The sequence below is a fragment of the Perca flavescens genome, chromosome 13 (assembly GCF_004354835.1).
Source record: "Perca flavescens isolate YP-PL-M2 chromosome 13, PFLA_1.0, whole genome shotgun sequence".
Lineage (NCBI taxonomy): Eukaryota > Metazoa > Chordata > Actinopteri > Perciformes > Percidae > Perca > Perca flavescens.
The window spans coordinates 1106054-1178142 of NC_041343.1; the positions used below are offsets into that span (position 1 = coordinate 1106054).

The following is a 72089-nucleotide window of genomic DNA, read 5'->3' on the forward strand; positions in this document are numbered from 1 at the left end:
TATAAAAGTCAGAGGTGAAGCCGTCCGGTCCAGGCGTTTTATTGCTTTTTAGGGATTTAATAGCATCTAAGATCTCTGCAGAAGAAATATTTCCTCCTAATGAAGAAGTGTGTTCAGATTGGATCGAGGGAAATGCAAGGTTGTTAAAGAAGCTGCTTATTTGTGGAAAGTTTTCATCACATTCAGAGGTATAGAGGTCACTGTAATATTGTTTAAAGGCATTATTAATCTCCAGGTGATCGGTCACAATTTCGCCATTTGTATTATAAACCTTAGGTATAAGGCAAGAGGAGGCAGTTTGACGGGCTTGTTGGGCTAAAAGTTTGCCGGCCTTGTCACCTGATTCATAAGTATTATATCGAGCCCTTGTGAGTAGATATGTAGCCTTGTCTGTGGTGAGAGAGTCATATTCCGCTTGTAAGCATAGTCTTTTATAAAGAGATGGAGATGGGAATGACGAGTAACGTTCATCAATACTAGCCAAAGCCTGAGAGATGTTGCCTAATTTTGCCATTCTTATTTTTTTCATTCTGGAGGAATATCCAATTATTTGTCCTCTGAGAAAAGCCTTGAGTGTCTCCCATAAGATTGAATGGGAAATCTCTGGGGTGACATTGGTTTTAAAAAAAATACTGAATCTGGGATGAGATGAAGTTAATAAATTCCTCGTCAGATAGGAGTGGATTAAGTCTCCAATGACGTGATGGTTTGAAACAATTAGGTAATGACATTTGGAAGGAGAGTGCACCATGGTCTGAGACAGAAATAGTGTGATATTGGCATGACTCTATATTTCCCAATAATCTTTTATCTAAAAGAAAATAATCGATACGGGTGTAAGTATGATGGACCCTGGAGAAAAAGGAGAAGCCTTTTTTGGTAGGATATTTAAATCTCCAGATGTCTGAAAGACCAGTCTGTGTACAGAATTCATTGACAATTTTGGCAGATTTACAAAGAGACTGAGGTGTATTTGAGGATCTATCCAATGTAGTGTTGAGTACGCAATTAAAGTCACCTCCTATTATCAGATTGTATGTATTATGGTCAGGTATAGAAGAAAATAGTCTCTTAAAGAAAATGTGATCATCAAAATTTGGGGCATAGATATTGACAAGAATGATAGGGAGGTAGAATTACTGCCCAGTTACAATAATAAACCTCCCATTACTATCAGCGATCACCTCCTCTGCCTGTAATGCAACATTTTTGTGTATAAGGATTGCTGTCCCCCTGGCTTTAGCATTAAACCTTGAGTGGTACAGCTGTCCCACCCAGCTTCGTTTAAGATAATTAACAGAATCGTTTCTCAGATGAGTTTCCTGTATAAAAGCAATATCTGCCTGTAATTGTTGAAGATAATGACACTATTTTCTGTCTTTTCACTGTGTTATTCAGGCCCTTAGCATTAAGAGAGACGCATTGGATAGAGCTAGTCTGACCGGGGTTAACTTGAGCTGTCATTACCTATCACTTGAAATGAGTAGTCTGACATGTGGACATATAGGCAGCCATGAGAGGCCAATGTAAAGTGAGATGATGACAAGGGGTAGGGTGGGGAGAGGGAAAAAAATAATATAAAAATAAAAAATAAATATATAAAAAATATGCAGGTGACTGGTAAATTCTCCTTTCAATCAAACAGCACAAAGAACACGTGCTCACGTTACCTAAACTCTACACTCTGTTAATATGGCACAGCATTTCTTAATAAAAACAGTTTGTGCACAACACCGTAAACAAATGTGGCGTTTTGGGCAGGCTAGCCTAAGGAGCACAACTGAACATAATATTGGCCCATCAGCCCATTAGAGTTCAAAATATCCATACAGAACAAGTTTAAAAAGAAAAAGGGAGTATAGTCCAACTAAAAGACACAGGCCTCCATAGCCATCAATGGGATAGTGCCGTCTGGACTCTTTTGAAGCATTAATTAGTGTGGAAAGTAAAAGGAGAAGAGAAAAAATAAATAAAAATAAAACCACACTGATGACTGACACGTCAATTGAGCCAGCAGTTCGGCGAAGTGGGCTAATATGGCAATCAGAGCTTGCTTACCAACATAAGTCCATAGACTGTAGTAGTTAGCTTAGGCTACTCACCCTATTATAGGCCATTCAAACAAAATTATGCGGTTTCTGTCTGTATGGAAATATCCAGGTCCGGTTCGGCTGCACTTTCCAAAAATGAGGAGGCCTCGTCGGGTGAGAGGAAAGTCCGCCTCTGAGACTTAACTGGAACAAATGCAGCTCTCTTCCTAGAGGCTTCGGCACTGAAATCCGGGAAAAAGTGAATCTCCGATCCGCGAAAGGACAGAGAGCTTGCCTCTCTTGCCAAATTTAGAATGCGTTCCCTGGTCTGATAATGATGAATCCGTACGAGGAATGGACGTGGTCTCCGGTCGGATGGATTCTTCTTAGCCATGGCTGTCCGATGAGCCCTGTCGGCAATTGTGGTGGTAGGAAAAGCCTCGGTTCCAAAGGTCTCCCTCAGCAGTGTGTCAATGAATGCGGTTGGCTGTGATCCCTCGACTTTTTCAGGCCGACCTATTATGCGGATGTTGTTACGCCTAGATCGGTTTTCCAGATCTTCCACTTTAAGTTTCAGTGCTTCATTATCGGTGGAAAGGGCTGTAAGTTTAGAATCAAGTCCTTCAAGCCTTGTCTGCGGGTCATTGAGGGAGGTTTCCAGGTGTCGAATGGTTGCATGGTGTTGATCAATAATCTCTCGGTCAGCAGACAGTTGAGCAGAGAGTTTGGCTACTATGCGTTCTTCCATGGAAGTCAGCAGCCTCTCCATATCACACAGCGTAAGCGGTGCGCAGCTAATGCTAGCATCAGAATCCTCTGGTTTAGCTAGCTTAGCTGCGTCATCTTGAATTACTTTCGTAATTTGTTGGTCCGCCAGTTGATTTGGCTTTTTAGTGGCCTTCTTCATGTTATAGGTTAAGTACAGCGTTTGCACAACTAGTTGTGTAATATCAGACGGATATGACTAGGATTTTACCAGGATTTGAACAGAGTGATCCCAGTTTGCAACCTACTCCGCCATGCGTTAAACCGGAAGTCCTCAAACACCGCCTCTTTTATGTGAACACGCGCGTCTCTAGATTGGACAAACCTGGGTTGATTGAACTAGTTGATAACCACCTTCGTGACACCGGTTATCCGGGACCACAGTTGTTAGGGTTAGTGAAGCCGGATTACTGAAAGAAATCCAGGTCATGTTGATCTTGCTTCATAGTACAGACCTCTGGGAAACACAAGGGCTAAATACACTGGGTAATGAGGTAACGACGGGCAGGTGACACAGCAGGTGAAACACATTAGGAGAGACAGGGTAATCAACAAAGGTGGGAAAACACAGGAAGTAAAACTAGACAAGACAAGACAGAAAACCAGACTATCAAAATAAAACAGGAAACAGAAACAGACAATACACAGAACACAGTCAAAACAGGGTAAACAGAAACCTACACAATGAACCGGGAAATAAGTAAACAGAAATATACATAACAGAAATATACAAAACAGGATACATACAGAAATCTACAAACAAGACAACAGAAATAGAACAAAATACAAGGCAAAACACCAAAACCATAACAGTTTATTGGTTAAGAGTCAGTGTCAGTGGGGGTCCAGGGCCTTGTAAATGACACTGACTGCAGAGAGGAATTATTTTTATTAATTTTATGGTGTGAGGTATTGGTCCTGATGGACTGCAGCCTCCTGCCAGAGGGGAGGGGTTCCAACAGTGTGTGTCTGGGGTGAGAGGGATTGACAATCTTTCCTGCCCGCCTCAGCGTCCTGGAGGCGTACAGGTCCTAGAGAGACGTCAGATTGCAGACAATCATCTTCTCAGCAGAGCGAATGATATGCTGCAGTCTGCTCTTGTCCTTAGCAGTGGCTGCAGTCACTTATTTATTTTAAAAATTACAGCAGAGTCTAACAGTGTAAGCTTGCCAATTAAATACATTATTGCTTGAATGTACATCTATATGCTGTGGCAGTGACCATAGTGGAACAGCTGGCATTAAAACAGAATCATATTTTTTGTTATATCTAGGGATTATATTGCAAAAGACTTCCTTTTTGACTTTGCTGAACATTCATTGTGTAGCGTGAATCAATGATCTGCTACAATCAATTTCAAATTTTGTTATATCAATCAACTTTATGGATTAATACAATTTGCACTCGTAAAATAATAAGGGGGGCATCACTTTGTTTTAGTAGCCGAAGATGCTCAGATTGAAAGGGTCAAACCATCAAATTTAATGTAGAACGTAATTTAATCACACATGATACGGTTATTTCAATGAATATGGTAATTTTATCAGTCTCAAATGAAAAGCCGTAAAATTCGCAGCTCCCAAAAACCAAAAACCTACTAATGAACATTCATTCATTCATTAATGCCTGTCAAAGTATGGTGTAAAATGGCAAAACAGATGGTGTAATTAGGGTCTTGAAACATATTTCAATAACACACACACACACACACACACACACACACACACACACACACACAATACTGTGCTCCTGGCAGATTAGAACAAGCCAACTTTGGAGCTTCTGGTATGTGGTGAGCTGGTCTTTATCTCTGGGAAACAGATGCATACAATGGCATCCCAAGGGGCTTTATAGATAGGTATGTGGGTGTTTGTGGAAGGTCCCTTTATTTTCAGCTTTTTATTTACGAATGATCCTAATACCTGTCCTTTGTATCCTCTATATGCTGCTGCCTTTGTTGCAAATCATAGTTTTGTCTTCTTGATTATGGAAATAAAAGTTTGATTTTATGAAAAACAAGGTAGTTTGGTTTTCTCGTGTCAAGTGTCACCACTGATCTATTGTTTTCATAATAACCTCTTATTTTCTAATCTGTTTAAAAGAATCAGAAATCAGAATCAGAAAAAGATTTATTGCCAGGTAAGTAGCACTTGCTTTGATTGATGGTGCATACTGTACATAAAAACATATTTAAACATTAATATGAAATAATCAAACAATAAATACAGAAACAAATAACACATACTGTACATATAACTTTAAGACTTATTCAATGTGAAATCCTTTAGTACTGGTGCTTAAATTAAAATGTGGAAGGCCAAAGCCAAACTGGCATTAATTTAAAGGTCACTTTGTAAATGGATAAATTCCACATAAGGGCATTATTAAAACCTCCCTGTTTGGTTTCTGGAATTTTAAGTGTTCTCAAGTCTACACTGAAACACAAACTGAAGTGCAACATTTACATAGTTATGGTTTCAGAAAAGAACCAACAGGAATCAGTTTTTTCTGCTCATTTTGGAGACATCCCCACTTGCATTAGTGAAGCTCCAGTTTAAGCCTTGAGCATGGAACAGGCTTATTCTTCCCCGCTTCTTCGTGGATTAGTTATTGCATATAGATTTAATTTAATTTCATATAGTCACAGAGAAGGCACACAATTCCAAATGGCACAATCCTCTAGTCTAAATCTAAAACACTTCACCGCCATCACATCTGTAAAGAACCAGGCGGCGACCACATTATCTATTGCTTCCTCTGCCCTGGCCCTGCTCTAAACACACTGAAGGGAGTGTTTTCTTATTCTTCTGATGGCTCTTTTAGCAGAGGGTGCTGGTCAATACTGTATTCAACGTGAGCTTACTGTAGTGCTGCCTTTGACATCATCTCATTGGGGAGATGATTGGACTCCCAGAGCTTTTATTTGGATCAAACCGAAAGGCAGTTTTCTGTTGCCATGGGTACTTTCAGTTTGGAACTACTTCAAGGTGCCTGAGTACTGTTTCATTCTGTCTATATATCCTCTCACTTTGGCAAATAATAGAAAACATTTTTCTCCATCACTATGTTCAAGATGCTGCACATACTACTGGATTGCTGAATTTACAACAAACACATCTTCACACCTTTGAGTCTCCAATGTATATATGTCAAAAGTGAAGAATTTGGACATATAATAATATTCCTGTGTGCCACTTGTTTTTATTGTTGCATGTGATTTGCTGTGTTGTGTTCTTTTATTCATTATTTGCATGTGTGTTTTTAAGGATTTTAGCGTTTGCATGTTTTAATATGGTTTGCTGTGCCCTTTTATTAAGAATGAACTGGTTTAGGCCTACTATGGCAAGACCACGACCCCTCCCTCTGACTGTGATGCAGCACGGCCTGACTGATGAGCTGAGTGAAGACAGGTGCGGAGAACTAATTATGGATTGATGGAATACAGGTGTGGCAGACAGACCAGAGCAGTGAAAAGGAGACACGGAGAACAGACCATAGCCTTATGAAGAATTAGATGCATGCCTTATGCATTCAACGACCTCGTCTCATGGGTTCTCAGTATTTGGGTGGTAACCACGGGTTGTCAGCAGACTTTGAATTGTACGTGCGCAACAGGGAAATTAAACATTAGTGCACGCTTACACTCCACACCGGGGTATCTTAGTGCTTCTGTACTGATACCATCTTTGACTCACACCATGCGTTGGCCTGATGATTCTGGCGCAGGGTCTCTAGTGGATTATGTTTGGCTTTGTGGAGATCATTGTTATCAGATTTTGACTCCACGATGGGCAGGAAGATGTAGTATGATATATTTGACACCTGCCGTTACAGTTATGACTTCCCTTGTGCATACAACTCACCACTGTCCCATGTACGTGCCCACATCTGATGTTTCTACTAGAGAAAAGTGAGAGGTTACCAGCCCAGGAACTAAATTTGCAGCAGGATTCTTTCCTTGGTATGGGACAGTGAAAAATGCACATAATATTGATCAGGTTCAGGAAAGTCTTGAGAATTTGACTGCTTTGATGATTTCAGGGTTTGGAGAATTTCCTCCTGTTATGCGAGTTATGAGAAACATGCTAATGCAACATCAGATGGGATTGGACCTATTGCTAGCAGCACAGTGGGGATTATGTCACATCATAGGAACACACTGCTGCACATTCATCCCAGACATTTCAGGAAACATCACTGACACCATTCACCACTTGAACCTACTTTTGACTAATCTCAAAGCACAGGACATCCCAGAACACTATGCAGGATGGGACTGGTGGGCCTGGGTTTTTCAAGGGGGATGGAAGGTTTAGTTAGCTAGATTTGTTGCACCACTAATAATGATGATGAATCTTTGATGTTTGGTTTCCTGATCTGTGTATGCTGCATAATCCCACTTGTCAAGAAAATGGTCTCCTCCATCTTCATGGTAAACATGATACAGTATCAGGCACTTCAGAATACTGAGTCCTCTGACTTGTTTCGTATGTCCAGGTATGATGATGAGGTCCTGGACACCGTTTCTGATACTGTGTGAGACTGATTAAAATTTTGTTTTAATGATTTTTACTTAGACGTGAAAGCTTGCTACTATTAAAAAGGGTTAATAAGGTTTGAATCTTTAAAGGTAAAATTTATTTTTTGTGATTATTTTGTAATCAAAAGGGTGGACTGTGGTGGCAAATTTTATTTTAACCATTATTAATTAATGATTTTAACCATTTGCTTAAAGATTGTTTAAAACCTCCATAGAATGCTGTTCCTTCCTCTTAGACTCTTAAAGGCAAGAGAGGGACAGCTGAAGCCATGAACTCTTAGCCTAGAAACTTTATTTTGGAGAGACACTAGCCTCTCATTTGTTTTTAGCAGACAAAGTCGAGAAGGCCACAAAACCATGTCTCCTTCTGCCTCCTGAGATAAACTGTTGTTTAGGTTAATATCGAGAACAGAGAGCAGAGGGGAAGGTGAGGATGGTTTGACTTTTCATGATGTCCTCTTTTCAACTATGGCCAGGCTAAAAGATAAAGTGAGAGGGGTGGCTTAAGAGAGGTTTTGACTATATGATGATGTAATGTTTAGATTTTAGTTTAGAAATGCTCATTCAGTTGTACTGCGTTGCGTGTACCTGTGAATCTGTATTCTAATATTACACTAATACACTTCACGGCCAGAGGAGTTTGAGCTCATTGACCCTGAAGCAGATGTAGACATACGCCCACAGGTCCAAGCCTTCATAACCAAGGCCTTTGAAAGCAAGCTGGGATTACAACGATTTGAGCGCTTCTCCAGCTGGAAGTCACTCATTCGAGCCGTTACCAAACCCATACAAAAGACCAGGTCCTGCGCAAAGGGCACAACCAGCAATACGGATGAGCGGACACAAGCAAAACTAATTGCCATCAGAAATGCTCAACACAATGTGTTTGCTGAGGAGATGAAATGCCTTTCCAAAGGTGAAGTCGTTCCAAAGTCAAGCCCTCTGAGGAAACTGAATCCAATTGTGGACAAGGACGGCTTGCTGAGAGTTAGAGGACGCATTCCTTTGGCTGACATACCCTGGGAAGAGAAACACCCAATCATTGTCCCCAGAAAGCACCACGTAGCAATCTTATTGGTGAGGCATTACCATGCAAGGGTCGCTCATCAGGGAAGACATCTGACAGAGGGTGCTGTTTGCTCTGCCGGACTGTGGCTGATTGGAGGCAAGAGACTGTTGTCAAGCATTATACATAGATGTGTGACCTGTAATAAGCTGAGAGGAAGAATTTAAAAACAAATGTCAACCTACCGGCTGAACGACTCAACCCAGGGCCCTCGTTCACAAATGTAGGTGTTGATGTGTTCGACCCATTGACCATAAGCTCAAGACAAACTCGCGGCGGCAATGCAGAGAATAAACGCTGGGCAGTCATCTTCACTTGCATGGTAACAAGAGCTATGCGTATCAAAGTGCTCGAGTCTCTCTCTTCCTCAAGCTTCATTAATGCACTAAGGAGATTCACAGTTGTCCGTGTTCCTGTCCGCCTGTTTCGTTCTGACCAGGGAACAAACTTCATAGGGGCATGCAAGGAACTTCAGATCAAATCTGATGACCATGAACTGAATACTTACCTTCACGATCAAAGCAGCACCCGGACCTTTAATCCTCCCCACTCCTCCCATATGGGTGGAGGGTGGAAGCGAATGATAGGTATGGCCCGTAGAATACTGGACGCACTGCTGTTAAAGACAAACACTGCTCACCTGTCTCATGAAGTTCTGGTCACACTCATGTCTGAAGTCATGGCCATTATGAACGCTAGACCCATTGTTTCAGTGTCATCCGATCCAGAAATGCCCATGGTCCTTACACCTGCCATGCTGCTAACTCAGAAAGTCGACCCAGTGCTGCCACCCGCAGGAGAATATGACCTTAAAGACCTATACAGCAAGCAGTGGAAGCAAGTACAGGCGTTGGCAGATGCATTCTGGAAACGCTGGCGTCAAGAATACATGGTGTCACTTCAACCAAGGAGAAAGTGGCAAGTGGACAAACCAAACCTGAGTGACGGAGATGTTGTGCTGCTCAAGGATGCACAAGTCAAGTGGAATGAATGGCCTGTCGGAGTGGTGGTGAAAGCCATTCCCAGCAAAGACTCTAAAGTTCGCAAAGTGGACGTGAGGTTGGGCAGACAGGGTAGTCAGCGGGTGTATTGTAGACCAGTCTCAGAAGTTGTTCTACTTGTAAAAGGGGAATAGTGTTATAATATATTATAACAAGCGGGGAGTGTGATGTTCTGTTGTTTATCTAGAGAAAGGGAGACCTCTAGTGGGGACTCCTAACATAATGCAATGTTTATGTTGTACTAGCAGTCTTGCTACAGTTCAATGATACATGGTGAAGTAAACGGTCACATATTTTCTCTCTGGATTTAAGTTGGCCAGAAAAACGTTTGCCTGTAAGTACGAGCTCATACAGTTATCTTGACATTACAGTTATCTTGACATTGAGTACTACGAATAGTAGTAATGAAGTCCTTTGTTAATGAAGTTAAGTTGTTTTATATGGAAGTAAATCGGTGCCATCGGCTTTTGAATTTGAATTTTTAGCACTGAATTGTTTTTACATCGAATTTTAACACTAAATTTTATTTTGCATCTAAATCAGACTTTGAATTTTAAAAGCCATCGAATTTCTAGCACTGAATTTTTTTGCCTGACATTTTTTTTCAATGTTTAAAAAAAATCAATGTCAAAAAATGTGATGTCTCAAAAAATTCAGAGTGAAATAATTCAATGTCTCAAAAAATTCAGTGTAAAAATATTCAGAGTCAACATCCGGGTAACTAAGGAGAAGCAATCAATCCCTGTATCAAATCATCCAACATCCAGCCAACGCTCCATTGGTCATGTGACGCCGAAACAGGAAGACGGTGAAGTTCAGGTGAGCACCCGGTCCTTATATATATGTCAATGCTCCGGTCAGAGCTCAGCATGGCTCAGAACACAAATTATGGCGCGGTGAGTGTACTCTTTATTTACCTTTTGTGTTCGTAAAAGTCAGTAATAGTTACCAGACACGTTGCACATTAACATAATTTGTTGAACAATGTCTACAGGAACTTTTAATGATGTGGCCTTCCTTAAAAGTGTGTCCGCTATTAGCCAGCGTTATGTTAGCTATTAGCTAACTTTATATTAGCATGGTTACTCACAGTTCTGTGGCAGCGAGTATGATCTGACTGATATGAAATGTCTGACTACAGTACATTTAACAGCTAGTCAGTTACGAGCTGCTTCACTTTATTCAACTTTTTTTTTTTTAAATAGTATAAATGGACAGCCGATAATGTAACTGTCACCAAACTCCTACAATGCTTATTAAAGTCTAGCTAGCTAGTAACATTTAGCTGTTTAAAACATGATTTTTGTGCTGCTGGTTTGTAATATACTTTGTCCTGTATTTGTGATGACAGGATAGTAAGGCTGATGAAATTGTGCAGTCAGCCAGCCAGGCGCTTATTGCATTTAATCAGTTCGTCTGAAAGACAACGGTGGAGTAACAAATCAAGTTCTAGGGCTGGGTACTGAACGTAGATACTTTTATGGCACCGAAAAAAATCCACTCCAATCCTATGACTATCGAAAAATATTTATCTTTCGGTGCCAAATTTCGGTTCCAAAAGCGTCTGAGCGTGTAAGCGCAAGCTTATCTGTCACTCTGCATATTGACACGGAGCGGAGCTCCGACCAACACAAACGCACATACACACACGCGCACACGCACACACGGAGAGGCGTGGACGGAGTAAACTGTCTGCAGTTTTGTTTAAGTCACAGAGAGTCCCGGTTGGTTTCAAGTTTGACAGCGTTTGACCAGCTCCGACTGGGGGATCCCGAGGCATTCCCAGGCCAGGTTGGAGATATAATCCCTCCACCTAGTCCTGGGTCTTCCCCGAGGCCTCCTTCCAGCTGGACGTGCCTGGAACACCTCCCTAGGGAGGCGCCCAGGGGGCATCCTTACCAGATGCCCGAACGACCTCAACTGGCTCCTTTCGACGCAAAGGACCAGCGGCTCTACTCCGAGCTCCTCACGGATGACTGAGCTTCTCACCCTATCTCTAAGGGAGACGCCAGCCACCCTCCTGAGGAAACCCATTTCGGCCGCTTGTACCCTGGATCTCGTTCTTTCGGTCATGACCCAGCCTTCATGACCATAGGTGAGGGTAGGAATGAAAACTGACCGGTAGATCGAGAGCTTTGCCTTCTGGCTCAGCTCTCTTTTCGTCACAACGGTGCGATAAATTTAATGTATACCGCACCCGCTGCGCCAATTCTCCGACCAATCTCCCGCTCCATTGTCCCCTCACTCGCGAACAAAACCCCAAGGTACTTGAACTCCTTCACTTGGGGTAAGGACTCATTCCCTACTTGGAGTAGGCACTCCATCGGTTTCCTGCTGAGAACCATGGCCTCAGATTTAGAGGTGCTGATCCTCATCCCAACTGCTTCACACTCGGCTGCAAACCAATCTAGTGAGTGCTGAAGGTCACAGGCCGATGATGCCATCAGGACCACATCATCTGCAAAGAGAGAAATGAGATCCCCAGCCCACCGAACTGCAACCCCTCTCCACCCCGACTATGCCTTGATATCCTGTCCATAAATGTTACAAACAGGATTGGTGACAAAGCGCAGCCCTGGTGGAGGCCAACCCTCACCTGAAACAAGTCTGACTTACTGCCGAGAACCTGGACACAGCTCTCGCTTTGGTTGTACAGAGATTGGATGGCCCTGAGAAGAGACCCCCTCACCCCATACTCCCGCAGCACCTCAGTGTCTCCCGGGGGACCCGGTCATACGCCTTTTCCAGATCCACAAAACACATGTAGACCGGTTGGGCATACTCCCAGGCTCCCTCCAGGATCTTTGCGAGAGTAAAGATCTGGTCCGTTGTTCCACGACCAGGACGGAATCCGCATTGTTTTTCCTCAACCCGAGGTTCGACTATCGGCCGAACCCTCCTTTCCAGCACCTTGGAGTAGACTTTACCAGGGAGGCTGAGAAGTGTGATACCCCTGTAATTGGCACACACCCTCTGGTCCCCCTTTTTAAAAAGGGGAACCACCACCCCGGTCTGCCACTCCTTTGGCACCGTCCCAGACTTCCATGCAATGTTGAAGAGGCGTGTCAACCAGGACAGCCCCTCCACACCCAGAGCCTTGAGCATTTCTGGACGGATCTCATCAATCCCTGGGGCTTTGCCACTGTGGAGTTGTTTGACTACATCAGTCACCTCCGCCTGGGAAATTGACAATGATCCCCCATCATCCTCCAGCTCTGCCTCTAACATAGAGGGCGTATTAGTCGGATTCAGGAGTTCCTCAAAGTGCTCCTTCCACCGCCCTATTACCTCCTCAGTTGAGGTCAACAGTGTCCCATCCTTACTGTACACAGCTTGGATGGTTCCCCGCTTCCCCCTCCTGAGGTGGCGAACAGTTTTCCAGAAGCACCTTGGTGCCGACCGAAAGTCCTTCTCCATGTCTTCTCCAAACTTCTCCCACATCCGCTGCTTTGCCTCTTTCATGGCAGAGGCTGCAGCCCTTCGGGCCCTTCGGTACCCTGCAACCGCCTCCGGAGTCCTCTGGGATAACATATCCCGGAAAGACTCCTTCTTCAGTCGGACGGCTTCCCTGACCACCGTTGTCCACCACGGTGTTCGTGGGTTACCGCCCCTTGAGGCACCTAAGACCCTAAGACCACAGCTCCTCGCCGCAGCTTCAGCAAGGGAAACTTTGAACATTGTCCCCTCGGGTTCAATGCCCCCAGCCTCCACAGGGATGCACGAAAAGCTCTGCCGGAGGTGTGAGTTGAAAGTCTGTCGGACAGGGGCCTCTTCCAGACGTTCCCAATTTACCCGCATTACCCGTTTGGGCTTACCAGGTCTGTCCAGAGTCTTCCCCCACCCCCTGACCCAACTCACCACCAGATGATGATCAGTTGACCGCTCCGCCCCTCTCTTCACCCGAGTGTCCAAAACACACGGCCTCAGAACAGATGAAACGATTATAAAATCGATCATTGACCTTTGGCCTAGGGTGCTCTGGTACCAAGTACACTTATGAGCATCCCTATGTTCGAACATGGTGTTTGTTATAGACAATCCATGACTAGCACAGAAGTCCAACAACAAACAACCACTCTGGTTTAGATTAGGGAGGCCGTTCCTCCCAATCACGCCTCTCCATGTGTCTCCATCATTGCCCACGTGCGCGTTGAAGTCCCCCAGCAGAACAATGGAGTCCCCCACTGGAGCCCCATGCAGGACTCCAGTCAAGGTCTCCAAGAAGGCCGAATACTCCGAACTCCTGTTTGGTGCATATGCACAAACAACAGTCAGAGTTTTCCCCCCCACGACCCGCAGGCGTAGGGAGGCGACCCTCTCGTCCACCGGGGTAAACTCCAAAGTAGCGGCGCTCAGCCGGGGGCTTGTGAGTATCCCCACACCCGCCTGGCGCCTCACACCCTGGGCAACTCCGGAGAAGAAAAGAGTCCAACCCCTATCCAGGAGTATGGTTCCAGAACCGAGACTATGAGTAGAGGTAAGCCCCACCAGATCTAACCGGTAGCGCTCCACCTCCCGCACCAGTTCCGGCTCCTTCCCCCACAGAGAGGTGACGTTCCACGTCCCCAGAGCCAGCGTCTGCTGCCCGGGTCTGGTCCGTCGAGGCCCCTGACCTTCACTGCCACCCGTGTGACAACGCACCCGACCCCAGCGGTTCCTCCCACAGGTGGTGGGCCCATGGGTAGCTTTTTCGGGCTGTGCCCGGCCGGACTTAAGGGAGAGGTTTGCTATTTTAAATGCAAGCCCTATGTATACACATTTTGACATGCTGCTGATATGTACAGGCAAAATTCCCCTCAGACTTTCAAATCTAAGTTAGTATACTCTGGAAGAAAGCATCTGATGTCCCCTCAGCCTCTCACTTTCTTGTGGAAAGTGATATGTTCATGGTGGCAGGGAGAATGGTAGGCCACTTCTTTCTTCATAGAGGACCATGCCTGTTGGGACTCAGCCCTGCTGTTGTTCATGTCCTGCTTGGTGTTTTTTTTTCTTTCACTAACATTTTATGTACAATGGGGCACCCTTTTATTGTGTATCCATTATCCTTATTGAGTGACGTTAATATATGGTTAACTTAGGCTTATCAAATCAAGAGGGAGTGAACGAGATTCTTAGTTTTGTAATACTGTAAATGTAGTAGTATATACAAATCATTTTAGAGCTGCAAAAATGCCAGTAATCTGTAAATAAAATAGAGGGTGGCACTTATTTGCACATACAGAGAACAAATTAAAGGAAAAACCAACATAAAGTGTTAGTAAGGTGTTGGGCCACCATGTGCTGCCAGAACAGCTTCAGTGCTTCTTGGCATTGATTCTACAAGTCTCTGACCTCTACTGGAGGGATGAACACCATTCTTCCATTCTTCTTGATCAATTGGGTCAGATATGGTGACAATGAAGACTATGAACCCCGCCTCACTGTAGGGGGTTAGGTATTTCAGTATTTTCCTTTTTAATTTGTCCCCCATCTGTAGTATCTGGCATTACATGTGTTTTTTTCTATCTCATAATCAGTTTTCCTCTGTCTTGAAGCTTGAAGGGGGATCTATACTGTTAGATAAGGATAAACATCCTGTCCAGGACTTGGCCCATGCCTGGGACCTCCCTTGCCTAACTGAGAAAAAACAGGAGATGGCTTTTTGAGAAGCTATTGATCCATGCTGTAAGTGAAAGTCAAAATTATTTTTTTATCCTGTGAGTGATGTTCTGGTTATAAATGCACATTGCCAAGTTATGTTATCTATCCCTAACCCTAATTACTCTGATCTTGTGATGTTATTTTCCTAGTAAATATTATGGTTCATACCTGGTCAGCATGTAGACCTGTCTGTTTTCAATCTTGTTCTTGTTATTTATGTTTTCCTACATACATAGCCCACAATCGACATCACGGCTACCAACCAGTTATATTTGATCAAAAATGATATGCGATTTTAAGACAGAAAAGTTTTTCATGCCATTTTTTTCAATGCAGGTACTTCTTCAGCGACTCACATGGCTTCGTGAGGATAGTGACAATGATGACGATTGTTCAGTTGACACCAAATGCCGCATATCAGGCTATCTTCGACAGGACAGTTCATTGCTGATGGTAGGTGTACAAAGACACATGGAAGTGCTATTTAAATATTATTTGGTTATCTGTTAAAGTAGTATGAAAGCTGTATAGCTATTTAAATATTCAGCGTGAACTTCACACATTCACTTTTGAGCTGGAAACAGCAACATGACATGAATTTTTTTTTTTTAAATCCATCCGATTTAAAAAAAAACAAACAAGAAAAAGTAGTCATGTTGCTGTTTTCAACTCAAGAGACAAATCCAACCAGTCTCATTCTAAAAATTATTTTTCTGTAAACTAATCTCAAGGGTTTGACTAATCTTTTATTGAGTGTAAGTAGTGCCATAGTTGGCCATTAACCCTGATGACTAATAAAGTCAAAAAAATGTTTTAATTCCTTTATAATCTACTCCATAGCAACACCAACTGAACTGACTGACTTGGTCAAATTCTGGACCTGATGGGAGATTCTACCACCGAGTCTCTGTAGAAGTGGTCGAGGGCAGATACCCCCACAGCCGCCACTTGCTTTGAGACCTTGCATTACAAGGATTACACGTCTTTTAAATTTGACATCCTGGCCTGTATTTGCAGTTGCCATACAGGATTTGGTCTTGTGTGAGTGACATTTGGCTTGTATTTACCCTTGTAAGACAATACTTGATTGTCCCTGCTTGTGAGTTATGTTGTAAACTATCTCACGCTCAAAGAAAACATTCAGGAAGTTGTTAATGTATACTGAATATATTTTCGCACTGTTACTGAAGGTACTTTGCAGTAACCTTTGGCAATAAATGGTCAGTTCATTGAGGTAAACTTCTCTGACTCTGAACTACTGTGAAGCCCTCATATAACCACTGAAAAGGTGCATGATCCTTTCACACGGTGTAAGGGGATGAACAGCAAAAGAGAATTAAAGGGCAATAAAAATGAGAAAAGGTTATTAACCCTTGTGTTTTCTTTCCGTCGGCCATGCACTTGTCTGTTTGTCCCGTCTGTTTGGCCAGTTTATAAAGCATGAAGTATAAATTATCACCCAATTCTGTGTTACATCTTCTTAGCCAACTTCTTTCCAACCTATTATCACTAGTTTTGCACTTATTTTAATATATGGTCAAAATACCGCATTTACTTAAATATTGAGAAGTGTGACCTGCAAGGTCTTTGATACATTCCCATTGCAAATATTCCATTAACATTGATTAACAGGGCAAAACACCTTTATGTTGATTATAGCGCCCACTGGCCGATCTTTGCCAAATTTGGGTTAGGCCTATATCACGTGATTCAGTTGGATCCAGGGAACGCGTCGATGTATTGTTTTTGAATGTCGGATGTACGGTGTGGGAGTTATGGGGCCAAACGCGTTTTTTCTGCTATAGCGCCACCTAGTGGTGGAAATGGGTCCATTTTTGCGACTGAGGTCCTTGCGGGGTTTTGGACCAGTCCTGAAAATGGCATCTCCCCACTATGTACGGTTGAGGCTGCAGTCAGAGTTTTAGGCGGAGAAGAAGAATAACTAGAACTGCAAGCAGTTATGACAGGGCCCAAGCCTCCAATGCCATTCGCCTCCGACGCCACTCGCCTCCGACACCACTCGCCTCCGATGCCAGTCGTCCGCGATGCCCCCGGGAGCCGCGCCAGTCGCCCCCGATGACAGGACAAAGCCACTTCTCACAAATACAGATAGGATTGGAGATCAGAAGTTTAACTGACACGTGACCGCGATCAACTTCGTGGGAAATTAAGAATCAATGCCACCGACATAACCAATCACACTTTGACAGACTCTCCACTTAGCACCAACTGCAATTTTTAATTGCTCGGTATCAGGGTGTATGAATGGTGTTGATTTTGGATTGAAAAAGTGGGAGAAAAGAGGAATATTTCTCCAAGGTTGTAGAAACTTTGTCAGGTGGGTTAAGAAGTTTGTTTATTGTATATAACACCAGGGGAGCACGCGAAAGGGAAAACCAAAACATAACGGTAGGAGGAAAACATCAGTAAATATTAAGAAGTGTGAGCTGCAAGGTCTTTGATACATTCCCATTGCAAATATTCCATTAACATTGATTAACAGAGCAAAACACCTTTATGTTGACTATAGAGCCCCCTAACGGCCAATCTTTGCCAAATTTGGTACAGCGCCTCAGACCGCCATGCCGAACGAGCACCACAAATTTTGTATTGATTGCTTTTACTGTGGCAGAGATATTGCAATTGCAAATTTCCCATTTAAATGCATTAAGTTAGTGGGCGAAACAAATAAACGTTGCTTATAGCGCCCCCTAAAGTCCGATCGTCGTCAAATTTGGTAGAGAGCATCGTACACTGCAAAAAGCCAGCTTAAAAAAACAAGAAAAAAAGTATAAAAATTAGGTGAATATTACTTAAAATAAGCAAAATTATCTGCCAACAGAACTAGAACATTTGACTTGCCAAGATTTTCTAAAACAAGAAAAAATATCTAACCTCAACAAACTCACAGATACCTTAAAACTAGTGTGTTCTCACTGATAACAAGTGCATTTGCCTTAATACAATTAAAATATATAAGAATTATTTTCTCAATATGTTGGAAAATTTTCTTAAATTGAGTAAATGCTAGTGCCATAATCTTGTCATAAAGCTACACATTAGGTATTATTTTATTGATACAATAAAAGCAGTTAAGGTGTTTTTTCTCAATATGGAGCATAATTTGCTTGAATTTAGCATCTACTTCTTTACAAAATTATTGAAATAAGGCAAAATCCCTGAAATTTACATTTCATATTAATGCTTAAAATCAGTAATCCTGACAGTAATAGAAAATGTGAAAGGCTTGCCTAAAAAATAAAGATATGAGTCAAATATCTCATCACCTCTTTATTATTTTTTTAGGTGCACGTCAGCAGAGCATACATGAAGTCAAGTCAAGGCTGAAAAGCTGAATGGGCAAAATTAAACTATAAGCATCTGACAGAACAACTTTCTGACAGAACAACTGTCTGACTTTCCAAGAGGATGAAAAAACAACAGCTCCTCCAAAACACACGTGTATCGGGGCCGGGCATATTATTAATGTCAAAGCCTATTCAGTAATGAACTTCTTCCACTCAGCCATAGCTTTTTTATATGACAAAGTCATATCTCGGTCATGGATGAATGTCCTGTGTGTGTGTGTGTGTGTGTGTATGTGCACTTCAGCAGAGTATACATGAAGACCACTGGTCAAGGCTGAAAAGCTGAATGGGCAAAATTAAACTATAAGCATATGACAGAACAACGTGTCTGACTTTCCAAGAGGCTGAAAAAACAACAGCTCCTCCAAAACACACATATTGGGGCCGGGCATATTATTAATGTCCAAGCCTATTCAGTAATGAACTTCTTCCACTCAGCCATAGCTTTTTTATATGACGAAGTCATATCTCGGTCATGGATGGAGTCCAGGAGGACTTCTGTCTGCAGCACAGAGAGGAGTGTGGCAATACACTTGGGATATGTAAGATGAAAGGTGTAGTAACATGCAAGGATGTACATCACACTGACAGAGAGGTCCTCCTTTGGGAAGATCAACACAGGCATGGTTCCAATGGCCAGTATGCAGTTGGTTTCACAGACAATCACAACAGGGCTGGAGAGTGGTCTCGCCTGAAGAAAGGTGTTGGGGTCTTCTGCTGACTGAAACAAAAATAAAAAAACAATAATGATCACTTAAACAATTCACTGTTAAGAGAATATGATCAAGTAATATGAAAAATACCGTACATTAATACATTTCTTACCTTAAGGATGTGAAGCATAGCTGCACTTGCATGTCCTAACTTCTTGTGTGGAGCCACAGGTGATGGGAACAGGTCTGGCAAAGCCTTAATCACGGCAACAGATTGCTTTACTGAAAAAGAAAAATAGTGTCATTATCTTTACTGAAGTTGGTTATTTAAAAAAAAAAAAAAAAAAAAACTTTATACTAACATGGGATTCTCAATAAACTGCAATTACCTTTATCCGACAACGGAGGCCTCATTACTTTTTTAAAAACTCCATAAAACTGTGCCTTCACATAAAAGGTTTCCCAACGGTTCTTTAGTTCAGGTATGTAGTGAGAGTTTTCTTGATCGAGGATCCTCCGGAGTTCATCCATTATCTGGTACAGAGAGAAAGACAAAAATAGATAATTAAATACATAAATAGAGAAAAGAAATATTACAATCTACATTCCAGTTAAAATCGAACTAATATACTGTATCTTTCAATGTGTATCAATTTCTTAAACTACTTTGGAAGTAGAATTTGTGGACTAAATTAATTTGACAAACAGGACAAAACTATCACTTTCCACACAAAGTTGTGTAAAAACATCTACCAGGTCCCAAAACTTTAAACAGTATGTGCAAAATAGAACTTAGCCAATAACCCAATATATGCAATTGAATTCGCTTACATGATCCAGTTCTCTGAAGCAGGGATATGCTTGAAGAATCTTGGCAGGCCTGTCCTGCTCCTTAAGAACATCAGAGTCAATGTATGCCCATCTTGCTTGGTATTCAAGGTCCAACAGCTGGGCAACATCCTTCTTATTGGGTCTGGGCTTGGATTTGTACAGCTCCTGAAGAATTTTGTAATGCCTTGCCTGGTTCTGTGGGCTATCAGTAGTTTCAGATCCTAGAAAACACCATTTAACATTTGTAATGATGAATGAAATTACAATCACTGTTCCTATTATTACAGTTTGATGGAACCATACAAAATCCATTGACATATAGGATAAAAAACTGTGAAGTCTGATAGGCCTGGTACCAGGCCAAGTGTATTACTTTGATCTGTTTTTAGTTTTGTTTTTATGGTTTCTGAAGGACAAGGCTTTAATGCAACCAGAACATCAGTCCATATTCAAGTTTCACTAATTCACTTTTGATAACAACAACAAAACAACTTCATTTGGAGACTGTATATAATTTAGTAACATTGTAACTGTTACTGACACTGACAATAGATAACCTGAGGTTTAACCAAAAAGACCAAGATTATATGTATTAGTTTTTTTTGAAGCTCTCACTAGATCTCTTTTAGGTTAGCCACAGCTCCCAGAGAAGAGGTATGACATTACTGTTAGATGAACAAATTTAAAAGGTATGGTATTCTCCCTTGTTAACAGTAAACGTTGCATTAATACCAAAACACAATTTCATTATGTGTTCTTACCATCCACCTGTTCAGCCGCCGGGGAACCTCATCTTGATTGTGGTGAACTTTCCAAGATCAAAGTTGAAGCAGTGGACCCAGAGTCATCAGTAAGTGTCTCCTGGCTGCTGCTGCTGCTGCTGCTGCTCTCAAAGCTAAGGGCCCGACGCCTCTTTCTCAAAGGAGTCGCTCCCTGCTTCTTTTTGGGGGTTGTCACATTCTGGACCCTTTTCAAAAGCTGCTTTTTCACAGATTCCTGACAAAACATAAAACACATTAATAAAAATGTATGTGGAAATTAAGCCATACAAGCACTGATCTGAATTAACTGAGCAGTGACATACCCACTCAGCTCCACCGGCTGCAGATTTGTCCCGCAGCATTGGGTAGTACTCCATGAGACGCTTTGCCATTACAGTCAGTTCACGGCTGCATGGATACTGGAACTCATCCCTTGCAGCTCTCTTGATGGCAATCATGCTTGTTACCGTATTCCTTATCAGGCGACAACGAAGATCTTTGGAGAGTGTATAGTCTCCTTCTTGTCCAGCCCGCTGTTTCTCAAAAAATATGCTTTTTGACTGCTCCAGCTCTGTGTCTGTGTATACAACATACTGTGGGCTTACAAGTTGTACGGTTCTGCTGGTACCATGTTGGTTTCTTGGGTTTGAAGAGAGGAGAGGGGTAGAGGAGGAGGATGGGGAGGACAATGGGGTTGAGATTGAGGGAACTGTGTTGGCATTACAGGTTCCAGAGGCGGTGCCTGGTCTAAGCTGACCTGACTCTTCACCCTAATAAAGGGCAAACATGTATTTCATTATAATTATAAGTGAAGAGCATTGAACCACAACAGGGCCAGGAAATGCTTCGTTGATATCAGGTTGATATCACAGTATGGTTATCTCACATCCCAAAATGTTTAAATCGAACATTACCTCATTTTCATCATGTGTAATTCTCCAAATGTCTCTCCTTCTGAAGAAGTGCTCAGGCCCCGGAAAGAGATCACGCAAGTCCTCCTTGGAGAGACTGGGAAGCATGTCTGCACTTATACTAGCAGCTGGAAAACACATTCAACCACACTGTAAATATATAATCTAATAACATAAAAAAAACTAATTATTAAGTCACATTCTGTATTTAAATGGATCAGAAGCTGCTGCAGGATGGCGGCAGCAGAGAATCACCTCACAAGCAGGAGCAACGTTAGCATTTAGCTAGGCCTTAATGTTACATTAATGACAATTAATATAAGGTAATGTTAGGCCTTCCCTTTCCACTAAATTCATGAATCATTTTTAAAACACCAACCATTCTGACATTGGCCAAAAAAAAATTGGCTATGAGAAGGCCTAACGTTAGATTAGCTATATCATTATGTTGACTGACAACGTTAGCTAAGCCACACTAAGTCACAAATAATAATGAAACGGCGCCAACTAGCCAGCGTTAGGCCAAGCTAAAACAATGCTAAAATTAAGGTTAACTGAGCGAACTGACTAACTTTAAAGTTATAATTTGCACCTTAACACAGTTTCTGGCAAAAAAAGTACTATTAATATATTTTCAAGACATGGCTTTTCGTGTGGTTATTAGCTGCTTATAGCCAAAATTAACACGATTTTAAAATTAGCATGGTATGACTTAGCTAACTAGCTAGCCAACTTCACAATTAACATTAGCTTAGTTTGCTAAAACATGCCTGAACAAATTAACAAAATAACGTTGTATAAAATAAAAACAATTAGCTTTTAATACTGCAATTGTTGTAGGATCCATACCCGGATAAGCCCTTATATTTTCATCCATAGTTTATCTAGTTTGTGTCCAGATGACTTGCGGAGGCTAGAAAGTATTTTTGCACGGCAGAGAAAAGCTAACGTAAGGTGATGGCTGTAACTGACCGCCCAGCCGCAAAATTACGAATCCCCCTATGGCCACGCCAAGACCCGCCCTACGAAGCAGCTTGATTGGATGGGGTTAGGCATTTCACCCGATTTCACCTCGAGTCCCGGCCTTGACAGACAGTTTTAGCGCGTCCCCGTTTGGAATGTACCATGTCATAAAATGGGGGTGACTTAAATACTAGAAACATTGTACAAACGGAGAATGTGATGACTTGAATGTCATTATTTAAAATGAATTAATGTTCATAAAACATGTATAAAGATGTATCACACCACAAGTTATTAACATTAAGGATTATGATCAATATAAATAAATAAAACTTAATTCACATCTCTCCCCTATGCTGCTAGATAATGGAATGCAATTACATCAGAAATATATATCCTGTGATTTACTTTACCCCTCGCATTTTTCATGGACTGCAAAGGAAACGTCTCGTTCATTTTGTAAAGTATTTTGTAAAACTTTGGCGTTGCGTTATCTGCCTCGTTTTCCTCACTTTTTCACTGAAACAGTTATTGAGCCATATTAATCGAATGCACAGCCGTAGCCCTGATTTCAGGTTGCTCTGTGGTATTGACGGATGCACTGAGGAATATCGAGTGTATAACTCATTCTATCATCATGTGAAAAGAAGACACTCTCAACACCTTATTGAAAGCAACAGACCAGGCAATGGCAACCATGTAGGTGAACAGCCACAGGAGGAGAGTCAAGGAACACACCAGCAACAAGTAAGTAGTCAAAGGCTCTAGCATTCATTTACTTTGTTACAATATGGCGTCTGTGTCTCTGTGAATGCGCTGTGGGCCGCACTTATAACCGTTCAGCCCTGGTGGTGACATGTGGAGCGGTAGAGGAGTTCGATTCCCGCTCAATCTCTTGCCTTACAATACGTTTTTTTAATTTGTATTTCTGATTTATTTGATTACACACTTCAAGATGAGGATAAAAATCAGTAATTTACAATTTTGAAAACCTCAAACAAATAACGAAATTTTGACACTTTATTATGTGTGTTTAATCTATAACAATAGCTGCACATCTTGGTTTATGTGAAAATGATCAGTTAATGTGACAATGAATGAGCATACTTCATCTAACACCATCCAACATAAATCTATTGGTGTAATGTAAAATCTTTTGTTTCTTATATGTGACACACAGGACAACATTCAACCCAATCAACTTCCAGAGGACTCTAGTATCACCAATCAACAGCTCTGTACACCTGATACAGATGAAGGGCAAATGGACATTAACCAAGATGGAGCTGCCACAGTACAACCAGTAAGTTACTGTTAGTGACGGTCTACTGAAATGTACTATTAGGAAAGTACAATGAATATTTGGCAGACAATTCAGACAATACAGTATATGTATCAGTCTGTACTTTTATCAGCATATATTAGCTCATAATTGCCAACTACAGTAATGTTTGATTTGACACCTTATGTATGAATATAAAGACAAAAATGCTCTATGAAATTTAAAACATAAGTGTTTTAATACTAACACTAAATAAGCATTCAGTCAGAGCTGATTTCTTTGTGTTCTAATAGTTATGCCAGGATGTGTTCAACACTTTTAAATGTTAAAGTAGGCCTATCCATCTTTGCTCATTACATCCTTATTGAGTACTTAGTTTTATTCATAACATTCAGGGAAACGCCTTCACAACCATTTCTTCGGTTACTAACATTGTAGTTAAAAATCAAAAGAGATCACATTACATCAACAACACTTAATTCATTTTCTACTTTTTTAGGATCTGACAACACAGGCCACTGCCTTTGTCATAAATGCCCGGGCCAAACATCGTCTCTCACAGGTAAGCTGCTTGTTTACTAATAGCACAGTATATATTTACTTATTTACACATTAATACAGAGCTTTTTTGTAATGGTCCAGTTATAGTTGATGGTCAATCTCCATGCCTCTTCATCCACTTCACTTTGGTTGATTCATAATGCTAATGTGTAGGTCATAAGCAAAACTGTATATTATAAGTATCACACTTTTTTCATTTTCAGAAAGACATGTCATGAATGACATTGTTGCTGGAGTGCAGCAGTATCAGTCATCATTGTTGGACAACCTCAGGGGGCAGATGAAGCAAATACTAAAGAATCATTCAGGAAGCACATCAGGACACCTTCAAAAAGAAGTAATGGGCATATTTGATAATTTTATTGACCCTTTTGCAAGTGTTGCAACAACATTTCGACAGAACAGTGTTATTAACAAGTAGTTCAGTGTTGTGGATGCAGAAGAAATTCCAATTGCTCGAAGCATATGCAGGACGAAACGTGGAGGATCTAAAGACTTTTTCATCAAAGACAAAGTATTTCATTATGTACCATTAGTCAAAAGTCTAGAACAGTTCTTATCACATCCAAGGATATGGTCTATGATTGACAAGGGACCACAGAGGTGCAGAGAAGGGTTTTTTGTGGACATTGTTGATGGCACCCTTCTAAAATCAGATCCCTTATTTTCAGAGATACCAAATGCTTTACAGATTGTTGTATACACAGATGAAAAAAGAGATCTGTAATCCACTAGGATCATTTGCATCAAAAAACAAATTATTAATGGTGTATTACACCCTAGCAAACATAAATCCGAAATACAGGTCTAAACTTGCTGCTATTAGGCTACTTGCGCTAGCTAGTTCAGTAGACCTTCGTCAATGTGGTGTAGATGTAATATTGAATAGAAACAAAGAAGATATGGATGCATTGTACCATGGTGTTAAAATGCAAACTATTAATGGACAGAAAACTGTTTATGGTGCCATGGTCTCCGTTTGTGGCGACACTCTGGCGCAGCATGAACTTGCAGGGTTCAAAGAGGGTGTGGGCTTTGCCTACAGTAAATGCAGACACTGTGAGTGTACTTTTGAGGACATGCAGTCCCACTTCAACGAGGATTCATTTACCAAAAGGACCTTGAAAAAGCATATCAGACAAACTAATGAAATAGAAAAGGCAAACACAGACTTGCTTCGCAACAGCCTAAGAACAACATATGGGATCAATCGCAGGAGCAAATTAGTTGACATGCCTGCCTTTGATATTATTCAACAGACTCCGCAAGATATTATGCATGTTATTCTGGAAGGAATAGCTCCTTTGGAAATCAAGCATGTTTTGAATCATCTTGTTCAGTCAGGGCAGATAGATCTGGACTCTGTGAATTCTGCTATTCTTGGTTTCCCTTATTCCCCTCTGGATGTTAGAGATCGGCCATCCCCAATTTCAGTTAGTACATTAATGTCAAATGATGGTAAATTAAAACAGTCGTCTGGTCAAATCCTTGTCCTGCTAAGGATATTGCCATTTGTTTTGGAAAGCTTGAAAGCCAATGCATATGTGCATTTGATCATTGAGCTAATAGAGATTGTGCAAATAGTGTTTGCACCTGTTCTTACCATTGCAACAGTTTCTAGATTGAAGTCAGTAATTGAAAATCATTTGAAAAAATGGAAGAAACAATATCACACCTAAGCAGCATTATATGGTACATTTGCCATCACAGATTAAGTCAATGGGTCCAATGATTAGACATATGTGCATGCGGTTTGAGTCTAAACATTGTTTCTTTAAACAATGGGCTTTGAAGCTCAATTTTAATTGAAAAATGCCGACCCTTCAATGCACCCAATCTTTTCAAATGAAAGAGAGATGGGACCTGTATCTGAGGTTAAAGATCTACAATATTTACATGGAAAATTAAGAGACTTCCTAGGTTATGATGAAGTAAACAATGCTGTATCAGTCAAATGGCTTGTGATAAATGGCAATAAATACATAACTCAAAAGTCAATGATCCTTGCCAAAGTAGTAAATGATAATATGCCAGAATTTGGACTGGTCAAAAACATATTTCTTGTTGATTCTAGGCTTTTTTGTTTAGAATACCAACCATTTCAAACTATACACTTTGATAGAAATATGATGGCATATGAAGTTGAGGTCCCGCATCTTGCACAGGCTACTGAGTTAGTGGATGCTGAAAAGCTAGTTGACTTTACCTCTTATTACACAATGCGCAGCAAGAGCCAAACCTTTGTACAGGTCAAATACCATCTTGGGGATGTAATAGAATTGTACAACACTGACAAATGAGTCATTCTGTGTTCCCCAAATATGATATGACTTTTGCTTTTAAAGAAGCTTTGTAATTTGACTATGGAATATCAAATTAAGGACGGTCTATAGCAGATGAAATCCTGCTGCAGTGTACAAAATGATCTGAATGTTTGTATAAAGATAGGCTGTTTCTGTTTGTTTTACATTTTAAAAAGTTAAATGTTTAAATGTTACATATTAGATGTTTAATCATTAGATCAGATGTTCCAAGTGCCAATTTCCAGTATTGTACCTACTGTATTTTTATATGCGTACATAATTTATATTGTCTGTTTGACAGTAAAACAAAAGATTCCACTTGGATGTTCTGTTTTTAATATGTGAAGAGTTCAAATTATAATAATGTCATCATTTCTTATTTCTATCTTAAAATAAGAAATTATGACTTTCCAAAAAGCAGTTTGAACTTTTCAGTGAGGATCAAATTGCTTTATAACTATGGACATTCTAGTTTCAAGCATGCAGTTGCACAGAACAAGTCATAAAATCTCACTAACAAGTTAAAATATCTTATTAAGATAATTTAGGACCTCAACACTTAAAACAAGTAAAATACTCAAACATAAAATCTGCCTGGTAAGTAAACATTTCTTATCAGAAAAAAATAAGCATATATTAACTTGATTTAAGATATTTCATCTTACTTAGATTTCAGTTTTTGCAGTGTAGTGGAATGGTGAACAAGGATCTCAAGTCATTTGGTGATAACTTTAAATTTAACGGAGATATGATATGATACGTGTGTGGTAGCTAGCTAGGACAATTTGTTTGGTTGTCAAATTGGCATAGTTTAACGTAGCAAAATGATTTCCATAACTTTTTGTCAGGTCCATCTGGAGATGCTAAGTACCAGGTTTCGTGCAGATTGGTCGCACGGCCTAGGACTAGTTCGAAAAAGTTGGTTTTGCACATTGCGCGATACTGTGAAAAAATGTTTGCGCGGAAATTGGCGGGGCCTATATCAGAAGAATTGTAAGAATTTCTAATGTATGATGTGTATTGTGGGAGTTAATGACAAAAAAACATTACAGCGCCACCTAGTGGTCCACATGTGTAATTTTTGGTAGGTGTGACCCACGGCCCATTGTCCATCTACCCTGTAAATTTGAAGTTGTTCACAATAGTGTAAGTGGTGAATCTAGAGTTTGGTCACATTGGGTCCCATAGGCCACGCCCACTTTGACCCCTCGGTACTCCATTGTAGGGGTGGCCTCAGGATTGGCCACAGATGGTACCCATAAAATGTCGTATAAATCGGATGAGCCGTTCATGAGATATAAACTTTTTGTAGTTGTAGCGCCCCCTAGTGACCAATTTTCGTAAAACGCATGAAGTACCTCCAGAGGGGCATGGCAAAGAATAATCTAAAGTTTGGGATTGATAGCATTTATTTTGGCTGAGATATGGCAAAGTTGGTGTTTTCATAGTTAGCTACGCAAATTTGTTTGTGCGTTATATGCGCAATTTTTATCGTATCAAAATTCTTTCCATAAATTTTAATCAGGTCAGTCTGGAGTTGCTACGGTCCAAGTTTCGTGCAGATCGGTCGCATGGTCTAGGAGGAGTTTGAAAAAGTAGGATTTTGATAAATCGCGATTTTTAAGGCATAAAAGTCCAGGCGGAAATGGGCGTGGCCTATATCACGTGATTCAGTTGGATCCAGGGAACGCGTAGATGTATGGTTTTTGAATGTCGGGTGTACGGTGTGGGAGTTATAGGGCCAAACGCGTTTTTTCTGCTATAGCGCCACCTAGTGGTGGAAATGGGTCAATTTTTGCGACTGAGGTCCTTGCGGGGTTTTGGACCAGTCCTGAAAATGGCAACTCCCCACTATGTACGGTTTAGGCTGCAGTCGGAGTTTTAGGCGGAGAAGAAGAAGAATAATTCTTAGATTAGAAAAACAATAGGGTTCCACAGCCCTGCTGTGCGAACGGCGTAGCTATAGCTACTGCCGTTTGAATGTCGGGTGTACGGTGTGGGAGTTATAGGGCCAAACGAGTTTTTTCTGCTATAGCGCCACCTAGTGGTGGAAATGGGTCCATTTTTGCGACTGAGGTCCTTGCGGGGTTTTGGACCAGTCCTGAAAATGGCAACTCCCCACTATGTACGGTTTAGGCTGCAGTCGGAGTTTTAGGCGGAGAAGAAGAAGAATAATTCTTAGATTAGAAAAACAATAGGGTTCCACAGCCCTGCTGTGCGAACGGCGTAGCTATAGCTACTGCCATTTCTTCCAGACTCGGGCTTGGACCCCTAAAAATCCTTAGAAAAACAATAGGGTTCCACAGCCCTGCTGTGTGAACGGCGTAGCTATTGCTACCGCCGGTTCTTCCAGACTCGGGCTTGGACCCTTAATAAGCCTTAGAAAAACAATAGGGTTCCACAGCCCTGCTGTGCGAACGGCGTAGGTATTGCTACCGCCGGTTCTTGCAGACTCGGGCTTGGACCCCTAATAATTCCTTCAGTTTCAATAGGGCCTTCGCCGCTGTCGGCGCTCGGGCCCTAAATATACAACAGTTATGCCACAAGTGTAGCAACGATCTTTTCCCATAGGATTAAATGGGACACATAGCCTAGCTAGCAGCTCCTCCTAAGGAGACCCCTAAAATTCACAAAAATGCATTAAATTGAAATCGGACTTAATTGTTAGCTTTGTTAAGACCTTAGGGAGCTGTTATATAAGTGGCGTGACGAAATTCAAACTGTAAATATACTCTAGTTATGCCGAAAGTGTAGCTAACTAGCCGCGATCTGTACACAAAGGATTGAAGGGACACTAGCAGCTAAAGAAACCCCCTGTGTTCACAAAAATGCATTAAATTGAAATTGGACACAATTGTTAGCTTTGGTAAAACCTTAGGGAGCTGTTATATAAGTGGCGTGACGAAATTCAAACTGTAAATATACTCTAGTTACTGTTGCAACTGGCAGCCGGCTAGCTCTTTGGAGCCCCGAGCCCCGGTAGTAAGTAACCGGGAAACGGTGACTTTCACTGGGTATGGAGGTTGCCGCTTTCTCGCCAGACTGTGTGGAGCTCCTAAAGTCTGACACGTCTTACCAAATATGCAATTAGCCATCAATTTTCGTAAAACGGCCCATATTTGAGCTTTGATTTCTCGCATAAAAAAAGTCTCAGAAGTGAATTTAATAACAAAATAGTAGACAAACAATGTATAACTTTGCAGTGTCTGAAATATGAGACCTGCTTTCTTGTCTCCAATGTGTTTCTATGTGGTATGCTCAAACCAATCAGCGCACAGCTCATCTAAATATTCAAGAGCATACCATATTTGGAAGAAAAGCTCTTGTTCCAAATAGAGCCATATTCACAGGGTAGTTAAGGGCCCATAAAATAGCATTCGGGCAATTGTTAGCCCAACCAATGTTACATACCCTATTAGGAGACCTTAAGGAACAGTGTGAAATACCTTATATAATCATTCTATCACCCCTTTAAGAACACGCTTTTCTTTTCCTGCATCCTCTTATTTGGTTTACTTTCAGCTAAGATCAGCCTTAAAAACTTATGGAGTTCCCTGGAATTCTCCTCTCCCCTCACATCCCATGTTACAATGGATTGCACCATTACTGGGCAGATCTTCTGTCTCCTTAATATATAATATGCTGATTCAGCACAGTGCCAAGGCTTTACCAATTGAATCCATATGGAACAGGGAGTTGTGGGGTTTGAATATAAACCTGGATTGGGGGAGAATATGGTGCAATCTATGTATGACTTCTAAGAACCTAGCTAATACATACATAACGTACATAGAGCCTACATCACACCATATAAGAGATTCCAGATGAAATTACAAGCTATTAACAACTGTCATATATGTAATACTGCTTCACCTGGAACATTTGTACACATGTTTTGGGATTGTCCAGTTATCTCTAAGTTCTGGCTTCACGTAAACTCAGTTTTGGCGGACATACTTGACATTTCTTATGTTCCTATTCCTGGTTTTTGTCTTCTTAATGATAATTCTGATATCAATCTAAAGCAAATTCAGTTAAAAATGGTATTCGCAGGGTTTACCTCTGCAAAGAAAACAATTTTGAAAAATTTGTTAATTCCAGATATGTGTATGAAATCATTCTGGATTCATAACCTAGTCAACATTGTCAACCTTGAACATACAACTGCGCGACTCAATAAGGCGCGACCAGCGACTGTACAAGCTTGGAACTCTTTCTCATCTAGGATAATCTCTTGGACACAGTGACAATAGCTAGCAGTCATTGTTGTGAACTCTACCTGCCGGACATGTTTTTGTTGCTTTATGTACTGTATAACAATGTGATGTTTTCTCTTATCTCTATCTTTTTTAGTGTTATCTTCTCAATTCAACATATGTTTTTGGATATGTCTGTAAAGGGGGTTTCTCCATTTGAAAAGCAATAACAATGTTGATCACAAAAAAAAAGGAGCAAGAAGCGAGAGAACAGCAGAAGCAGCTACTGCAGCGTGAGGCGATAGTACAAGATGGCAACCCGTTGTATCTATCCCAGCTGCGGTATAAAAAGTTCAATCCGGAGACCATGATCTGCCGTTTCGATATAATGACCTGGAGCTTCTACTACAGTGGCTTGTCATTCTAAAAATGGACATCATGACGCCACTCAAGATGCTAAAAAAGAAGAGCTACCGTGTCTGTAGCAGACATTTCTATGATGACGACTTCAATTATCCGAGTAAAGCGAAGGACCCCAAAAAGCCGACTGAAAAGGAGTGGGGCCACCGGCCGCGGACATAGTAGAGGTAAGCTTACAGGTAGGTTGGGGGAAGGTGCATCATGAAACACTGTTTGTTTTTATGCCGCTTCAATAAAATTTAAAACGTTAGTTTGTTGTCCTGGGAAGTAGACCAACCCTGATCTAATGTGGAAGCTCAGATGGTTGGGGATAGGGGTGAATGTGTGTGCTGGACATCAAGATCTATTATGTTGGCATAGCACAATAACTGTGTCCTGTCATACCACGTCAATTATTTAATACATTGCTGTGTTGAATGTCCAGGTAATTATTGATGAATCAGACATGATTGGACTCCCTCTGTCTACCCCCACAAAGAGCCGGGACACCAGTGTGATACAGTCCACATCTACGAGCCTGTCCTCAGGCCTAACATTATCCCTGCTGAGTCTGGAAGCAGCTGTGGTTAGACCACGTACCCAGTGTTCTCTGTCTGGCACATACATGGCCCGCCCTCCAACATGGAATCTTTCCGAGGTAATACAAGCTATATAAGTAATACACTGCACAAGCTTTGCATTAAAGGTGTTGTCACTGTAATTGATCACTGAATTTATGCTGAATTTGTTTTTCATCGCAAGGAATTGGGTGCTACATCAGCATCTTGCCCTCCCCCTCATGCTGCTCCTGTAATCATTTTACAAGTGAGTGCATTGTTTACTTTTCTCCTTCCTAAATATACACTGTGTTGACATTGTTTAAAGTCTGAAGTGGAACCTTACTTTATCCCTGTCATTCCATAGAAAGAAGAGGATTCTCTTCATGAAATGAGTACAAGTTTTGGAGAATGGCGATTAGATAACCCTAAGGATGACCCTAAGGATGACAGCTACAAGCCACCAAGTGACACCTCCCCATCCAGCCCATCAATCTCAGGCTCGGCCTCTACATGCAGCCATGGCTCAATGAATGGATAGTGAGAGAGAAAGTGGATAGTGGATGAATCGAGCATAATGCAAATGTTTCAAACTTGCTGGAATGTCCATGGAAGAGAGGTAATTGACCAAAAATGGTAGCCAATTAAAAATACACTGGACCTGCCTGCAAGGACACAAGGGATTATGGCAATCCTGCCCAGACCAGAGGAAGATGGGCTGAAACAATATACTATCTATATAATATCTCTGCCATCATATTATTCAACGGAGCCACCTATACCGATATAAGAGACTGGGCATTTCTTCTAAACCTCAAAATCCCTGGCAAAACTCAGTTCTACGCTGTACAATCTAAGTATCTCATCCCAGTCATCAACCATGCATATCAAAATCAGCAGGACCGCGTCATTGAACTCCTGAAACAACTCACTGACACAGAAGAAAAAGTTACCTTGGCTGGAGATGCGCGGTGCGACAGCCCTGGTAAAAATTTTATTCCATAGGTTACGGAGGCTTCCAGCTCAGTAGCCATGGAGGTCATGGGATTCCAAAAAGGCCTTGACTAGCTCCTGACCATGGGTGTGGATGTCGGTGTCACTACTGATAGAGCTCCATCTATCCATAAAATAGAATGAAGGAGACCTACAATGACATTCGGCATGAGTTTGTTGCATGGCACGTCAACAAGAGTAAGTGTTATGCCTACCAGAAGAATAAACAATTTCACCACATGTTTTATCCCTTGTGTGCAGTTGGTAAAATGCTGATTGTAATAAATCCCTCTTTGTTGTTTCATTTAGGTCAAGAAGAAGCTAGTCACTGCAGCAAATAATAGGGAAAACAAAGAGTTACTGACCTGGCTTAAGTCTATAAGTAATCACTTATACTGGTCTTGACGCTCCAGTCACGGAGAGATGGTGAGGTAAGAACAAATTTCTGTCATCATTGGGCAGTGGTGCTATAGGACAAATTGCACAAAAACAATCAGGTAAATCTTCAATGAAGATCTCCTCTATCTTCTCCAGGAATGTATGCGTCGGTGGAAATCCCTATTCCAACACATTGTTGGCGTACACAGATAGGAGGAAGCCGGCGTACAACACACGTGCCATCATGCCCCTATGACAGACAATGAACAACGGAGGAAAAGGTGGATGACAGTGGAATCCCCAGCATACCGGGCTTTAAAATGTATTGTCCTGGAAAAAATGCAGAAGTATACCCAGAAAAGGCTTCACTTTTCGTATGATGCAATGCTGGCCAGAACACAACTTGCGGTCATAGATCACAACGCCAATGTTGGCAAGGAACAGGCCAAAACAAAGGAAGGTAAAGACCTGCACCTTCTACAAACGTCTCTGCTATTCTAAAATTATCTGAATAAGACCTGAAAGTGAAGTTGAGTGATTTTTGGAATGTCAGCCATTCCACCAAGACCTCATGGACCACACTCTGAAGATGAGGGAAGAGAGTAACCTTGAAGATTGGGCCTGACCTCCACCTCGTCGGAAAAAGCTTCTAAAGAACATTGCCCCTGTGCCCAGGCTTGACAAGTCAGAGTTGTTAAAACAATCCACATCTCAATTCAAGTGACAGTGAAGCTTTGTTGTTTGTTGTGGACGACAGTCCCTCAATCCATTGTTTTGATATAATATTTGTCATGGTTGTTTGTTTTCTGTTTCCTGTTTTATTTTGAAATCTCTGTTTTCTCCCTTGTCTTGTCTTACTTCCTGTCTTTAGTTTTCCCACCCTTGTGATTGTCTTATGTGTTTCACCTGTTTTATCACCTGTTCCTTGTTTGCTCGTAACCTCTTGTATTTAGTCTGTGTGTTTCCATTGTCTGTTGTCAGGACATTATTTCTGTTTTGGAGTTCTGTGTGTTAGTCCACCAGTTTTCCTCGTTATTCCTGTTCCCTGCTATTCCTGTTTTGGGATTCTGCCTGTCCCTGATTTTTGGGATTCTGCCTGTTCCTGTTTTTGTATTTTGCCTGCTGTTCCAGGACACCTTTTGTTTGTTGGATTTCATTAAAGTAAATCCTTGAGCTTACTCGTGTGTCTGCCGTCTCTGCACTTGGGTCCTTAATTCCCTGAAACCTTGACAGAATTACCTGACCAGTCATGGACCCAGCAGAGAGGCGTCTCTTTTGAGATCTAGGCCACAGCTGCGTGCCTATTCTGGAGAGGATTTCCTCGCAGCAGCAGTGGTTTGATGAGAGACCTTGGGTGAGCCATTTTGTTCCCCACCTTGACGTTATCAAGAAGAGATTAGATTGTTTTCTTAATGAATCACCCACCAGCCTGCCGGTTTTCCGGTCTGCCCCTTTGCCTGCTTCTCCAAGGCCTGCCGTTTCTTCACCTAGAGGAGAGGCAGAGACTATGTCTGTTGAACTGTGTGATTTAATGTTTGACCTGAAAGAGCTGAAGACAATGTGGAAGGAGGCTGACAGTGATTGCCAGAAGGAGGCAATTGTGTCATTTGCTCGAGATAATATGTCAGAAAAGCCCTGGTTTAAGGACTCTATTCCTGACTGGGCTAAACACTTCCTTTCCACTCCAGCTCATTCATCTGCTAAGGGAATATGTTCTTCCAAGTCTGTTGGCCACCAAAGCTCCACTTCAGATTCCCGACCTATCTTTTGGCTACAGGTTCTTTGTTTTTGACCCGGCCTGCCCCTTTGCCGGCTTTGCCCAGTCCTGTCTCTCTACCTGGAGGAGAGCCAGAGACTTATATGACTTTGTTTCAGTATTTTGCCATGTCTGCTGGAAAGACTGAGGAGGTCAAAGAAGCCAGCCTTCCAGCTGGAAGGAAGGAGCCCAGTAGAGCAACTAGCAGCTCCCCTGACCTGCTGTCTGTCAGCTCATCAGCTACCCGTTCAGCAGATATCCCCAACTACAAGCAGTCTTTTGAGGGGACCCATCTGGCTATATTTCCAGGGAACCGCAAGAGGGGACGTGGTCGATATGGGTCCGGTTGCCACACTCAACCACTCTTCAGCCCTGAGTCCTCACTGTTCAGTGGCCCCGAGCCCGTACTGTCCAGTGAGCCAGAGCTGGTGCTGTGCAGCGGCCCCGAGCTTGTGCTTTGCAGCGAGCCTGTGCTGTTCAACGGTCCCAAGCCAGAGCTGACCAGTGTTCCAGAACCTCCGCTGACGTGCAGCCGTTCAGGGTCTTCGTCGACCGACCTCCCAGAGGGGAGGGGTACTTGGTCTTAATGGTGGTCACCACACAACTGGGCAGGACTCACCTCGTAAGCCCCACTCCAAGATGATCCAATAGGCCACCAATCTACACCATCTAGGGGTATAGATATATAGATAGATAGATACTTTATTGATTCCCAAGGGGAAATTCAAGGTCCCAGTAGCTTAAAGGGATACTTCACCGATTTAGCATTAAGCTTTGTATCAGCAGAAACATGGTAGTATTTTTGAATGACTGTGCTCCCCTCCCTCATGTCCCCTTGAGACCAGAGATCTCTGGGTCTGGGTAAAAAATCTTCCGATGATGTAAAACGACGATTTTTGCGTTATCGGAAGATTTTTGCCCAGAGGCAAAGGACTACAGCCAGTATTAGGAGCTACTTCCGCATTCTTCCAACCCGCCCATAGGGGGTTGGACTATTGTCTTTCCCCGAGTATTCCCGAGGCAAAACGAGTGTCAGCCATCTTGAAGCATCGCTAACAGGCTCCGTCTTTTGAAAAGAGAACTTTTACAAAAATTATGTGCATTCAAACTGCCACACATGTGTACCACCGGGATACATTGGTACAGATCGGAGAATATGCAGGAAACTTTATTACAGATGGAATCTGCGGTGGAGTGGGACAAAAAAATATACCGGGAAATTTTGTAGACCACCGGCCCTCTGGGGACGGGGGAGAGATGAATGTTCGGAAATAAGAGGTTGCTGCAGCCCGCTGTACGTTAGTTTGACCAGCGGTGGCCGGAGCGGGCAGCAGCGGTTGCCGGAGCGAGCAGCCGCGGTGGCCGGAGCCCCAGCAATCAGACCGGCAGGAGCGGGCAGCGGCTGGAGCGGGCAATCAGACCGGCCGGAGCGGGCAGCGGCCGGAGCGGGTGATCATGGGGGGGACATCCTCAGCGGCGAACGGGGGCTGCGTATAACCTAGCTAGCTAGGTGGAAAGCTAACGCTAGCCGGCCACCTGTTCCATCAATCCTACTTGCAAGTGTCCGCTCATTAGACAACAAACTGGACTGCATCCAACTTCAACGAAACTCCCAACGCGAGTTCAGAGACTACTGTGTTTTTGTTGTTGTGGAAAGACTAGTGGAGGTAGGCTGTGTTAACACTGACTTGTGCAGAAATGAGATGCTTGTATCCAACTAACTCCTAACTGCTGGTGGAGTTTGTGACTGTTAAAGCGTACCTCTCGCCAAAATGCATCCTAGGGTATTTTTGTGAATGTACGTGAATCAAACTTTAGTTTAAAAGCATATTTAGGACCGAATCGCCACTTTTAAGATTGATCATATTCTCGTTTTTGGGTCAAATGGCCTTTTGAATGGGAGTGCTAGGGGCACTTTTATGCTAGTCTCAAAATAGCTATTTTCGAAATACTAAGAAGGCTCGACACAACATGAAACTATGCTTGAAGTATCACCAGGGGCTCTACACACGAACGAAAGCATTGACAACATTCTTTGTGTACACAGATTTACTAAAAAGAAAGTTTTTGAGCAACTCACCGCAGCTGTTGTTTATCTGGTTGCCATGACTTTGTGAGTGATGACGTCCTGTCACTGTTCCAGTTGAGGGGAGAGAGAGTGGATGACAGTTCGCTTGAGTTCAGTAGAGCACACAGCTCTGTAGAGTCGTGGAATTATGACTTTATATACTACATGTTCTACATAGCGGAAACCCTGTTGTGCTTCTGCCCTATTTCTGATACTGTGGCAGCAGAAATCAACATAGAGGAAACACTGGGTAGCTTTTGCGCCTATTATTATTATTATTATTATTATTTTTATTATTATAATTATAGCTACAAGTTGAATTGGCTGCAGGGCTACTCTGACAGTTTTATATTTTTATAAAGATACCCATTTTATAATAGGCCTACCCATAATACTTTTATAACAGTACCCATAATAATTTGGAATATTTTTAGTTTATTCTGTCCTTTTATTTTTACCGCACAACCTCCCGGCCCCCCATTTCATTATATTTTATCCAGACAATGCATAGTAATTAATTAAGTAATTAATTATTACACACACACACACACACACACACACACACACACACACACACACAAAGAAATAAATAAATAAAAAAAAAAATATTTGTACGAATTTATGTGTCATTAATCAGATCAGACTCCGTCCCCACCCAAACCCCTGCCACCAAAATCTCCCTCTGAACTCTGTTCAAACCTTGAGAGCCCTGATAAACCGGATGATAAAATAACAAATAACAAACACAAAAAATCCACATGAATAATATGGACAATAAAAGAAAAGATACTAAATAATAATAATAATAATCCACATGAATGTACTAAGGGATGTATAAGCATGAGAAGCTTGCAGGGACAGGGCAGGTAAGGTTCTTTATGAGAATGTGTGTCATGGTGGTAGTGCAAATAATTCCAATAGTGCAAGGAATGTAGACATAGTAATATATGTAAAAACTATATAGCAGTGCAAGAATAAAGTTTAAAAAAAGACAGCATTAAATATGAGCATTTTAAGGGAATAAAGTAGACAGTAGGATAGACAGAAAACAACTTATTTAGTAATTTGGGCGATTCACACAATTAGATTTGAGGCAATATAGGAAGGAAAATAAGTAGTGGTCTACTTACTTGGCAGATAATTGGCCAAACAGGTCTTCTCTTCCAGTTGATTTTGGGCACTTAAAAAAATGTCTGTACGTCCAGGTCCAGGGTTCGAGTCCGACAATTTCCTGCATGTCTTCCCCCTCTCTCTCCCCTTTCTCACCTAGCTGTCGTATCGATTAAAAGCAAAAAAGCCCAAAAAATAATTTTTAAGAAAATTTTGAGATAAGTCCTGTTTCCTTGATACCCTCACTCAGCCTCTGAGGAGTCCACAGTGCTCATGCCATACGGGAGCGAAAACAGAATAGTATCTTCTTAAACAATTCCCAAATCCTAAAGGGCTGAAAAATAATACGAAAGAAAGCAATGATGCAGCTTAATCATGGTCACACACAATCTCCCCATTAAGAAAGCTATTCTTCAGACAGAGCTGGCAAACTGCTAATGGAAATATTCTGAGTAATATTAGACGAGGAAGAAAAACAGCAAGGCAAACTTCACAATCCCACATCTACACTGGTTTTCTTGAAATAGATAGATTAACATTAACATTCCCAGCAGATCGCTGTCATGAAGAAGCTAGTGTCCCTATGTGAAGGACATAGCCAAAGCAACATTGCCACATAGAAGTAGTTTGAAGTACTGTAATCGCTTTTTAATTAAACTCCAATGCTGTCAATATATTACAGCACATTTATTCCTTAACTACAACTACTTTGGATTTATATGGCAAATATGGGAATTCCATTGAGGGAACCAACCCTCAATGGAATTCCTCCTTATGTTCTGTCTCTCTTAGTTACGCTTTTATAGTTCTAGACTGCCGGGGGACTTCCTTCCTTCCTTTGACACACTGAGCTGCTCTCTCCTCTCCATTTCTATTACCATTTGTGTGCATCCCGTCCCAGAAATGCTTGTTACTAATCCTAGCTTCTGGGGAGTTTACTCCCCGGAGTCCTTATGTTTTTCCCCCCAGTGTATTTCCTTGGAGAACGTTGGCACCAAGATCCTGGTTCCAGCTGTTGCCGTGGTCCTGCTGCACTCCCTGCTGAGCTCAGTGGTGCCCCGCAATGTCATGCTGCGTCCTGCTGAACCCTGCTGCTTCGAAGTCACTGTTCCATTATTAATTTGACTATTATCGCCACTGTTCATCATATCCCCAACCGGCCCGTCAGACACCGCCTACCAAGAGCCTGGGTCTGTCCGAGGTTTCTTTCCAAGAGGGAGTTTTTCCTCGCCACTGTCGCACTGCTTGCTCATGAGGGAATTACTGGAATTGTTGGAATAGTTGGGGCTTCGTAAATTATAGAGTGTGGTCTAGACCTACTCTATCTGTAAAGTGTCTCGAGATAACTCTTATGATTTGATACTATAAATAAAATTGAATTGAATTGAATTTATACATTAGGAACTTCATTTGAGCAGAACATCAGTGGGTGTACAGTTCACATACCCATTGTGAAAGGACCAAGACAACAACCAACTCCTTTGTTTTGGAGGTAAAAAATGTCCATTTCAGATTTTAACTATCCCTGGGAGTTGGTGGTGTCCATGATGACAGTGTCATCATCCAGACTGATCTCATGAATTGGCGTATGTATGAAACGCCAATTTGTATTCCGTTTTTGCGTGTTATCAAGACGCATAATTGCATTTTTGCGTGTATATCAACGCAAATCGGCCGCCATTGACCTACATTGCAAGTCAATTTACGGATGGGTGAAACACAGGACTTTCACCCGGGAAGGCCGGGTTCGCGCCCAGCGTGTGGCGATTTTTCGGCCGTTTTTTTTTTTTTAAGTTTTTGTTTTTTATCAGCACCTCTAAATCGGAGGCCATGGTTCTCAGCAGGAAACCGATGGAATGCCTTCTCCAGGTAGGGAATGAGTCCTTACCCCAAGTGAGGGAGTTCAAGTACCTTGGGGTTTTGTTCATGAGTGAGGGACAATGGAGGCGGGAGATTGGTCGGAGAATCGGGCGCAGCGGGTGCGGTATTACATTCAATCTATCGCACCGTTGTGACGAAAAGAGAGCTGAGCCAGAAGGCAAAGCTCTCGATCTACCGGTCAGTTTTCGTTCCTACCCTCACCTATGGTCATGAAGGCTGGGTCATGACCGAAAGAACGAGATCCAGGGTACAAGCGGCCGAAATGGGTTTCCTCAGGAGGGTGGCTGGCGTCTCCCTTAGAGATAGGGTGAGAAGCTCAGTCATCCGTGAGGAGCTCGGAGTAGAGCCGCTGCTCCTTTGCGTCGAAAGGAGCCAGTTGAGGTGGTTCGGGCATCTGGTAAGGATGCCCCCTGGGCGCCTCCCTAGGGAGGTGTTCCAGGCACGTCCAGCTGGGAGGAGGCCTCGGGGAAGACCCAGGACTAGGTGGAGGGATTATATCTCCAACCTGGCCTGGGAACACCTCGGAATCCCCCAGTCGAAGCTGGTTAATGTTGCTCGGGAAAGGGAAGTTTGGGGTCCCCTGCTGGAGCTGCTCCTTCCGCGACCCGACACTGGATAAGCGGAAGAAGATGGATGGATGGATGGATGGACATAGACAGTATGGCTATAGTGTAAAACACTACAAATGTTTGTATGAAAAGAACTATACAAATATAAAGGCGAGGCCTATACACACACACACACACACACACACACACACACAAACGCACTCTATTATTAATGCGTGGATCGGCTCTTTATCCGAATCCGCCTATAAGCTTAACATCTTCCACCTTTCACCCACTTGAAAGAAATATTTTCTCTGATTTGGAGACCCGCATGGACATTTAACTGGTCCTCGGAAGTCCCCATAGGCATAGGCTCCGTTGATTTTTTAAATGATGTATTGTATTGATGTAGCCTATGAGTGTAACAATTTAGCTTACTTTAATGATTAGAGAGGCTGCTTGTAAACGTTTCCATGCATGCAGAAATGTACGTGCAGCTGATATCGTCGGACATTTAAGCAGCAAAACTAACTGTAGTTCTAAACCTTACAGAAGAAACACAACTAGATTTTAAGATTCTGAAATAATAGTAATGAAGTTAAGCAGCTGTCTCTCGAGCGTCTCTCGGACGATCTTACAAATGAAGCTGTCTGTCAAACAGAGCTCTGCTTTGTTCACATTTTAGAGAACGTTAATAATATTTTCCTCGTTGATTGTGTATTATTTCACCCACCCACTATTAAAGTGATGGTTCGGAGTAATTTCACCCAAGGGTCCTTTGCACCATGACCTCGAGCCAAACAACCCCCCAGAAGCTTTTTTTTTTCACCTGGGTCGAACATTGGGAGAGTTAGCGTAGAGTAGCGTTATCAGCTAATTACAATATATATTTTTGTTGTATCTCTTTTCGGTGTTGGCCCTAAGCACTCTTACTGCCGGGTAGTATCATCAGCAGCAGCAGCAGCAGCAGCAGCAGAGACGAGAAGCCAACAGGCAAGTGTTATTTACATAAACTTCTGGTGTACTTACAAACTTTACAATCCATTGTTTTATGAGTACATAACCTATTTGTACTAGTGTAGACGTTTGGTATCATTTTGGGCATTATTAGTGGGGTAATTTACGAGATACAAACCTGGGTCTATTAGCCCCTGCGCTAAGCTATTCAGCTGATAACACTACGCTAACTCTCCCAATGTTCGACCCAGGTGAAAAAAGCTTCTGGGGGGGTGTTTGGCTCGAGGTCATGGTGCAAAGGACCCTAGGGTGAAATTACTCTGAACCATCACTTTAATATTAATTTGTATGATCTGACCAGCCCGATCCGATTATCACTCTCTCTCTCTCCCCTTTTCTTTATCGCTCTCTCCCCTTTTCTCTCTCTCTCTCTCTCTCTCTCTCTCTCTCTCTCTCTCTCCCTCTCTCCGCCTCTTGCTCTGGCCTCTTTGTTGACATGCCACGGGTGAAAAGTCTTCCGCAGAGGATACACAGTGTATCCTCGATTTCAACTCCTCCTCCGGGTGTCCTTGATGCTCGATCCTCCGTCAGCGATGTGCATTTTAGGTATTGGGACATCCTTCAACATGACGCGCTGAGAACGATTTCCTGGTCACAAGTGGATCGAGGATCGAGGAGTCGAGGAGGTACAAATTTGGGAATTGAGAAAGGCTTAGACGTAACAGTCTGCAGCTGCCATTGTCGGAAAAACAACACAGGCAGTGAGAGCCTCGTGGTGCATTCAAAGTTATAGTAAAATACCATATTCCCATCTGGTGGTTGTTTTTGTCATTTAAAATAAATTATTGTTATAAGTTGTTGTTATTACATTATTAATAAATCATTTAGATGTGAATGCCACAGGCCAGTAGTCATTGTCACAGGTGGGGTTGCTCTTTTTGGCTACAGATACGACAGATGGTGGAAAATTTTCAGAGTGACAGGATTGAATGTTCTGACAGAGAGCGGTAAAAGAGATGACAGAAAACACCAGCCAGCTGGCTGCACGCAGGACTTCAGATCCGGTCAGGTCGTGGTGCTTTGTTCAGTTTGATCCTCCTGAGCAGAGTTCAACCTCCCCATGGCGCAGCTCCAGGTTTACCTGGGTAGGTAAGATTGAAGTGAGCTCAGCTATTAGCTCCTCCCTCTCCTGTGAGTAGTCTTTTGTTCATTGTTGTGCATGAAATGAGCTGCATCTTTTCTTGAACATTCTCTGTTTTGTTTTTCATCATAGAAGGTTAACAACAACAACAACAACAACACATGTCCCAATATCCCTACATAAACCACATGTCTGGTCTTTCAACAAACCACTACTGACACCCTCTGGTACTCTGTGCAGTTACACCTAATCATCACATCCCCTTTCTTTGAGGCAAATATTTCAACAGTAAACTAAACTAAACAAACTACCAGTGTCAGCTGTTTTAACCAACTTCTTGCTTTAACATCTTATTATTGGTTCACACAGAGTCAGTATGGGCTTGTTCTGGGACAGTCTTGTGTTTTTAGAAAACTGCTGCAATTACTTTTGAAGATTTGTCCTTCCTCGGTCCTCATCAGGATTTTCCACCTTGACTGTGTCATTAGTTAACATGAATGGAAGCTGCTTAGCTGTCCTTTCATTGAATGACTTCTGCTTCACCTTTTGTTGTCGTAGTTTCTGTTCGAGCTTTGGATGTTTGTTTTGTTTCATGTAGCTTGGCAGTGTTCCATTCATCAACAATTTAGCAGGTTCCAATTGGTAAGTTGGGAGTGTCTTATTTAGCCTGCAGCCAAAAGAAAAGGCCAGCAACATTGTTAACAATTGGTTGATCAACGTATGTTGGCTTGTGGCCTTAATCAGAGTCATCATACAACACATTATAAAATATTTTATTATTATTATTAGTTGGTTACAAACAATAAATAAAAATGTTGAAACCATATTTGGGCAATAAACAGGAGAAGTGCTTCTACTGTATGAAGTGATACTCAAGCTTTTATAGAGCAGGTCTTTACCCAAAATGTGCGTATTTAGTGTGGCATACATGTGTCTTAAAAATGTAAATGCTAATGTAAAAGTGTAAATAATTAACTTAATGTTTATGGTTAAATTCCTAGTAAACTTGTGACTGACAACCATGGTTCTTCTTCTGGGTTAGTATTTCAATTTGTTGATGATTTGCAGCAGAAGTTACTCTTGTGCTAAATGTGGTGCATTATGGGTGATCCACAGTAGCTGGGAATTTCACGCCGCGCCTAAGTTGGTTTGACGGTCTGACACATATTAAGCAATAAATGTAGTCTAAATTTCATGATGTGTAAAAATTGTCAGCATTTACTATTAATATTGATTGTTAAAAGAAAGGATGGTAAGATACGTAGTCATATTGCTCTATAAGCAATTGTTCATTTAATGTGAGATAACAAACAGCATTTTGGCTAGCTGCTAACAATTTCTGAGGTGTAACGTTACTGTAACGTTACGTGCAGAGGTGTCAAAAGTATTCACATTCATTACTCAAGTAGAAGTATCGATACTAGGGTTTGAAAAGACTTTTGTAGAAGTTGAAGTATCAACTCAAGCTTTTTACTTAAGTAAAAGTGTAAAAGTACTGGTTTCAAAACTACTTAAAGTATAAAAGTAAAAGTAATGTAAGGCAGAGATCTTCAACAAGGGGTCCTCAAAGTCATTGCAGGGGCCCTCCAAATTATTGTAAATTTTTAGTCTTTTTATTATCTTTGAGTCTTTTAAAATTAAAATGCCTTAACATAATTCCATCATATTATTAGCAAACATAAATTCCCACTGATGATAGGCTTACTGGCCTATAGGTAAGGTAGTCCCTAAAATATCAGCCCAAAGATACAGTTAATCCTAGATTTACTGTGCCACATACAGTATGTCACATACAGTATGTAACATTAAAATATGATTTATAAAATCATGCCAACAATTAATATTTTAATAGCTTATGAAAAAAGGGTATGTAAGAAGGCTTTAGGTTGCCCTAACAGTTATTGAAGGCCCAGTTTAATATGCAACTTAATTTCATACAATATGTAGTAGGGGGTCCCTGCTACATCTCACTTTAAGTTAAGGGGTCCTTGGTTTAAAAAACGTTGAAGACCCCTGATGTAAGGGGGAAAATGCCATTAAGGACAACAGCTTAACCCCAAAACGTTAGGACAAAATCATATGATTATAATAATGTAATATTAAAATCATACCTGCAAACTCAGAAGGGCTGAAAAAGGTGACACATCTCTGTGTCTGTGTTTTTCAGACAACGGCAGCTACAGTCTGGTGTTACAATCCTCTCCAGTGAAATACAGACACACTTTACACCGTTTAGCTGTCCGTTTTAACCGTGTTTACTCCAGCTGCTAGCTAACCGTAGGCTAACGTTAGCTGCTGCCAACTGTAGTGTTAACTAGCGTCCCGTGCGGCGATGTTTCAGTTCCCTCTAACGTCCGTTTTCGGAGCATCAGAGAGAAGCGCAGGCATTTAAGTGGCACCTAAATATGTTTATACTTCTCATCCAACCACAATCAAATTCACCCTATCCGGATGGAGCGATTTGGATAGGGTTTTTTGTGTGTGTTTTTTTTGAACGATGACGAGCCGGAATGAAAACTGAAATATGAGTAACAAGGCTATTTTTAAAATGTAAGGAGTAGAAAGTACAGATAATTCCGTGAAAATGTAAGGAGTAGAAGTAAAAAGTATGCTGTAAAATAATTACTCCAGTAAAGTATAGATACCCAAAATTTCTACTTAAGTAAGGTAACGAAGTATTTGTACTTCGTTACTTGACACCTCTGGTTACGTGACTAACTAGTCTATTAATATGGAACCTTGCTTTCCAGTTCGAGAGAGAGCGGACAGCTGACCTCACTTTCCATTCATGCTGAGCCACTGTGTTTGTGTCCCATTCTTTCAGGTATGTTTATATATTGAATTTTTGAGTATTTTCCCACAGTGTATGTAATTCGCTCGTTAAACTGGCAGGAGTTATTTTGTGCAGGCTGCAGTCAGGCCTGCTATATTCTTTTATCACAGGGTGGCAGCGCAGCCTATATTTTGGTCTGTCTCTGTAAAATGGAGCTTTAGAATGTATTTGGTTAAAATGTAAAGTCCAGTGTAATGTTATATGAGGTGTTTGTAAATATTGTCATCATAAAACATTGCATTTATTGTTGATGGTAACTTACAAAGCCTAGGATGTGTTTTCATTTTTTATGAAGCACAAACTTCCCGGCAAGCAAAAACTTCCCGGGATCCTCGCCCGCCACGCCAAGGTCGACAACATCATCGTGCATGTGGGCACAAACGACATCAGAGAGAGACGGTCAATAGCACTCCAGGAAGACTTCACCACTCTCATCACCACCCTGATGGGCACAGGTAAGCGGATTGTCATCTCTGGGCCTCTACCTACCTACAGGAAGGGTGCGGAGAGATGGTCCAGACTGTTCTGGCTCCACACCTGGCTGGAACCACTCTGCACTTCCCTGGGCATTCCCTATGTCGACAACTTCAACTTGTTCTGGGAGATGCCCAACCTGCTGAAGCGTGATGGCCTCCATCCAAACCGGCACGGAGCCAGGATGCTATCTGACAACATAACGACCACACTGAAAGGCAAGTATTGACATTATGTTGAAAATATCACAGATTCATGTCCCCCAGGTATTGATCCTGATAGCACTATACAAGTGGATGAATCTGAAAATGTTTTCTGTAGGATAACATGTAGTACTAGTATTATTCCAGTAACGTGTAGTACTAGTACTATTCCAGTAACATGTAGTACTAGTACTATTCCAATTATAATCAACAACAGACCACACAAAGTGGTGAATAGAGGGGCAATACTTAACAACCTAATTGGAATTAAAACTACCACTGCAATGATAGAAAAGGATAGGAAAATTAGATGTGGATTACTAAATATCAGATCTATGTCTTCAAAAGCAGTACTAGTAAATGAATTGATATCTGATAATCAAATTGATCTATTCTGTCTTACTGAAACCTGGCTGGGCCATGAAGAATATGTTAGTCTAAATGAAGCCACCCCTCCCAGTCATATTAACACTCAAATTCCTAGAGGCTCAGGCCGAGGAGGGGGAGTTGCAGCCATATTTGATTCAAGCCTGTTAATTAACCCTAAACCCAAACTAAATTATAACTCTTTCGAAAGCCTTGTTCTTAATCTTCAACATCCAACACGGAAATCAGAACAGCCAATTATATTTGTTGTTGTCTACCGAGCTCCAGGTCCGTATTCTGAATTTTTATCTGAATTCTCAGAGTTTTTATCATGTGTAGTCCTTAAATCAGACAAAGTACTTATTGTAGGTGATTTTAATATCCATGTGGACGTTGACAATGATAGCCTTAGTACTGCTTTCAACTCATTACTGGATTCAATCGGTTTCAGTCAGAGTGTGCACAAGGCGACGCACTGTTTTAACCACACCCTCAACCTTGTGCTGGCATATGGTATTGAAATTGAGGATTTAATAATATTTCCGCAGAATCTGGTATTATCAGATCATTTTTTAATTACTTTTGAATTCTTGCTACCTGACCATACTAAACCAGATAGCAGCTTCTACACTAGATGCCTATCTGACAGTGCTATAGCTAAATTTAAGGAAAGTATTCCTACAGCATTCCAGTCTATGTCGTGCCTTAACATAACAGAGGACCTCTATGTTAACCTCAGTCCCTCTCAAATTGATACTTTTGTAGACGGTGCTACAACTTGCCTACGGACGACCTTAGACTCTGTCGCTGCTCTCACAAAGAAGACGATAAAGCAAAGGAAAATAGCTCCTTGGTATAACTCCCAAACTCGCAAATTAAAACAAATCTCACGAAACCTCGAAAGTAAGTGGCGCTCCACCAAAGTGGAAGAATCCCGTTTGGAAAGGCAAGAAAGTCTCAAAACCTATAGGAAGGCCCTAAGAAAGGCCAGATCAGACTATTACTCATCATTAATAGAAGAAAACAAGAACAACCCAAAGTTTCTTTTCAGCACTGTAGCCAGGCTGACAGATAGTTACAGCTCAACTGAGCCATCTATTCCTCTAGCTCTGAGTAGTGATGACTTCATGAGCTTCTTTAATGATAAAATTATAACAATTAGAGATAAAATTCATCATCTTTTGCCCTTAACTTCTAACAGTTCATCTTTAAATGCAGGACCGCTAGAAAGAACGACGAGTCCCGACATATACTTGGACTGCTTTTATCTTATAGACCTTCAACAATTAATGTTAAAGATATCCTCAGCTAAGCCATCTACCTGTCTCTTAGACCCCATCCCAACGAGGCTAATCAAAGAAGCGTTACCCGTGGTAAACACTTCATTACTAGATATGATCAATATGTCCTTACTAACAGGTTATGTACCGCAGTCATTTAAAATTGCTGTGATAAAACCTCTTCTGAAAAAAAACCCACCCTAGATCCTGAGGTCTTAGCAAACTCTAGACCTATATCTAACCTTCCCTTTCTATCCAAGATCCTTGAGAAGGTGGTTGCTAATCAGTTATGTGATTTTCTACATAGCAACAGTCTATTTGATGATTTTCAATCAGGATTTAGAAAGAATCATAGCACAGAGACGGCACTGGTGAAAATTACTAACGACCTTCTAACTGCTGCAGACAAAGGATTTGTCTCCATTCTTGTTTTACTAGATCTTAGTGCTGCATTTGACACTATTGACCATACCATCCTGTTACAGAGACTGGAACACTTAGTTGGCATTAAAGGAATCGCACTAAGCTGGTTTAAGTCCTATTTCTCTGAACGATCCCAATTTGTTAATGTTAATGATAAAGCCTCCAAGCACGCTAAAGTTAGCCATGGCGTTCCTCAAGGCTCAGTGCTTGGACCAATTCTATTTTCCTTATATATGCTTCCTCTAGGTAATATTATTAGGAAACACTCAATTAACTATCACTGTTACGCAGACGATACCCAATTATATCTGTCAATTAAGCCAGATGAAAGTGGTCAGTTAGCAAGACTTCAAACGTGTATTGAGGATATAAAATCCTGGATGACCCACAAATTCCTGATGTTAAACTCAGACAAAACTGAAGTTATTGTGATAGGACCAACGCACCGCCGAACTTCGTTTTCGAAAGATATAGTTACTCTGGATGGTATTACCCTGGCCTCCAGCACTGCTGTTAGAAATCTAGGAGTTATTTTTGATCAGGATATATCCTTCAACGCCCACTTAAAACAAACCTCAAGAATAGCCTTTTTCCATCTTCGTAACATTGCCAAAATTAGGAATATCCTGTCTCAAAACGATGCTGAAAAACTAGTCCATGCATTCGTTACTTCTAGACTAGATTACTGCAATTCCTTATTATCAGGTTGCCCAATTAAGTCCCTTAAGACTCTCCAACTGATCCAGAATTCTGCAGCACATGTTCTGACGAGAACTAAGAGAAGAGATCATATTTCTCCTGTATTAGCTTCTCTGCATTGGCTTCCAGTGAAATCTAGGATTGAATTTAAAATCCTCCTCCTGACTTACAAAGCTCTAAATGGTCAAGCACCATCATACTTAGAAGAGCTCATAGTACCTTATTGTCCCATTAGAGCACTGCGCTCCCGGAATACGGGGCTACTTATGGTTCCTAGAGTCTCTGGAAGTAGACTGGGGGCCAGGGCCTTCAGCTATCAGGCTCCAGTATTGTGGAACCAGCTCCCAGTCTGGGTTCGAGGAGCAGACACCGTCACCACATTTAAGAGTAAACTGAAAACTCTTCTCTTCGATAAAGCTTATAGTTAAGGAGTGAGGAGTTGCAGCGTCCGCCTAACCCGGCCCACCTGCTTCTCCTCGTAGTCATCAGTTTTATATATTGTATAATTAATAATCTAGCGAGAGTAGAGGGAGGCAGGCCAGTACAGCCCGATCCGGTTGGGGAGAGTTCTAGCCCGACCAGGCACCTCTCTTTAACCTTCCTCTCTTAAGTTATGCTATTACAATTCTAGACTGCCGGGGAGGCTGTTCCTCCCTAAGACACACTGAGCTGCTCTCTCATCTCTACTTGTTACTTTTGTATGCATCCTGTCCCAGAAATGCTTGTTACTAATCTAGCTCTGGGGAGTTTACTCCCCGGAGTCCTTATGTTTCTTCTTCGCAGAGCTATGCTCTGCGATTCTCTGCATTTCCCGGCCGCATCCTACTGTGTCCTGCTGCATCCGCAGCTTCCACCCGTGCTCTGCAGTGCCACGTTACATCCCGCAACGCCCTCCTGTGATGCTCCTATGCACAGAGTAGTCAGGATCCGGTATAGGAGACTGCACTACTCAGTATGACACGATGTGCCTTGCTATGACATGAACTTCCACGATAACCTTCGAAGTCACTGTGACTTCTAATGTGACTATTATCACCACTGTTCATCACGCCCCCAACCGGCCCGTCAGACACCGCCTACCAAGAGTCTGGGTCTGCCGAGGTTTCTTCCTAAAAGGGAGTTTTTTCTTGCCACTGTCGCAATAGCCACTGCTAATGCTTGCTCTTGAGGGAATTACTGTAATTGTTGGGGTTTTGGAATTTATAGAGTGTGGTCTAGACCTACTCTATCTGTAAAGTGTCTTGAGATAACTTTTGTTATGATTTGATACTATAAATAAAATTGAATTAAATTGAATTGAATGTATATTTTTGTTACCTTTTTTATTATTTATATTTACATGTATATTTTCTCATTCAAATTGTACCACTATACAAGACATCTGAGCAACTTTCCATTCATGCTGAGCTACCGTGGTTGTGTTATTCTGAAACAATGGGACATAAGTCCCATTGTTTCAGAATAAATCCATCTGAATGCTTATGGAGTTATATTATTATCTTTATTCAAGAGCGCATTATTTCAATTTGAGAGCATTTCTCACTGATATTACGTTCAGATTTCTTGCTCTCACACTCAAATAGTCACTGCTCGTGCTTGGATTTGCTCTGCTTGTGCTCAAACTTTCTGCTAGGATATCCATAAACAAATAGATTTTCTTTATTGTTTAGCTAGATTGAACGACATATGACGGACAGTATGTGTATACGTGATGACCCCAACTTTGTATTTTTTTATTTTTTAACCATGTTCCTGGGATTTGGCTAATTTCATGTTAGAGCCAGTAGTAAAAACTAAACTGTAATATAACTGAAAGAACACAAGAAACTGGATTGTTTGTGTCAGTAAGTTTTTTTCAGAATTTAGTCTTCATTCCTTCACATAACAGTAGTCTGAAAATGATGAATTCGTATCAGTCTGTTTAAAAAGTTGTAACATACAATTTCACCACTATGATAAAAACAGATCTAGAAATGATATGCTTTATATGCTCCTTAAATAGCAGTTATTTGTTTAATTAATAGAAAGCAAACTGAACTGAAAAAACAAGTATTTTGTTTTACTTTCTTTTCATCTAGGTGGGGCTGAGGGGCTCGACGCCTGTTGATCTGTGTGTGTCATATCACCAACCCATGATAGCTAGAATTCACCCTGCTACTCCAGATCTACCTACTGTATGGCTGGCTACGGACTACAACCATCTGCTCCAGAACTACCTCCTGTATGGCTGAATACAGACTACAACCATCTGGTCCAGATCTACCTACTGTATGGCTGACTACAGACTACAACCATCTGGTCCAGATCTACCTACTGTATGGCTGACTACAGACTACAACCATCTGGTCCAGATCTACCTACTGTATGGCTGACTACAGACTACAACCATCTGGTCCAGATCTACCTACTGTATGGCTGGCTACAGACTACAACCATCTGCTCCAGATCTACCTACTGTATGACTGGCTGCAGACTACAGCCATCTGCTCCAGATCTACCTACTGCTACTGACTACAGACTACAACCATCTGGTCCAGATCTACCTACTGTATGGCTGACTACAGACTACAACCATCTGCTCCAGATCTAACTACTGTATGACTGAACAGACTACAACCATCTGCTCCAGATCTACCTACTGTATGACTGACTACAGACTACAACCATCTGCTCCAGATCTAACTACTGTACGGCTGACTACAGACTACAACCATCTCCAAGTTTTGTTTGTAGTGAACATCATCAACAGCTGCACTAAAAGTCTCTTGGGTCATGTGGGACTTGGTTGTTCTCCATACTGCATCATACACTGCATTTTTTGTTTTGTTATATTAGTACAGACAACAGTAAGTATCATTACTTAATCACAGTATATATTATTCTGGTGTACACTGTTGACTCCATGCTATTCATTATACGTCACTTTAGCTTGCCACTACCTCATAACTTTACCTTAATTGCTCTTGTATAGTTAATTTATCTTCTACTAGTTGTACTCTTATTTAATTATTTAAATATGACTTATTCTTAATTTGTGTTGCTATACCTGAATCATCCCTCTTGTTAACACTATCTTTATTCATAACCCTGCTCACAAACGTACTTGAACCTGGGTCATCTGTTTGCCAATATCAATGTTCCTGCTACAGTAAATCCTATAGGCAAAGTGTACAAACTACCGTGGTATGAACCATACACTTTAAAGGTTTTGTGTCAAATATTGTGCAATTTGTTATTAATTACTCATTGTTTTGACAAGGTAAATTAAAGCCATTTACCAAGTGTCAGCTCTGGTCAATTTAATTGTACTGTTTTCTTTTTTTTAATAAATGTTATGGAAAGGAGGGTTCGGCCAATAGTCGAACCTCGGGTTGAGGAGGAACAATGCGGATTCCGTCCTGGTCGTGGAACAACGGACCAGCTCTTCACTCTCGCAAGGATCCTGGAGGGAGCCTGGGAGTATGCCCAACTGGTCTACATGTGTTTTGTGGATTTGGGGTCTCTTCTCAGGGCCATCCAATCTCTGTACAACCAAAGCGAGAGCTGTGTCCGGGTTCTCGGTAGTAAGTCGGACTCGTTTCAGGTGAGGGTTGGCCTCCGCCAGGGCTGCGCTTTGTCACCAATCCTGTTTGTAGTATTTATGGACAGGATATCGAGGCGTAGTCGGGGTGGGGAGGGGTTGCAGTTTGGTGGGCTGGGGATCTCATCGTTGCTCTTTGCAGATGATGTGGTCCTGATGGCATCATCGGCCTGCGACCTTCAGCACTCACTGGATCGGTTCGCAACCGAGTGTGAAGCGGTTGGGATGAGGATCAGCACCTCTAAATCTGAGGCCATGGTTCTCAGCAGGAAACCGATGGAATGCCTTCTCCAGGTAGGGAATGAGTCCTTACCCCAAGTGAAGGAGTTCAAGTACCTTGGGGTTGTGTTCGCGAGTGAGGGGACAATGGAGCGGGAGATTGGTCGGAGAATCGGCACAGCGGGTGCGGTATTGCATTCAATCTATCGCACACCGTTAGGATTTAAAAGAGAGCTTAGCCAGAAGGCAAAGCTCTCGATCTACCGGTCAGTTTTCGTTCCTACCCTCACCTATGGTCATGAAGGCTGGGTCATGACCGAAAGAACGAGATCCAGGGTACAAGCGGCTGAAATGGGTTTCCTCAGGAGGGTGGCTGGCGTCTCCCTTAGAGATAGGGTGAGAAGCTCAGTCATCCGTGAGGAGCCGGAGGAGAGAGCCGCTGCTCCTTTGCGTCGAAAGGAGCCAGTTGAGGTGGTTCGGGCATCTGGTAAGGATGCCCCCTGGGCGCCTCCCTAGGGAGGTGTTCCAGGCACGTCCAGCTGGGAGGAGGCCTCGGGGAAGACCCAGGACTAGGTGGAGGGATTATATCTCCAACCTGGCCTGGGAACGCCTCGGGATCCCCCAGTCGGAGCTGGTTAATGTTGCTCGGGAAAGGGAAGTTTGGGGTCCCCTGCTGGAGCTGCTCCCCCCGCGACCCGACACCGGATAAGCGGACGAAGATGGATGGATGGATGGATGGAAAATGAAAAACCAATTTGCCTTGATCAGGGTTTTAATTTATTGCAAATATGAACATGGTTTTAATCTGTGTCTTATTGCTCTGAAAAACTACAATGATTTAAGAAATATCAGTGACACTTATAAACATTTATTGAATTGATTGAATATATTGGCAGACATTACAGGCACCTATTCATGTCAACAGAGAAAATAATAGTTTGTTATCTCCTTGTTAAGTCCTTGTAGATCTCTGGCACTTTGAGGACAGACAGATCCAGCAACTCTCCACTGTTGTCTTTGTATAGTATGCTCCTATTAAAGACAAATTCATAGACATCAACACATAATATATTAGGTGTACATAGCTTTCTTTAACCTCATTACTATCGTATCTTACCTTCTCTGATTTGGTTTTGTGGAAATCAGTAATTTTCTCTCCCAGGCCTGGTTGTGGACCCTGTGAATTTAAGCAAGAAACATAAATTCTAAGTGTATGTAACATGATTTTACTATTACATTATTATTATTATTATTATTTTTACAATTACATTATTATCAGACTTGCCAACCTTCTTGGTTTGTGCCACTGCTGCCTGTCCTCTGCACTAGAGCTGTAATCAACCCTTAAAAGTATGGCCCGAAAGGCCCGAGCCCGACAGAGTTCGGCCCGAGCCCGACCCGTACATTTTGATCGACAGCTTTTTAAAAGCCCGAACCCGTTTACAGCCCGACTGTAAAGGCCATCTATCAGCATCATTAGAGTGTCGGACACGCGCTTCGCACCACGAGCGGGAACACGCACCACTCGGCGGAAAAGGGAGAGAAAGAAAAAAGAGACTGGGCCGCACGCACACAGCTTCTTTGTCTTTTGTAAAAAAATTGTCATTTATTCTTGACTAACGGAGGCTATAGGCCACTTGGAAGTTGGAACATAGAAATTAATGAAGTCCTCCAGAGACCAGCCTCCGTTTCACCTCCTCAGGATCCATTTTCACGCTAATCGAAATGCATCAGCTGACCGCTCATTTACCATGCAGCCCAAAGCGCAAGCCCGAGCCCGGCCCGAGCCCGTGTAAAATAATAGAAATTAAGCCCGAACCAAAGATCTTCAGCTCTACTCTGCACACAGGTGAGTAATGTACTGACTGGAACAACACTGGTCCATGCGCATAGTGCAGCTGTGATGCAGCTCAACAGGGATACTTCAGTCACACCTGGAAGAAGAGAAACAAACAAACAAAATACTCTGCTCAGTTTGCTTTGTATTAATTAAAAAAATAACATTTAAGTTGCAAATAAAGCATATTATTTCTATATCTGTTTTATTATAGTGGTGAAATTGTACATAACAGACTGATATGAATTCATCATTTTCAGACTAATGTTATATGAAGGAATGAAGACTAAATTCTGATGAACAACACAACAGTGATGCAAAAACTGACACAAACAATCCAGTTTCTTGTGTTCTTTCAGTTATATTACAGTTTAGTTTTTACTACTGGCTTTAACATGAAATTAGCCAAATCCCAGGATCATGTTAACCAAACGCGGAACAAAATACAAAGTGGGGGTCATCACGTATACACATACTGTCCGTCATATGTCGTTCAATCTAGCTAAACAATAAAGAAAAGGGTGAGGCTATTTGCACCCCTGGTACAATTAGCAGTGTATGCTATTTGTACCCTGGTGCAATTAGAAGTGTATGCTATTTGCACCCCTGGTACAATTAGCAGTGCATGCTATTTGTACCCTGGTGCAATTAGAAGTGCTATTTGTACCCTGGTGCAATTAGAAATGAATGCTATTAGTACCCCGCCGGTGCACACAGCAATGTGTTCTATTAATACCCTATCTGGTACAAATATCAATGTATGCTATTTGCACCCCTGTGCATTTACAGTACCTTGGCATATATTTACACACAGTTATCCATACTACTCATGTATTAAACCTTTTTGGAATATTATCGCCCTGACATTCTTACCCTAACCATAACCAATCCCACTCCTCTTGCCTAAACCTAACCAACCCAACCAGAGCAGGTACCCGTTTCCGAGATCTGACAGATGAGGAGCTGCTTACAATTGAAGACGGGGCCCTGGAATCTAACACAAAAAAGGCAACTGCCTTTGCTATGAACGTTTTCACCGAGTGGAAGAGCCAGCAGAAGGATAGACTGACAGTGACAACTGACCCGGACACCTGCAGTGCCGAAAAACTAAACGATTTGTTAAGACGTTTTTATGCTACAGTTCAAAGCGCAGTAGGCAAGCCATACAGTGTGGCAACGATGACCGGCATCAAAGCCTCACTGAACCGTCATTTCTCAAGGTTCAATTTCTATGCGGACAGTGAGTTTACCACCAGCAACAGGGTTTTCAAATCCATAATAAAAACACATCGAAAGAATGGCCAAGACAAGGCGAAACACCATCCCCACGTCACCGAGGCTGACCTAAAATTGCTGCGTGAATCCACAACTTTCTCCCCGGACACCCCGTTAGGTCTAGTTTCCAAAGTTTGGTTTGACCTCCAGCTTTGCTTGGCAAGGCAGGGAGGGTACTCGGGAACTGACTGCGTCCTCATTCGCCATAAAAGTGGATGACGCCGGGGATGAATACGTTAGTTTGTCGTTCAATCCGGAGACGAAGAACCACAAACATTCAAATGACCCAAACAAGGAAAACCTCCGAGGCGCAATGTATGCGGAGCCAGGCAACCCCAGATGTCCAGTCCTGAGTTTCAAAAAATATCTCGCCAGACGTCCGCCGGGTGTCACCGCCTTCTACCTCCATCCACTGAAGGATCCCAAACCACATCTCTGGTACTCCATACAGCCGATGGGGAAGAACTACCTGGGGGACATGCTTCCACGATTGTCCAAAGCAGCTGGTCTGACCACCAGATACACCAACCACAGTCTTAGAAGCACGGCTGGAGTCCAGACAGATCATGTCTGTTACGGGACACAGGTGAGCCTAAGCCTAGGTTATAAATTCATTGTGGTAATAATAACCTGAAGCCTACTGCAAATGTACATTTTGTATTATTTTTTTTTGCAGGTGTGAATCCAGCCTCAAAAGCTACTGGGCCCCATCCAACACGGAAAAAAAAGTTTGGAGTCGGGTGTTGTCCGCACCCCAGCAGGCCTCCGCAGCAAGCATCTCTCCCCCTAAAGCTGCGCAATCCTCTCAGCCTACCTCGTCCGATTCATCTTTCCCTATGCCCTTCAATATGTCCCATTCTACAATCAATGGGAATGTCCAGTTTATTACACATAAATGAATCAATAATTTTGTTATACATTTACTGCAAATAAAAAATATTCGGAATAAGGAATGCATGTTTGATGTGTGGTTGCTATAGAAACTGAGCTGAGCTAACGTTATTCACCGTAGTTCTAAAGGGGACTACTTTTTTTTTTGAGGGAGATTAACTGAAAAGCATGCAATACGAATAAGAAAAAGCATAATTATTAAAGTATTTGAATTGTTTTATTATGTTGGCAAGCAAGAAGTAGAATAAACGGGATAATCACCTCAAGGCAGGGCAATAAACAGTTTGATATGCCCGGCTTGTGGAAGGTTCATCAGTCACACACTTTGTCTCGGGCGGTAAACCGTCCACAAGCCAGGCATATCAAACTGTTTATTGCCCTGCCTTGTGGTGATTATCCCTTACGTATTTTATTTGTAGTGTGATGTAACAACTAGTTTAAAGTAAAGTAAAAAAGTAGGCTGTAGGCTTACCAATTCCAAATTATAGCTGCATAATGACAAGACAATAAACTACTCTCATATTATTTAATTATAAAGAAAATCTCAGAACAAACTGCTTTCTGTTAGCTTGTTGTAAGAATGCTGGGATCCCGGGGAACTCTTGAACATTAAAAAACTAAAGCCTTAACAGGCTGAATAACTTTACCACAGTCAGCGATAACGCCTATCACGCTATCTCCCTGTACCTGGATAACTTCTGCCGCTGCTGCCAAATGACTCACTGATTGAAGTATGTCTCGCCCTAGCACCTTGCGTCTTCTCGCCCTGGACCTCCTCCTCAGACTGACGCTATATTATATCATCATATTCACTCTTTTGACTCAGATGTTTAGCAAGGTTTGTAGTGTTACCACTGTATTTCACTGTCTTTCCACAGGTTGCCTGTGCAGATTATTAATAGATAATTAAAGAAAGGCTGCTGCAGCGGCCGTCACAGAGCCGCAGTGCACACACAACTGACCGGCGGAAGGAGAAGTAGTTCCTTCCCCTGACTGGATATAATTAGACTATTACAAGTTACTTATGATAACATAAACACTCACTCCAAATTACTGAGTTTAAATATCGATCTTTTTATAAGAGAATTGATACTAGAGCAGGAGACGTTGGGATCGTAAATATTGATACTTTAGTATCGATCCGCACATCACTAGTTATAACCAAGCCCCCAGGAAGAGCACCATTTCTAAAAGCCACCATAGGCTTAGCGGATAACGTTGGTACTGCACCCCATGGCCCAGAAAGACTTTTAACATAGACATTGCATGGCAAAAGAAACGTCTATATTTCAGCGGATAATTTGTTTCGGGGTATATCAACCTACCAGCCCGAACACTGAAAGGGTCCTTGTTTAAAATGTCACGTTTTTAACATTTGTAACATTCACTAGAAGCGAATCCAGAATTATTAAATTTGGAATGATGAACGCGCATAATGGACGGGAGCAGACCCACGGGACTGCACGCGCCAGCTCACATGACTGTTCTCCCAAGGTCCTGTAGCTAGCTGTAATAACGGATATAGCTAGCTAATGGTTGTAATTCACGTGTTCTATTAATACGTCCATGGTATTATATTATGAAGTTATGATACATCCAAGGGATGTATGTATGTTGTAAAGCCTGTTACGTGGATGTAACGTCATTAGCGTTTCCCTAGCTAGCCTAACCCTAGCTAGCTAGTTGCTAACATCAGGGTTAGCTAGCTAGCATGGCTGTATTAAGATCATGCCTACATAACGTTACTACAGACATAGTGATTACATCGCCTTGGTTCTCTCTTATGATACATCTGAGGGCTGTATGTTGTAAAGCTTGTAACGTGGATGAGAGATGAAACCATGGATAAGCTCTGTTCACGAAACTGCAGGCTAACTGCTAGCGCTAGCTAGTAGCTAGCTAGCTAGTAGCACGACATAATGATTAAATCTCCTTGGTTGTCTAGCTAAATACATCTATCGTTTATTTAGCTAAGCATGTAACCGATCGGGAACCACGAAAACACGTTTAACGTTAGTGAATATTTTACACAATGAAAACGGCGAGTTCATGAGTTCGCCACTTGTAAGAGACACGAGAGATAAGCTCATGAACGAGCATGTTGCTACCGGTTGCTAAGACAACACAAACAAATTGTTGCTAGTGCGCATGTCCATCGTGACGTCATGGGCCAAGAACGCGGAAGAGCCGAGCTCCATGTTTGCTTTATGCGCTTTTGAGCACTCTCATTGGAACGTACGGGGCTTCCCGCCGAACACTGTATCCAGTTCTCTTAATGCATCCATGGTTATAACACAAAAAAATCCAAGCGCGCAGGAGAAATCCGAGAGCAGAAAATTTGCAAGTGAGCAGAATCAGCTTGAGTGCAAGGAGAAGGTTCAAAGCTGAGAGCAGGAAATCTGTCCATTGTCCAAGCAAATCTGAGTCCAAGCAGAAAGTTTGAGCACAAGAAGAGCAAATCCAAGCATGAGCAGTGACTATTTGAGTGTGAGAGCAAGAAATCTGAACGTAATATCAGTGAGAAATGCTCTCAAATTGAAATAATGCACTCTTGAATAAAGATAGTAATATAACTCCATAAATGCTCCATCCATCTTGACTCCTAGAAGTGTTTGGTGAAAGTGGAAAGAACAAGATAGAGAAGGTAAGACTAACGTTACATTAAATTTACTCAACAATTGAGTCAGAAAAGCAAACACACTCCATCAAACAGCTCTGTCTCCTTTCTCACCGAGCAGAAAAAACACACAAAAAACTTGGACTTAAAAAAAACAAGTGCTTTCTAAATCTAAACATTTAGCTTCAACATAAATGCTGAATTCATTTCAATTTTCATAAACATAACTAAATGTTGTCTTGACTTAGCGGTCATATTCTGAAAATGTCCCTCCCCCAAAAAACTACCCCATAGGTCATTTGTAAAAGCAGCTCATTTATTTATTTAACAGGGACAATGCTCATTAATCAACAGCAAAGCAACTGTAAATGAGCCAGATTTAGCTCAGCAGGCTAATTTCCATTGGTTGTCCCTGGCCAGTTTGAAAATGGCAAAAAAAAAAAAAAAAAAAAAAATACAATAAAATGCAAGCAACATGACAAAAAAATCTGCAGGCAGGCAGCAAAAGTCATCAGGCATTCAGCAATCTAATGTGCACATATCTGGTTATCAATAAGCCAGTTCTTCAGCTGACCAGTAAAAGAACAATAAGTATTTACTTCTCTTATCTGTATTGGCAACATATTCCAGTCTTTAGATGCTGTTACAGAGAACGCTGACTGACCAAAAGCACTTCTCCGAGTAGGAAAGATACAGTCCCCTCTTGTGGTGCCTCTGGTAACATGAGAGCCTGCTCTCTGAACACAATGTTGTTAGTGGTGGCGTAGCATTGTTATGTAAACTCTTATAAACTAGACAAAGGTTACTATATTTAACATACATATTTATGTTTATTGTGGCTGTGACCTCTAGTGGCCATATTCATTATGACAGGAGCAAAGGAGGAAGTCAAGCCAGGTGGTACAAAGGCCGCATGGGAAGGGGGACGTGGTCACCGGACTTTCACCCAGGAGACGGCTGTTCATGTCCTGTGTGAAACTAAAAGTCAACACTGAATTATTTTAACTTACGTAAGTAAGATAACTTGTAAGTTATGTATGTAGTTACATCACGTTCTACGTCACGTAATACTGTGTAGCTTCAATATTAAATAATATTAAAATGCTCAAAAAAGTTAAAACTTAAGGGTATAATAATCATTTTTTAATACTGCTGACTCTGAAGTAAGCTTTGTGACTGGTGGGGCGCCACATGCGCATCCCCTACTGACTGGACAAAAGACAATAATTGGTCATTAGCACATTGAACACATGCCACACTGCGCTGAAGCCCATCTCTATCAATGGCAAGATAATAGAACAGGTCAACAGCTACAAATATCACGGACTAACTATAATAATAGTTAAACTCACCTCCTGTTCTTGCTTTACAGAAGGATATGTCAGGCCAGTTAGGAGAGGGAACTTTCAAATTCTCATAATTTAATAATAAAATGTAATATATTTAATTGATGTATATATAATAGAGTCATTGGTTGAAATAAACCATTATATAATTTTGGTTTAATTTTTTCATTTTCATACTGCCCCTCCCTGTTCTCCACCCTGGAGAGAGAGAGAGATATCCCCCCGTTCTCCACTTCCTACTTATGTAAATTGCCATTTTGGCTTCACCTGAAAGGTAGTTTAGGAGTTGCAACTTTTCTTTTTGTGACTTTTTGTAGGCAGCTCCCATGATAAAAACCATCTCGGTAAAAATGACATCAAAAAGACTAAAAACCCATGTTAAAAGAGAGAAGAACTCTGTGAGTCTCTTACACTCTGTAAAAACCTAACAGTCAGGTAAACAGTCTCTCGAAGGCAACAAAATGGGCACTTGCTAAGAACAGTGGGATTAAAAGCATTGGAGGTGACACCACCATGTAAAATCCTCCACTGGAGGTCGGTGGTCTGTTTTTTCCCAGTCTCTTTGATCACACAGTGGGGAGCCTGTTGCACAACCCTTTTCTGTGTTTTGTCTTTATACAGTTCATGTTTAAAGTATTTTTGTCAGCCTTGTGTAAAGAGGACTTGTCAGGGTGTGTTGTGGCAAGCAGGCGGCCGGTGAGCTCTCCCAGTCCTGGGCTCAGATAAATCTCTGAAAAGGGTCTGAAGGGTCAGGTTTGATACTTCCTTGGCTGTAAGTTGTGAGGAGGCTCCTCTCATTTCCACAAAGCTTCTGGTTCCACAGCTCCAGGAGCATCCCAGCCACCGACAGAGTGCAGGCCCTGCAAGGAGCCCAGGGCCTGGGCATTTCTCAGCGCCGGCCCCACTGCATCCACCAGCTGCTGCAGGCACAGGATCTTTGATTTAAGCAGCGCCACCACCAGGCTGGGGGTGACGCTGCTGCTGATGTCCAGCTTGGCCCTGTCAATCAATGGCTCAACCAGTACAGATAGTTAGACTTGGGGCACCTTTATGGTTAAAAAGGGCTCAAGACTTAAAAACACCCTGATAAAAGCAGCCCACTTCATTGAAAAAATGTAGAATCAATTAAAAACAGAGCAGCATCCAGTCCCAGATAATCTGCATGTCTGAAAATGCAGCTGACCACATCTTTTCACACCAAATCAGCCGGACCTTTGAGATACTTTTGTAAAAACTGGAGTCTAAGGTGGCTGTTCGGCTGGCCAGGTGGATGATGCTCTTCTCTTGTTAAAAACAGCACCCCCTCAACCATTTTTTCTGTATTCCGACTAGTAAGGTTGAGGGAGAGTCCACACGAGTTAAACGGTGTCACAGTCAGGTGTCAAGGTTGTTTAAAACCAGTACTCTACTTTTAAAAGACATTTTTGGGAGCAGCCATTTCCACTTTGAGAGTTTCCCCTAAATTATTTCTGTGACATCCTCCCAGTTCTTCTGGACTATGGCTTCTTTTCCCCAAAACACCCCTAAGTATTCAAAACCATCCTTTTTCCGGGCCAGGCTTTGGGGAAGAACTGAGAGACCTTCATGCCACTCACCGACAGCGAGGGCTTCATTTTTGTAATGATGTTACACTAAAACTCTCAACAGTGTTGGTTAAAATGTCTGCATCCCTTTCGTTGTTAATAAAAACAACAATATCATCTGAGAAGGCAGTTAAAACAATGTTACCATTAAAACCAGGTAAAACCATAACTTGGAGGTTGGAGCGTATTGTGTTGAGGAGGGGTTCCAGGGAGAGTGCGTAGAGCATCCCGGACAGAGCGCAGCCCTGCCGGATGCCTCTACACACTAAAAGGAGTACACAGACTGGCGTTAAACTTCAGCACAGTCTCAACCTCACTGTTCAACACCTTGATCTTGGCTATGAAACCAGTGCTGAACCCAAACTTTCCCATTACTTTCCAGAGGAAGCAGTGTTCAACACGGTCAAAAGCCTTTTCCTGGTCTAGAGAAATCAGACCAGTGTTGGCTCTCAAAAAGCTGGAATGTCTAAAACATCACGAATGAGGTGGACATTGTCCACCATGGACCTGCCGGGCACACAGTAGGTCTGGTCCTGATGGATGACCTGCTCCATTGCTCTCCCCCGCCTGGAGGCAAAGACTTTGGACAGAAGCTTGTAATCCACACACAAATCAGTTTTTGATTTCCTGCAGGTTTCCCTTTTCGGCAGTAGCGTTATCACCGCTCTGCGGCAGGACGTGGGCATCGAACCAGAGGCCAGACTTTCATTAAAAACTTCTAAAACGTCACTTTCAAAGATGTCCCAGAAGGCTTTATAAAATTCTACAGTGAGGCCGTCGATGCTGGGAGACCACCGTCCCTGCATGCCCTGCAGAACGGCCTTCAGCTCCTGCATATTGACCGGTATTCTGACGGAACACCATATCCATCAGAATGGGATACCTTCGGTTAATGCGCATGCACAAACTTATCATTTCAGCATACCTAAGATTAAAAGCGGTAAGTGTTGGTGTATTATATTGCATATTATATACACATTACCTAATAGGCTATATGCACACTCGCTTCCGCATTCCAAGTCAGCCAGCTAGGTTACATCCGGCGTCGACGGCGCGCACGTAGCGGCAATAACAACTATGCTGTTTTTCACTCGGTCGCTTCAAGATGTCCCTAGGGTTACGGTCAACGACGTGAGTCGAATTATACAAACATTATGTCATACATCGACAACCAAGAAGGAGAAGGGCTTCAAGTTGTATGTTTCGAGCTACATCCACAATTTTGAAGGTAAGATCTGGACGTATTTGTGTTTACATGCCCTTAGCATGCATGCTATCTAGTGCTAGCGCAGCAGGTGCAACGTAGGCTATGTGTCGGTCTGTCTACTATTATGTGTCAATCACATCCAATTTTCCTAACGCCTTTGTCAATGTCAGTTTCAAACAAGGATTCAAGGACAGGAGAGGTAACCATTAGGGCTGAGTGCTACAGATAAATGAGGAAAAGCCAAAAGCCTCACAGCTTAAGCGTAAGAGAAAGTTATCCTGCAGGTTCAGCGCAGACTGGTTCATGGTTCATGAGACAGGTTACGTTCGGCAGATCAAAGTTTCTGTGAATCATTGCATCTAATCCTGCTAAAGGTTATTTTAAAGACATATTTCATTTACCATACCATAAATAATACTGGTGTGTTGTAATATTTATCAATATTTAAATATGTACGCTAATCACTGGGATTCACAGAAACTGAGTTCTGTTTTGTCACTGCATTGACACACGTTCTGTGTCAGCTGTTGAGGATGAGTAAAGTGAGATAAATAATAATATTGTGGCTACAATTTTAGCTCATACAAATTGTTTAGTAGTTATTTTTTTTATTTTTTTTTTCCACGTCATCTTTATATGTCGATGGTTCATATTTGTTTGTTTTGTCAAACATTCTCACTGTACTCATGTACTCATGTATTCTCCTTTTAAAAAACTTCACTTTTATTCTGTTATAACAGATTTGTGTATTTTCAGATTGTGCTTGGGGATGCCCGTCCTGTGCAGCTACAAAGCTGCCAGTGTACCTGTGTGGCGGGTACAGCTTTGTGTAATCATGTGGCAGCACTGTTGTACCAGACTGCACATTATTGCCAGCTAAGCATCACCTCTGTTCCCCCAACACACAGCTGCACAGAGACTGAACAACAGTGGCATAAGCCAAGATCCATGGTAACTAATGTTTCTAATAGGGTACTTTGATTCTATTTATGGATGTTTGTTTTTATTGATAACCTTTTTTTTTTCAAATGCAGGGTGTTAAACCTGGTCTGGTTAATGACATGGTGATTCTTTCAGCCAGACCCAAGAAAAGAAAACTGATGGAAGGCATCAGGTTAGTATTGTTGTTATTATCATTAAAGACATTTTCTGTAGTAATCAGTGAGGCCTCAGATAAAGTAGTAATCTCATCATATGATACATTGTATTTTAACATCCATTGTTAGTATTTATAATGTCAGTTGTTTAAGCAAGAAAGTCCAAATTTTGGCAGTCAGCATTTTTTTTTGTTATTTTGTTTGTTCAACTTATATGTAACTTACTTTATGGCTCATTAAAAAAAAAAAAAAAAAACATTATTTTGTCTTTTCCATAAGAGCAACTTGTATAAGGGCGTCAGTTCAGCTCTGCCTGAACTTTCCACACTCAGGGTGGATGAAGTCTACCATGATGTTCAAAGTCATGTGGTTCCACTGATAACAACTATGGCTATGGACATTAATGTTCCTCTGGTTGACTCTGCATTTGGAAAAGTGCAAGAAGGAAGTGTGTTATCCTATCATATGCCAGCAAAAAGAGTTTCAAAAACCTGTCCCCACACAGATGCTCCTTCTCCCCCACAGCTGCCACTTCAGGGTTACAGGCTGGGACCCTCTACCTGCTCTTTTGTCTGCACTGAACATCAGCAGCAACAAATTATGTCCCTGGCAACAACATTAGAAACCGCACACAAAATTGCCAACAGCACAAAAGAGCAGAGTTCCTGCATTGAGTGGCACCAACTAAGGCGGCCCCGCATCACCTCCTCTAAGTTCAGAGAGGTCTGTCACACCAGGGCACAGAGCTCTGCTGAAAATCTTGCCAAAAGACTTCTGAGACCTAGCCATCAGACTGCAGACATGAGGAGGGGGCTTGACATGGAACCTGCTGCAGTAGAGGAGTACTGCAGAGTAAGGGAGGTTAACCACTGTCCCTGTGGCTTCCTTATCCACCCTGATGCACCCTGGATGGGGTCATCACCTGATGGCATTGTGTACGATCCAAAGGGGCAGACAGCGTTTGGCCTTGTTGAAATTAAATGCCCCAATGTAGCATGTTGACGGCCCATATATTAAGATCAGTGAGGGCACACACACATTAAGGAAATCTCATTCCTACTTTTGGCAGATCCAGGGCCAGATGTTGATTTCTGGTTTGGACTGGTGCGACTTTGTTGTCTACACGCAGGAAGACATGTTTATTCAGAGGATTCCAAGAGACAATGAAATCACCAAATCACTGAAATTATATACCTCTATGCTTCCCTAAATAATTAGATTCTGATAGCCTGTCACGCTTCTTTACAGAATGCTGGCAGTTCTAATCTAGCAGCTCTTATCAGTTCAATCCATTTCAAAATATTTGTACATATTTGATTCAAGTTTATATTTGTTTTATTCTTAATTGTATTACTATGTTTCTTGTTGTATTTCCATACTAATGTAATAATCTATTATTAAATTACATGTTACATGTTCTTCCTATTCATTTTTTAGGTAATAATTCATTACCTAAAAATAGTATTTTAAAACTGTTTGTAATTTGGGAGCCCTAAATAAAGGTTATTATTCAGTAAATATAATTCACTGTGCATGAAAGTATTCTTTTATTACAGATGGCTTAAAAGCATTGGTGAGGTAAAGTACATATAACATGCAAATAATCCAGTAGTTCTTTATTCAAAGAGTATGTGCAATGTACAGCAGTGCATACATAACATGAGGAACTATAAAAATCAATTTATACAAAGTAATTTACAAATGTACATTTAAAGAAAGTAGTTTTCTACTACTGCTACTCTGGCTTCTTTGCCCAAGCCTTTACAAGAGGCCCGTTTTCATAGGTTATCAGAAGACATGCAACAGTATACAGCTGATTAATGTTGCCAAAAAGCCGAAGTGGAATCTCTGTGTCAAAGAACTTGTGTTCCTTAACACGCCGCATGAGACGCTCAACATGCACCCTGAGGCGTGCAACTGCTTGGGTCTCCCTGACCTCACAGGCAGACATCTGGGACCTTCCAGAGACAAATACTGGCCTATAAATCTTGCAAGGCACAAGGTCATCAACAAGAAAACCTCAGTCGACCATGATGGCCATCCCAGGTCTCAAAAGGGAGAGAATTCCAGACTCTCGCATGATCTGTTTGTTACTGATGGAACCAGCGTACAGTTGAGAGATAAATGTGACCGCCCCATGAGGAGCCACTCCAAGCAGCCCTTTGAGAGTACAGTGGGACTTGTATGCTGAGAACATTTCACTTTGGAGAAGAAGTGATGAAGGGCACTGGCACCTCAGCTCTGTGCAGTCCAGGATGACTGTAGTGTCTGCATATGTCCTTAAACTCAGCTGGCAGATGTGCCCTTATTTTCTCCTCTGGTATCCAGATCCTCACAGACCCTAGCACAGTGTACAGAAAGTTGCTCCACGTTGTAATGATCCGACTGACTGTGGACTGGTGGACTCCATACCGGTCAGCAAGGTCACGCTGTTTTGAACCCAGTGCCAGGTAGTTGAGAAACATGAACATCTCATCAATGGGCTGCAGGGAACGAGTCTGTTAAAAAGAAATACAATTTGCATTATGTTTCTCTCAACCTCTATTAGCCCTGATCTTTGTTAAAGGGATAGTTCACTTCAAAATGAAAATCATATACTCACTAAATTTCTTTCTTTCTTCAAAATATCTTCCTTTGTGTTCAGCAGAAGAAAGAAATTCATACAGGTTTGAAACAACTTGAGGGTGAGTATATGATGACAATTTTCATTTTGAAGTGAACTATCCCTTTAAGTTGTATTGTATGGTCCATGTAAATAGCTACTTACTACAGTGGAACTTGACTCTGTAAAGGTGCCTCTCTGTGTTTGTGTCACACTGACCATATATGGCAGTGATGGCTCTATTAAGGCCCAGAATCTCATCAGCACGTCATAGGATGCAAATCTAAATAAAAACAATTCAGATATTAGCATTTAAATCTTGTATCAGTGTATACTTTGAAACTACTAGGAAGCATTTCAAATATACAACTCTGTTAGCCTTCATATCTCTCTCTCTCTCTCACACACACACACACACACACACACACACACACACACACACAAACACACACCTATTATCTGTTGTTGCAAAAGTACTACAGAACAATCTGGACATCTTACCTTGTGAAAAAACGTATGTCCTTGTCTGAGGCAGCAAAACGATAAATTCCAAAGTGCTGATTCATTGTCAGCTTCTCGACGTGTTCCCTCAGCTTGAGGATCTCATCTCTGAGAGACATGTTGTCATCAAGGGCTAAATCAACAACTGCAGGATCTGGAGCCGAAGCGTAGTCGTGGTCCATAGGGATACAAGCTTTGTCGCACGCTGCGTCGCCGTCATCCTCCGACACCTGCGGCGGACGCTCTCTCCTCTCCCATACCCCCGGTCGTGAAGTAGGAAGGGTGAAATTGTTCCACTCAAATAATGCTGGAACAGCTCCCTTGTTTAATAGCCGCTTCCCTGTCTCTGACACTGGCTTACGAACATCCTCCTGTGAATTTGTCCCTCCGGATAGCGACAAGCCATTTTCGCCTGATTTCCGAGTCAGATGGAAATGTATGAAAACTAAGTAAACTGTTGTACTTGCTCGAAGCTTGACACAGAGGCACACAGCAATGCTCGGCTGTACTGTTGTTGGTTCGCTGAAATTTGAACGTTTTCTTACAAGTCATATTGTTGTCTGACCGAGATTAAACACATCGACTAATGTTTTGTTTTTAAATGATTAATGCTTATTTTTCTGCTAACTACGGAGCTCAAGATACTATCTCGTGGCCACAAGATAGTATCTTGAGGCCTCAAGATACTATCTCGTGGCCTCAAGATAAGTATATAAAAGGAGAATGCACAATGGAGCAGCTTTTCTCCCCAAAGCAGAGAGTGCACACTAAAGCTGCCACCTGCTTAAGGCACTTCTTGGTAGGCTAGCTATGGATAGAGAGCATTTGATAAAGTTGTATTTTAATTTAGGGATGCGTTACTAGGATATACTGAACACACTTGATTTGCAAGGGATTATTGTCAGTAAAAGAAAGTTAATGAAGACATTGAAAGTTTATGGATTACATCGTCTGCAATATGATAATTTAGAGGATGCTGTCGACTTTATATGCAGTCAACTGGAAGGCCCAGGAAAACTTCATGGATACCGGTGGATGTATGTGAAGTGTTTGGAGTGAGGCATCCGTGTCAGGAAAGAAGACGTAAGGATCCTTCTGTCTCAGCTGGACCTAGTCAATTCTCAAGCTCGCCAGAGACGACGTTTTAGACGAAGGCAGTATTTTTCACAGGGGCCTAATTTCATATGGCATGTAGATTCCTACGACGAACTCAAGCCGTATGGTCTATGCATTAATGAATGCATGAATGCTTTTACGCACAAACATGGGTACAGAGAATGCTTTGGTAAGAGACATCCAACAGTATTTGCATCGAAATGATGAAGATGACATAGCAGGAGAGAGGAGCTATATAACAGGAGCAAGCACGGCAAACCAGCGGATAGAGAGCTGGTGGGGACAAATGAGAAAGGAAGGGATTGAACACTGGATACAGCAACTTGGACAACTCAAGGATGAAGGGCTCTTCTCCAGCGACTTCCTGGACAAAGCACTTGTCCAGTTTTGCTTCATGGCAATCATTCAGGTAATATAAAATGACGACGATGATCTGACAACTAGTAGCTGAAGTTAAACAGAGCGTTCCATAACCTAACAGCCCCTTAGAATTTATGCTTTTGGGTGATTGTGATAGGGATTTCAATGTAAATGATACAGTAACCAGGGTTCGAGTTACGTGGGAGCCAATGGGAGCTCAGCTCCCATACGGAGGTCTGAGCTCCCATGGAAGCAGTAAAATCATGCATCTGTGGGGGTCACTAATTAATTTACCATTATTTTGAATCACAAATAATGTATTTTTCATTGTAATTAGTACTATTATTTAGCCTACATTAAAAAGATAAACAGACTTAAATGAACATGTTTTCCTAATGAACTCCACTGCGCACCGCATGACTGACAGGATGGCTGCACTTCTCCATCCTCAGCCACTTTGGTGCGCACAGTTTTGACCGAATAGGTTGAGGCAGCGATCCGCAAACCTGAACTCGATTGTATTGTACTGTATTAGACTCTTTATTGACTGCTGCTTGCTTGTTCAGTATTATTGGCTTTATAATGCATCCTCCAATTATTACAGCGCTGCATATTATAATACGCTTAACTGTGAACAGGTGTTGTGACGATTCACGGTACCCATCGAGATTTGCTACTTACTGGTTATGCGCATGTGCAGACTCAGTTTCTTTTTAACATAAGGTACATTTTCATGTGTTATAATGTAATTTCCCTTTAAAAAATGCTAACTACCATATGAATATTTGTACGGTCAGCCAGCTGAACAAGAATAACTGAAAGTTTCAGTTACTAAGGAAAGGTGTGCTTTGACAAGTCAAAGATGAATATTTGATGATAATTTTTACTTTTCATATCGTTTTAAAAATAAAAACAGTACAGTATACAGTAGTCATAACTTAGAATTTTATTATAATTGTATTTCATATAATATACAATAATGTAATTTTTACTCAAATGTGATAATTGCTAGTTCATTTAAAATTTCAAAATATGCACCCCATACACTTACCCTGTTTTAAATGAAATAACGATGTCATAATATTGTGAGATTTACACCATTATGGAAACAATAGAGAATGAATGACATTTTTCGACAAGGCAGCACAAATCGTCGGAACACCGGCGGCCAGCAGTGCATAAAATATATCGCAGACATCTGGGGCAAGTAGTGGACTGCTGTGTGTGTGTTTGTGCGTTTGCGTGTGTGTGAGAGAGGGAAATGTTGGACCACGTAATAAGCAATAATCCCTCTTTCTCTCCCCTTATTATTTATATATCTCCGCCGGTAACGTTAGTTAGAGACCCCCACGAAGCTCAGATTATAACTTGAACCCTGACACAGTAACTATGAATAAATCATGTTGTATGCATTCATTGGCATCATTTTACACATTGATATAACCTAGCAAACCCATAAACAATGCAAAGAGTTACTAAAATTTCCATGGGCTATATTCAAACAGCTGGCTCATATATTTTATTGAGGGAATGGCTACCTGTTTTATTGAATGAGTTGTGTGCGTCTTTACGCATGGTGGGTAGGCCTATACTTGGATTAAGTTGTATTGTAGTTGCTAGGCTTTGCTACGGTAAAATATTTATAACAATTTAACCTTGTTTTTATATTTATAGTAATTGTAGTATAGTATAATAATTATAGTATAGTATAATTATATTATAGTATAGTATAGTAGAATAATTGTCAGTGTCCGGTTGGTGTGCTTGGTAGCTCACTGAATCCACTGTAAGAATATGTGGGTGCGCAAAACATGCCTGGCATATTTAGCCCTGTAATTTGATTTCAGCTAATGATGCCATGATGCAACCCCATAATGCCGCGTATCTATTAATAAAGCGCGGCAAACACATGGTGTAAGACCCACCCCCCTTTCTCTTTTCCATTTATTTTACAGGAGGACCTGAATGAAATAAGAGACTTTTGGAACGCACATCGCATCCGGCCCTCTACCAATGTCCCATCAGGAATACCTAATCTCATGTATCTGGCACCTCACCTGTGGGGCGCAGAGGACCTTCTTCTTCCACTCACTGATGACATAGCCAGTTGCAAAGAGAGCTGCAAGTTTCTTAGTGCAGTTCCATGTGATGAGGACATATTCGATATGTGCACAATAATGATGGAAGAATCAGGCTTCGGCTTCCCAATGAGTATGTCACAAGCACTTGACTTGTATGTATCACTGAGGAATGTCATCCGCCCAAATGTGTTTCAATAGCCAACTGCATGAATGTCACCCTTTGTTTCTGCCAAAAGACCACTCACCAATAATGCCAAGACCCTTTTCAACACCACAACAGAATTAGTGAACACTCATGCAAACCCAGAGAAGGAGATGGGACGAATCACTTACTTTATTTCATGTGTTTCACGTAAGACAAAAAATCTTATTTTACTGTTATGTCAAGTAGTGGTGGCTGGTACAAAAAGAACTGCAGACGTAACCACCATCAGCAGAATCAAAGGCACAGGTGGACAGGCAACCAGCATGTCTTGGCTTTCAAAGAGTCCACGTGATAGGTGACATTCTTGTCACTTAAACTAACAATAGTGGAGTCACAGAGTATGTATAGAGACCCAAGGAATTCAACATTACAACTTTGGCCAGCTGCTCTGTGTGAAGATCACATTTAAAGCAGGAATGAAGGCAGATAGACACTTTCACATGCAGAAACAGACCTGGTGAATACAATTGTTAAGTCAGTGAAATGGGTAAAGACAGCTGCCTTGTTTTAAACCATTCTATACTTTGGTTATGCTCCATTCCATGTGGGCAAAGACTGTGTTTGTCCACCTTGGTGTACAGACGGCAAAACGCTATTGGACAGTTTCTTAGTTTTTGGATGAAGACGGTGTCTCT

At 41.8% G+C, this 72089-nt stretch overlaps 1 protein-coding gene and 1 long non-coding RNA gene across 2 annotated transcripts; one reads left to right on the forward strand and one right to left on the reverse strand.

Annotated features, from left to right (window-relative positions):
- Window positions 1-18590: 18590 nt before the first annotated feature.
- Window positions 18591-21113, reverse strand: LOC114566920 (uncharacterized). Its single transcript, XM_028595773.1, has 6 exons — window positions 20979-21113; window positions 20704-20890; window positions 19895-20115; window positions 19453-19597; window positions 19236-19345; window positions 18591-19131 (listed from the first exon to the last, which is right to left on the reverse strand). Exons 1-6 carry the CDS (start codon window positions 21111-21113, stop codon window positions 18820-18822), a joined length of 1110 nt encoding a protein of 369 aa, XP_028451574.1. The 3' UTR covers window positions 18591-18819.
- Window positions 21114-41839: 20726 nt separating this feature from the next.
- LOC114566715 (uncharacterized) lies at window positions 41840-45829 on the forward strand. Its single transcript, XR_003694086.1, has 4 exons — window positions 41840-42204; window positions 42467-42663; window positions 45410-45483; window positions 45788-45829. It is a non-coding gene; the product is annotated as an uncharacterized LOC114566715 (long non-coding RNA).
- Window positions 45830-72089: the final 26260 nt, after the last annotated feature.

What these genes read in the sequence shown, in the direction of transcription:
- LOC114566920 (XM_028595773.1), bottom strand. Translation starts at nt 21,113, where the DNA reads ATGATTGCCATCAAGAGAGCTGCAAGGGATGAGTTCCAGTATCCATGC. An exon ending in GCTTCAGAGAACTGGATCAT is followed by an intron (nt 19,598 to 19,894) that starts GTAAGCGAATTC and finishes TCTCTGTACCAG; the next exon opens with ATAATGGATGAACTCCGGAG. An exon ending in CTATGCTTCACATCCTTAAG is followed by an intron (nt 19,132 to 19,235) that starts GTAAGAAATGTA and finishes TTTTTGTTTCAG; the next exon opens with TCAGCAGAAGACCCCAACAC.